Source organism: Vigna umbellata, chromosome 2 (genome assembly GCF_029865625.1).
Source record: "Vigna umbellata cultivar VRB3 chromosome 2, Vumbellata_1.0, whole genome shotgun sequence".
Lineage (NCBI taxonomy): Eukaryota > Viridiplantae > Streptophyta > Magnoliopsida > Fabales > Fabaceae > Vigna > Vigna umbellata.
Window position 1 is genome coordinate 1074957 of NC_142166.1, and position 72089 is coordinate 1147045.

Consider the following 72089-nt stretch of genomic DNA (forward strand, 5'->3'; position numbering starts at 1 on the left):
TATTGATCTTATAATTCTCGATAAGTATTCTCTCTCAAAAACATTTATATAGGAAAAGTTTTTCTAAAAATGGATCTTTCTCTTAATGACAAGGGATTCGATTACATGCCATCAAGAACGATCAAGACATCGCTAGAATTTTGTCGCTGTCGACAAATCCGAACTCAAAATTCCGATTGGAGAAAAAAATGAATGATATAAAACAAAAGAAAAACATGAAAAAAGAATCTACCATTTTTCTTTCTTGCACACACTAATATAAGGTTAATATTCCGAATAGTGAGATTTCTTGGGTTTTATTTAAAGCCATCATGTAAATTTGCCGATTTACTTCACAAAAGTTTTGGTTTTAAAAATAGTTTTTAACGTATTAATGTTATTTTAGTAATTCTCATTCAAAATTAATTAAGCTTTGAAACTTTTTTCTAAATAAGTGTTAAAATAAGAAATGATAATTTAGAAACAACTAGAATATAATTTCATATTCTTTTTTTTTAATAGTTGAAGAGTGTAAGTCATTTAGTGTAACCTTATACACAGTGAGACAGAAATAATATTTTTTAAAAATAGAAATATTCAAACACACCTTCATTAATTCTTCACTTTTGGAATTATCTAGTTATGTTTCTTTCTCCTTTTTACAGTTTTTCAAAGATAGATATGTAAGGAGTGAAGGATTCTTGAAGAAGGATGCTTACTAAAGTTCCATCTTCTTATCTTCTTTTCTTGAATTTTTATGTAATTTGCTGTTTTCTTCTTATTGCTATTAAGTTATCAATAAAATAATATTTTTAATATAAGTGGCAATTTATAAAAATAAATGTATCTCAAATTGTTTTCCAAATGAGGAACCTCTTCCATTGTATCCCATAGTTGTAATACATTTTTTCCTTTTTTCAATTAGGTTTATTCGATTTTGTTTGACTCTTAATTATTATTACTAGTTTTTTAGCACAAATTTGTGGTTAAATGTGGGAGCTTTTACGTATTGGCGTGTTTCATACATGTTGTACGTGCATCATACTTCTTCCTGGAAAAGTAGGCTAAAATCAAAGGAATAATCTTTATTCTTTTTCACTTTTAAAATCAAAGGAATAATCTTTCTTCTTTTTCACTTTTTTTAACATTGTAGTTGAAGAAATCAAAACAAATAAAAGAACATTCTAGATGAAGGAAAGAGTTTGTATGTGTTTACAGTACATTATATACATGCCCAGCACTGATATATTGGGAGAGTGACACAGACATGTGTGAGTTTTATTTTACCTATTTTCCTAAAGTAAAAATCGATACATCTTTTGGTTTCCAGATTTCACATTTTTATTCACTTTAAAATATCTTTATTTACATTTATATCCACCTAATGTTAACTAAATAATTTGTTTTAAAAAAGAAAAAAATCAAAATAAAAAAATTATTACATTATGCAAAATTGAATGTAAAAAATACACATTTTTAATGTTGACTATTAAAAATTAAATTCCATAAATATCGTAATAAAGTGTCAAATAATTGCACTTTTATGATAATTACAAATTTATTAAGGTTTGTATTTTTTTTATATGCAGTATTTTGTTTAAATACAACTCCTCGTATTGAATAAAGATGTGTAACATATATAATATCCGACGTGTTGATATATTAATTAAATAAGTTTAATAATATATGTTGGATAAATTTATTAATAAATTAATTAGATGAGTCTATCAATACATATTATACTAGTGTATTCATATATTCATTTATATTTTTAGTGATTCTAATACTTTTACCTATTATTTATATGTTTTAAATAATCTTTTCTACTTTTGTAATGCTTTATTCTTTTAATTTTTACAAAATCTAATATTTATATTTTTATAGATATATTGACTTTCTAAATTTATAAATCATTTTTCAAGTTGATTTTATTCAAAATTTAATTATAAACTTAAAAATATTTATTATTTTTTCCTCAATCTCTAAATATCTTTTTCATTATAGTTAGTATGTTGGGATATCAACTTTTCGTCATTGATGCCACTCCTTTCTTTCTTTGTCTCCCTTGCTTCTCTTTTCCTATCGTAGGTCATCATTACATTATACTTCCTGAAAAAATTGTTATATGTTGTCATTGGATATACGAGATTAAGTACAAATCTAATGGCTCAATTGATTGCTTCAAAGCCAGACTCGTTGTCAAAAGTTACACACAGTTGGAACCTTTTAGACATTTTTGTTCCAATTGCTAAAATCACAACTTTGCATCTCTTATTAGCTCTACCTTCGTGTAATAGTTGAATCATCAATCAATTAGATGTCAATAACGCCTTCCTCCACAACAAACTACACAAGGATGCTGCCACTTGGATTTTCTAGTCACAAATCCAATCAAGTTCTTAAACTCCAATGTTCTTTTTATAGCCTCAAACAAGTTGGTCAACAGTGATATGAAAAGTGAAAAGCTTTCCCAATTTTTAATTTCACATAACTATATTTGATCTTTTGTTGACCACTCACTTTTCTTGAAACATGACAATCAATTCACCATTGTCCTTATCATCTACATGGATGACATTTTCCTCATAGGAAATAATGTTAGAGAAATTAATCACATCACATACCTCGTCCATAATCACTTTTACATAAAAAATCTTGGTGATCTTACATACTTCCTTGGTTTTGAAGTCGCCCAAAATCCACAGTGGTATTCATATCAGCAAATGAAAGTACACTTTGTACATGCTTAGAGAGACACGAATGATGGGCAATCCTTCTACCCCCACTCTCATGGCTCACTCTTCTTGTCTCTAACATTCTTGAAAACCTCTTGATTGATGTTTCCTCGTACAGTAGACTCATTGGCTGCCTTATCTACCTTACCAACATATGCTTTGACATAATTTTTTATTGTCAACAATCTTAGTCAATTTTTTTCCTCTCCAACCACACCAACAAGTTGCCAATAGAATTCTTATATATCTCAAAGGAACACCAGACAGTGGGCTATTTTTCCCCATCAATTTCCTCCATTTAACTCAAAGCTTATAGTGATTGGAATTGAGCCACCTACCTTGACACAAGAAAATCTATAATCAATTTCACCATTTATCTCAATGACTATCTCATTTCATGAAAATCGAAAAAGTAACATCTCGCACAGCTTTTCAAAAGCAAAATGTCGTGTGCCTTCCTCTACTACATATGAAGTCCAATGACCCACATACCTTCTGGAAGATCTCAATGCTCATTTTACCACACCAGTCTTCCTATATTGTGACCGCCAATCAACAATCCAAATTGTGTAGTGTCAAATGAATATGAAAAATTTATACATCAAAGTATCATTTTTATAAAGCGTAAAGATAAAAGAAGAAAAAAGACCATACAGTAAAATGAAACATGTTCACATACCAAATAGAGCATCAACATTAAATAATTGAGAAAAGAAATCATGTAATGTGGCATAGTTCTTTGGATATTCCCCTTTATCAGACTTGGAATTCTCCCCTATCTTTCTCAGATTCGCCTTCATTTGTTTTTTAGGGTCTAGTGGTTCTACAAGTATACCTTTCACACGCAAACAAACATGCAGTAAATTTTAAAAAATCATGTAACAAATTTTTAGAAAATTTTTTACTTTATCATAAATAGGAGGTTTCCAGTAACTGTTGTAAACATATATTTGAACACGACATACACCATTTAAATATGAATAAACTTAATTTTTAGGGATTTATTAATAATTTAGGGGTTTATTAATAAACTTGACAACCTAGCCTTTTAACCTAGTTCGTGATGTTAATATTACTTACAGTGGTACATGTTTGAATAAACTTAATTTTTAGGGGTTTATTAATAATTTTGTTTAAATCTTATTTTATTAGTTTGAATTTAGTAATATTTAGTTTGATTTTGATAAAGATAAAATAAGGATAGATAATTTTGATTTTCCATTTATTTAAGAGTAGTATAATTTTATTTTATTGATATAAAATAGAGATAGATTAAGTAGATTTTATTTTAAGTTAGTTAATATTTTATTGTCAGTTTTTATTATTTGTACTTGGTCCAATGTTCTATTTGCACCTAGGTTGTCAAGGTTCAATGAAAAAACCACAGTGAATTAAGAGTTCAATTAGTTGTGTGGGGTCACATTTTTTTAACAGAGTAGTATTAGAGCTTTCTGCTATGAGTACTAAAAGAGAAAAGAGAGAGAGAGAAAGAGTAAAGGGAGTCAAACACCATGAGAGAAAAAATAAGTGCTTTATTTTTTGTGAGAAAGATGACAAAAGTAGTCAACAAAATGAGTGTGTCACAATTGTCAGAAAAGATCAATAACCACAATTGGTCCTTGCAGATGGAGGTTCTTCTTGGATCCCAAGATGTATGGGACATAGTGGAGATGGGTACAATGAGCCCGCAGATGATGAGCATCAGACAGTGAAACAGACTGCTACATTGAAAAAGGCACGGGTGAAAGACAGATCGACTTTGTACTAGTGGATGAATCGGGATTCAAGAAAATAGTTAATGCAAAGTCAGAAAAAGAAACATGAGAAATTTTGAAGGTGGCATGCAAAGGAGATATCTATGTGAGGCAAGTTTGAGTACAAACTCTAAGAAGAGAGTTTAAACATATGGAGATGGATGAAAAAGAGAGAGTTTCTGAATTTATAGCTCGAGTGTAGAAGATGGCCAACCAACTCAGGATGAACGGAGAAAAGGTGCCTCCTAACTGGGTTGCGGAAAAGATCTTGGAAAATCTGACGGATGATTTTGAAAGTATCGTGGTCACTATTGAAGAGACAAAGGATTTGTCAACTCTCACTATGGAGGAGTTAGCTGGATCATTAAAGGCCCATGAACATGAGGAAGAAGAAGAAAAAGAGGAAACCTGAAATCAAACACTACAAGCACCGTTTGACTCGAATAAAACTCAGATTACCCAAAGCCGAGGTCTTGAAGGCAAGGGACGAGGTGGCCGAGGACGAGGTGGAAGAGGACAATGTGGACGTGTCTGAGTTAATTTTAAGAATTATAGTGAAGAGCAAACCAGTCAGCAAAATTGGCGTGATCGAGGACAAGAGAAAGACCAAGGAGATTAGTCAGGAGTTAAGCATTTTAAGTGTGGCAGTACAACCACTATGCAAAAAAGTGCAGATCGAGGAAGTGCTACAACTATGGTAAACCTGATCACATTGCTAAATTTTGTCGAGCTGAGAAGAAAAGTGAGAGAAACCTTCTTACGAAAGAAGAAGATGAAGAAGAGTTGAAATCTTGTTTATGGCAAAGAGTTTGAATGCAGTGGACATGGAGAACTCAGTCCCAACAATGGATGAAGTTATTTTAGTAAATGATGCGACAAATGTGGAGAAGGCAAACTTGGAGAAAGAACTCAAACAAAAAAAATGAAGAGATTCAGTGAATAGATGAGCTTTTAGATGAAGCTAATGAGATTATGAATAAACATAGGGTTGAGCTTGAGGAGATGAAGAAGGAAACTGAAGACAAGGATGAGGAAGCATCTAGTGTTCTTGAACTAGATGAAAACGGGAAAAAGGAATATGAAGATGTTGAGAAGTACCAGGGTGTGAGAAGCTCAAATACTGAGATGGCAAATAATATGATAAGTAAGATTTTGGACCAGATGAAGAAGTCAGCCAATGTTGTTGAGAGGTTGGCTAAGAATGTTGAGAATAGCCTAAGGTCAGAAACGAGTTTGTTGAAGTTATTGCGAAGTTGGGCATAACAAAGTCGGTTAAAGCATTAGAAAGGTCAACCAAGATAAAAGACAAGAGGGTCATAAGGAAAAAGAAAAACTTGAATCTAATTGAAAGAAACAAGTCTGGTGTGGGATGATGCATATGAAAAATCGAATAAAGGATGAAAAAATTTAAGTTTATGAGAGAGTTTTGATGAAATAAACTTAAATTTTAAGAGTTTATAATTAATAATTTTATTTAAATCTTATTTTATTAGTTTGAGTCTAGTAATATTTAATTTGATAAAGATAAAGATAAAATAAGGATAGGTAATTTTGATTTTTCATTTATTTAGGAACAATATTATTTTATTTTATTGATATAAAATAGGGATAGATTAAGTATATTTTATTTTAAGTTAGTTAACATTTTATCGTGAGTTTTTATCATTTATATTTGCCTCAAGTTCTATACTTATTTAAAGATTATCAAAGTACAATTAAATAAACCACGTTGAATTGAAGAGTTTAATTAGTTGTGTGGGTCACGTTTTTTTTTTAGAGTACAAATTCGCTTCACCATAAGAGATTGGTAGCACTTCTGAAAACCAAGGGTCTGGATGCAAGGATTGAGAGGAGTGAAACCCTCTATATTCTTATGTGTGCTAAGGAAATCATAGTAATGCAATATTAGCACAGCCAAATCTGCACCATATCCATAAAAAAAAAAAAAAAAAATATATATATATATATATATATATATATATATATATATACTAATCATTATATGTAGAGTTTTGTTATGTCAAAATAAAAATACAAAATATTACATAAAGTTTCTTATCTAGTTATTAAGTAAACAAGTGAATCTAGTTGTTAATTTACATCGTTTTCATAACAGACATATATATTAATCAGTAGTCTACCAAAAATATATACAGTGATGAGAAGGAAGAGAAGATGAGATAGATACCGAAGTAGTCTCTCGTGATAGCACAATGAAGAATAGTGTCACCATAGTATTTCCTTTGCATACCTTCGTTGGCAAATAAAGATGCCTGCTTCATTTTGAATAACTTCTATTCCCGAAAAATATCGCATCCTTCCCAAATCTGTCATATCAAACTCCAACTTCATTGATCTTTTGAATTCTTCACAAATATCTTTGTTATTGCCAGTAAAGATTAGATCATCCACATACAAACTAACTATCAGGATACCACTTCTAACCTTTTTTGTGAATAGAGTGTGTTCACTGGCACAACGTTCAAATTGTTCTTTAATAAAATACGCTTCAATTTTACTGTACCAAGCTCGTGGTGCTTGTTTGAGCCCATATAAGGCTTTTCGAAGTTTGTAGACTTGGCTTTCTCTTCCTTTCTTAATAAAACCGGTAGGTTGTTGCACATAAATCTCTTCTGTAATTTCACCATGTAAAAATGCACTCTTTACATCAAGCTGAAAAACTTCCCATGCATTCTGAGCAGCTACACCTAGTAACACTCTCACAGTATCAAGTTTTGCAACAGGGGCGAAAACTTCTGTGTAGTTGACGCCGTAGGTTTGCGCATAGCCTTTGGCTACCAATCTAGCTTTGTACTTTTCTACATGTCCTCTTTCATTGAGCTTTGTTTTGAAGACCCACTTCACTCCTATCGGTATCACTCCATTAGGTGGATCAACTAGTTCCCACGTATCGTTCTTCTCAATAGCTTTCATCTCAGCATCCATTGCTTCCCTCCATTTCTGACTTGCATTTGCTTCTTCGAAAGTGTTAGGATCCTCAGTTGTCATCATTGCTAATAGATCATCTTTATCTTCTTCTACACACAGATTAGTTTCATAATCTGTTAACCATGCAGGTTGTCTCCGTGTTCTTGTAACCCTCCCTTCATCTGGATCAACAGTGTGTTCTGAATCCAGAGCAGGTCCAACTATTTCTGTTTCTGATTCTGGATTGTTTGTGTTTTCTGCAGCTGCTTCGGGTTGTAACCTCTCACCATCATCTTCGTCTTGGTCTTCCACATCAAGAGCAGTAGGCGTGCATTCTGTTTTGTTTTCATTCCAGTTCCAGTGCTTATCTTCTTCGAATATCACATCCCTGCTAACAATCACTTTTTTTGTAATGGGATCAAAAAGTTTGTAACCTTTTGTCTCATCACTCACGCCTAAGAGAACACATTGGTGACTCTTGTCATCTAATTTCCTTCGTCGTTGATCTGGAATATGAACATGTGCAATGCATCCAAATATACGAAAATAATTTACATCAGGTTTGATTCCACTCCATACCTCTTCAGGTGTCTTGTATTCAACTGTAGTTGTGGGACTCCTATTCTGGGTGTGAACGCACCATTTTACTGCCTCAGGCCAAAAGGTCTTGGGAACCTGTTTTTCATGAAGCACGGCTCTTACTGCATTCATAATTGTCCTGTTCTTGCGCTCTGCAACTCCATTTTGTTGAGGAGTGTAAGCAGCTGTGAGTTGTCTGGAAATGCCTTGATGGTCACAAAATTCTGAGAATGCTTTAGATGTGAACTCCCCTCCTCGATCAGTCCTTAGACAGACAATGCAAGCTCCAGCTTCTTTTTCGACACATGCTTTGAATTTTTTAAATGCATTGAACGTCTCAAATTTATCATGCAAAAAATAAATCCATGTTTTGCGTGAATAATCATCAACGAAACTCAGTATATACCTTTTGCCGTTGTTTGATATTGGTGAAATGGGACCACAGATATCCGCATGGACCAATTGAAGTCTATTTGATGCGCGCCAGGAGCTTTGTTTTGGTATTGTGGTTCGATGTTGTTTGCCCACGAGACATGTAGTGCATACATCTGTGGACATGTTTAGCGAGGGTAGCCCGATCACCATTTGTCTTTGAGCAAGTGTGTGGAGTCCTCTAAAATTAAGATGCCCATATCGTTTGTGCCATAGTTGGGTTTCTTCCTCGGAACGGTTTTCGACTTGTAAGCACTTGGACTGTTCAGGGTGCATCGAAGCTGATAAATGAAACATACGATTTCCTCTCATAATGGTTTGGATAATTAACCCTCTGTCAGGATGAAATATTTTGCATGATCCATGTTGAATCAAGATCGTAAGACCTTTTTCTTGTAGTTGTCCAAGACTCAAAAGATTAGTTTTAAGTTGTGGAACATAGTAGACGTCTGAAATGACATGAGTAATGTTCCCTAGTTGGATCCGAATGCTCCCTTTAGCAGTCACTTCCAATGTAGTATCATTACCAAGCTTCACACTTTTATGGAGTCCTTCCTCGTCTATTTCAGTAAACCAAAGTTTATTACCGGTCATATGATTGCTACAACCTGAGTCGAGAAACCAATCTTCCATTTGTACTGGATGTGTCACCTCTTCATATGCAACCAACAAAACTTCATCCTCAGTGGTTGTTGCTTCTTCAAATGTCGCGTAATGAGCTTGTTTTGCTATTCCAGGGCACTCATATTGGAAATGGCCCAGCTTGTGGCAATGAAAACACTCAATTAGTGCTTTATTGAAAGGTTGTCGTCCACGTCCTCTCCCTCTCCCTCGTCCTCGACCTCCTCTGCTACTGGCGTGACCACGACCACGACTTGCCCAATCATATTGCGTAACTTGCAGTACATGTTCTTCTGATGGTTGAGAATCTTGCATTCGTTGTTCATGCACAAGCAGGCTCCCATGGAGTTCATCAAGACTCAAGGTACTAAGGTCATTGGCTTCCTCGATGGAACATACCACATAGTTGAATTTTGAGGTTAAAGACCTGAGAATCTTGCTAACCACTGTACTAGAGTCCATTGATTCACCATTGGCTCTCATTTTATTTACAACACTTAGTGTGCGCCCAATGTAGCTGTCGACTTTCTCATCGTCCTTCATTGTTAGGAGTTCAAACTCACGACGAAGTGTTTGAAGCTGAGCACGTTTAACTCTTGTTGAACCTTGATACTTCTTTTGCATGGACTTCCAGATTGCCTGTGACGTACCTTTGTTAAGAATTGTTTCCAGAATTTCTCTGTCGATGGCCTGAAACAAAAAGTTTTTCACTTTTAGATCCTTAAGTTTTGCATCTTCTACAGCTTTTCTTTGAGCTTCGGTTGCTGTCAAAGTCAGCACTGGAATTCCGTCTTCAATAAGTTGCCATAGTTCTTTGCTACGTAAGAAAGTTTCCATAGCCATGGACCAGAAGTCATAGTGTCCATCGAAGCGTGGGATAGCTGGTTGAACGAATTTTTCTGAGATAGACATGACTCTTCACACTGTTTTCACACTCTGTATCACTCTGTATCAGGCCCCTTGATGGAGCTCTGATACCAACGGTTAAGACTCTGAGAATATACTGATGCAATTTAAGTTTCTGTGAAAAACTGCACATTTATTCAGATAATAAAGATGGCATTTATAAGCCTTTACAAAAGAAACCGAAAGAAAAGAAACTGACTAACAACCTACGTGAATAGTGGACGAAAGAATAGCTCCCCTATATTTATTCTTCCTAAAAATCAGGGTGCAGTTAATTAGCAAATACTTAAAACATAAAATAGTTAACACTCACAAATCTTGCAAAGGAGCGATGTGGTCAGAAATGGTCAGAAAGGTTAGAAAGATAAGCAAAGGCCTGTTTCTTCCAATTGATAGCACCTTCAAAGAGAGGTGTCTCATCTCCATGTTTCTTTCTTCGACTCACCAAGTAAATCCTCTCTTTGTTCGTTCCTATGATCCACTTACATATCTTTGCGAAACCCCTTGAAGCCGCAACATGCAGAGGGGTATCCCCATCGTTCTCCATTTCCATAGCCTTCACCCTCACTCCTTGGCTGTGTTTGATAACGGCATTCACAAGGTCGTGAACCACAACTTCTTCATCCAAATCCATGGCCAAGTGCAGTGCAGTGCCCACTGAATCCTTAATCATTGCCGTGTGACACGCTGGGAATCGGTTGTACATGTTCACAACCTTCTCCCCTTTCCCTTCCAACGTGTACTCCGCCAGATAGTCACTCACTTAATTTGATGAGTTGTACGATAACTCCTCCTCAAAATTTTCAGGATTCATGGCCGAACAGGAACTTCAAATAACGACAATGTATATGAAGCACTGAAATAACTCGTTACTATTTTTCTGCATGCGTCTTATATTCCTAATAGGGAATTCGATACTTCAACTCCTCATTTTATGTCATGTCACTTTTTCTAGGTGACAAGGGAAGAATAATGATCTTCGACATTGTTATGGATGGACCCATCGTTAATGTTGTGAACGAAAAAACAAAAGAAAATATTCTAACCAACACCCACTTCATCTTAAGCTTTATTTCTGTCTTTTTTTTCGCTCGCTGGGTCACAAACATTCACTTTACTTGCTACCCTGTCGGGTAAAGTACAAGTTCCATCAGCTTCTTCCTCTGTTTCGACCTGCTCATTCCTAACTGTCGGAATCTTTTTTTCTTTAGCCTCTTTTCACTGTTACTGAACAAAATTGGTGTTGAAGTCACTATTTTTCAATTGATAGTATTTGAAAAATGGTCTGACTAAGCACCTGAAATGGTGTTTTTGGTGCATTAATAATTTTAACCAGTGTAAAGTAAAATATTTTAAACAAAAATTAAAGAAAATATGTTAAAAGATTATTATAAACCTAAATTTAAATCTCCTCAATCGCAACTTTACAAGCAACCAACACAACATTGCTACAATTAAATGCTATTTTTCATAGCTAGAAAATTACATGATTATTCACACCAAGAATAGCTGCACGAATAATGAATCCAGTACAGCACAAGCAATTACATGTAGTAGCTTAGCTGCCATTGCTTGTCTCCTCTACCGGTTGCCCATGGCACCTTATAAAAAATGGCTTTTATAAGATCAAAGTATAGTGGAAACTGCTCCACCGCATACAGCAAGACTGGTAAAAAAGTGGCTGCATAAACGGCGAATAGAACCGTCTTGTATTTGTGACTAAGCAGAAAGTAATGACCGGAGCAGAAAGAGGCAAACACTGCAGCAAGATAGAAAAAGAGAACTGAGGGCAAGAAGAATTTTGAATGGCAAATTTCTGCGAAAATCTTTGGATTGCTTTCCAAAATTGAGGATGGTAAGAAACAGTATGAGCCCAGTGACAGAGGAACAAAGTCCAACAAGTCAAGCAACGGCAAATACATCGAAAGCAGGTTTGCCTTCTAAATGAGGCCTACCTTTTTCGTCGGTGCCACCCGGAATGGAGCTGACCGTAGCAAAGGAAACACCAGCAACAAAACCAGCCACAACAGATGAAGATTGAGATGTTTCCTTCAGCCAATAGCTACTTTTCTCTATCAGATTTTTATGTTTTTCCTCAAATATTTCCCCTGCAGTTTTGCCCTCTGTGTCGGTTCTTAAGTAAAAGTGTTGTGGCACAAGGCTTTCAATATACTGTTAGAAATGAAAAATAACAGGTGGTCATTTTATGAAATACCGTGGTAACATTTTTCAAGATAATTATAGCTTAATTTTTACTAATTAATGAAAAGCTCTCTACTAAGGTATTTGTTTGTGTATATATACCTGAAACCACTTTATATCCCACATCATTTGCAAGGCAGAACCAGCTATCTTTGGTGGCTTGTCGTCTCGTGGAGCATCTGCTGCCCAGTGCAATATGGTCCTCTCCTTTTTATCTATTGCCAGAGTTAAATTATTCCAAACTTCTCCTTTTACCTTCGTTTTCAAATTCTCAATAACAAAGGGTTGCCTGTTCTTCACTGCCATCAGCAGCACATTCTCTTTATTTGCATTCAAGTTATGGATCACACTTGGAATTCGCTCTAAAAGTTCATTCACCATTTCAATTATGCCATTTCTTGCCGCAACCAGGAATGCTGTCTCCGTTTTGTCAATACTGTCACTTGAAGATTTTTTCTGCTTATCCTCTTCTTCTTCTTCCTTTACTTCTTCTTCTTCACCTGTCATACCTGAAGTTTATATAGTTTTGTTTGATATTATATATATATATATATATATAGCTTTGATATATGATTTCTATGTGTACTATTTTCTACTATTCTTATTTATTATAGCATTCATTGTACGATTTGCTTGATTGTATACTAGTGTTATAGTAGCAGATAATACATGGTAGTGTAACAGTTTTTTTATTTTCTATTATACTTGAGGTTTATAGTTTTGTTCGATACTCTATATATGGTTTTAAAATATGATTTTTGTGCGTCCAATCTTCTACTATACAATAGTCATTTTTTTCTATCTTGCTTTTTTTTGTGTGTTTTCTGTTATGGCAAGCCCTATAATTGACATTGTATGTAAGAACAAGAAAAAATGTCAAAAATACATTGAGATTGCTTTTTAAATTTATTCATCATCTTCATTTCAACTTTGTCCATGAAAGAATTATTTGAGACCTTAGAACAGAAGGAAGGTGTGGTTCTCCATTGGAGCAATAATGCTTGTGGGGTGCAAGACATTGGAAAGTCCATCAAATTGAATATGTTTGACAATTGGGGAATGGTGTAGAATGAGAAGTATATTCCAAGCTAAAAATGAATCTATTGTCAACCAACAGGTTTGAATTTTTTAGGTATACAAACAAAACACATAATAAAGAATTTTAATAAATTATCTATAGTTCCAAAGGGGTTAAAAATAAATTCTTGAAAATGACTTAATTGTGATTGTGCATGTGTTTGTGACTAATTCATAATGCAAGAAAACATGAAGTCGTAACATCTAAGGTTGGGACACGTGAGTGAAAGAAGTTTGATGAGGATGGAAATAAAACTTGTTGGATAGTGATAAGTAAGAGAAGTTGGAGTTTTGTAATGCAAACTAGAAAAGTTTGAGACTATTAAAGTGTAATGTAAATCCTAAGACAGAAGTACTAAAATCTATTAAAAGTTCTAGAATAATCTATGGATTTATAAATATCCATGTACTCTCCCATTTGTGTAAGACAACATCTATCACAACTAAGACAACTACAATGCTTCTTCTCACTATAATTTCCATATTCCACTATCTCCACATTTTCTTTATATTCCACTATATTTACATTTTCTCTACCTGATTAACTATTCCTTTCACAACCTCAAAATATTAACAGTGGTACCAGAGCTACGTTTGGTCATCTACTAGGCGTAGATACAATTTTTCAACTACCTCAAACAACACTATAACTCGTTTTATACTACTTCCAAAATATTTTCTCAACCCATGGCTACTATCAATCAAACATCATCAATTCCAGTACCTATTTTTACAGGAGAAAACTACGATTTTTGGAGTGTCAAAAGGAATACATTTTTCCGCTCTCAAGATTTATGGGACAACATAGAAGAGGGATTCACTATTCTAGAAGACACCTCCACTCTTACTACAACTCATAAGAAGGAGTTGAAGGAAAACAAGCAGAAAGATTCAAGGGATTTATTTGCTCTTCAACAAGCATTTGATGACATACTTTTTCCAAGGATAATTGGTGCCACAAGTGCAAAGCAAGCTTATAACATAATACAATAGGAGTTTCAAGGAAGTAATGAGTTACACAATGTTAAATTTCACTCTTTAAGACGAGAGTTTGAATTAATAAGAATGAAAGAATCTGAGACCATTAAAAACTATTATTCTAGAATAAAAGAAATAATTAGTCAGATAAGGGCCTATGTGAAAAATATTATTGACAAAAAAATCGTTGAAAAAATTTTAATTTTTATTCCCCAAAAAAATGATGCAATAGCAACCGTAATTGAACAAACAAAATATTTGACTACACTGTTAGTAACACCGCTAATAGTCTCTCTTGAAGCTTATGAACAAAGATTAAAAAAACATAAAGAAGACTCGATCAAAAATGTCTTTCAATCAAAACTAAAATTACGGTCTCATAATAAAGAATATAAAGGAAATAAAAGTAGAGGACAAATTTCTAGAAATAAAGAAAATTCTAGAAGCTTCTCTATGACTCGTCAAGGACAATATCCTCCATGTGACATCTGTAAAAAGAGAAGTCACTTGGAAAAAGATTGTTGACATCATGGAAAACCTCAATGTCAGTATTGTTAGAAATTTGGTCACATAGAGAAGTATTGTCGTAATAAAAATAAGCATCAAACAAGCTTTGCGGAAGAACATAATTAGGAGAAACTCTTATTCTATGTCAATCAAGATCTCCTAGTGGATAAGGGAGTTGGTACTTGGATAGTGGATGTAGCAATTACATGGCGAAAGATCAAAGCATCTTCAAAGACATAGATAAATCTGTCAATGTGAAAGTTCGGCTAGAAAATGGCACCACAATGGAGTCTGGAGGCAAAGGAACTGTCATGGTGGAGACAAGGAAAGGTACAAAATTCATCAAGGACGTTTTACTAGTTCCAAATCTTAAAGAAAATCTTTTAAGTATTGGCCAAATGATGGAGATGCACTACAAGAAAAATGTCATTTACATACGGATTATTATATACGGATCTAATTCGTAGATAAAAATTTTATTATATACAGATATTATATACGGATTATAAAATAAATAATAATAAAAAATTAAAAAATTAATTAACCTAACACAAGAGGCAGCTACTTTCATTCGTGCATCTTCAACCATGCGTATTTTCACCTCTCTGTTCAACCACATTTCATTTTCATTCACTGCCTCGCGTCTTCTTTGTTTTCTCTCGAGAGCGCCTCTCAACCATCCACAGGTTTGTTCATCACAGAATCACTTCTTCCTCATAATCTTCATTTCTTCCTTTTACTTTCACTTTCATATGCATAACCACCTCTGAATCCTAGGGTTTTGTCCTCCTCTTTACTTTTCCTTCATTTTTAACCGATTAAAAGCACTTTTCTACTGATTAAAACCCTTTCTACTGTTTGCTCTTCGATTTCCATCGATTAAACCTGCATTTGCGCCGTTTAAACACTTTTGTACCGATCAATCTTGCGTTTGAACTGATTAATCGGTTCATATTGAGTTTCTCCCCATTTTTAGGGTTCTTTCGGTCTAGATTAGGGTTCGTTCTCCCTTTTAGAGTTTTTCCCCAATTGTTCCAGCTTCTATTCGTTTGTTTAGGGTTTTTTAATATTTTCTTCTGTTCATTCTCCGTTTCGCTCTCGATCTCGAGTTCGTCTCATTATTTTGCTGCGTTTGCTCAACAAGGAAGCTTCGAAGGAGTTCAAGTCGAGCCCGCGTCGCTCTTTTGGTCATCTCCTTGGAGGCTCTTCCATGAAGCACGATGGAGCATGCTACCAGAGATAAGTATTGCTTTCCTTGTTTCTATTTGTTTGTCTTCAATTGATTCAAGTTGATTGTTCTCTGTTTTGATTTTTGTGTATCTGCTTGTTGAGTTTCCTTCAATTTTTCTGCGTTGTTAATGTTACTTTTCCTTTTATGTTTTGATCTGTTGTAACCTGCATTTTGTTTTCGTTCATTACTGTCTTTAGTTCTATTTTGTGATTTTGTTCATAAACTGTTTGTTTAAATGTCTAAGAGAGCTAATATGAGATTGCTCATTCTTGAATCTCAAGTTCTGTGTTTAGGTTTCAAAGTTGAATGTTCCTCTTTTCCTTTTTCTTATTCTCTCTTCTCATTTCTTCTTCCTCGCCTAGAAGCCATCAAATCCTGGAATCCATTGTGCAATGGGACGTGAGAGGAAGCAATTATGTTCGAATGAAAACAGGGGAATAAGTTTGATGCAGTTGGAATTTGGGGTAGTAATGAATAATTGAGTTGGAAAGAGTAATATAGGGATAATATAGGTGTAGTGTAAATGGGTACTGTTTGAACTACGTGGAATCAAGACCTAAAAACAAAATTCAGAAAATGGGTTAAGGTAAAGAATTGTTGATATTTGAGTGGTGATGTGTGGTTTATTTTAATCTATTAAAATCATGAGAAAATAAAACAAGTAATATTGGGACGCGAATTTAAAAGTGGTGAATGAATTGTCTTTATTCCTTGAATTGAGTTTGTATAAGTTAGGGAATGGAGATGCTATGCTTTCACGTACTGTTCGGTTAAAATTACAAAAACTCAATATATGGGTTTTTAGAATGATTAGTGAAGAGCCAAGTATGACTTGATTATAAATTAGTTTTGGAAGAAAAGAACTTGGAATTGCTAGAATATTATATTAGTCAATGTATGCTTTGATTAAATGAGAACAGTGAAATGAACTCTTGATATGTTAGACAATTGATGAACCATAATTTTTTTAGTGATTAAATAATTGGATATAGTATGAACTGGTAGGGCAGGGGGTAAGATCATCACTAATGAGTAAAGACACTAATATGATATGTTGGGAAGCTTCTTTAGAAAGAAAATTCTGTATAAAAAAAAACCTTATTGTTTGCTGTCACGAAGACTTCCTCTTAGCTGCTATAAATTTTGTTTATATATTGTTGTCTTTGCTGTATAGACTACATAAATGCTACACTAAAAAAAAAATTGCTGTCTTTGCTGTAAAATCTGCATAAAACCTTTGTTGTCTTTGCTGTAAAATCTGCATAAAATCTTTACTGTCTTTGCTGTAAAATCTGCATAAAACCTTTGATGTCTTTGCTGTAAAATCTGCATAAAACCTTTGCTGTCTTTGCTGTAAAATCTGCATAAAACTTTTGCTGTCTTTGCTGTAAAATCTACATAAAACCTTTGCTGTTATTGCACCTAATACCTTGCTGTTTGGGCTGTTCTGGATGCTATTATTGCAATTAAAACTTTACTGTTTGCTGCCCAAAAAGTCTTGCTGTTTTGGTTAAAATGGTGCAGAATATCTTTGTTTTAAAGCTTTCTGTTTTTTACAGATGCAATGTGGTTATTGGCCAATAACCTTAAAGGGAAAATGCAATGTGGTGAAGTTGTTATCACGGTGATGGAGTGCAACGACAATATCAATCCAAGATGAACAAAATCCTTAGTGATTATTAGGAAATTATAGACTTGTCATTCTATGTTGTTTGACATGTTATTAATTGTAGAATTTATATTGTTTAACATCTTAGGAACAGTACAATCTATTTATGAATATTAGACATTTTGTAAACTTATTTGATAATGATTTTTAAGTAATATATATCTATTCTTAATGTGAAATGTTTGATATGGTGTTAAATAAAAGTTATTGTGATGGTTGGTTGTTATTAGAAGTTTAATTGTAATCAATGTATGTGCAGGTGTTGAATAAAATAATTTTTTCTATAAACAATGTTACATACGGATTTTTCCGTATATAATTATATACGGATTTTTCTGTATGTAATTATATACGGATTTTATATACGGATTTTTCCGTATATAATTACATATGGATTTTTTCGTATGTAATTATATACGGAAAAATCCGTATAATATTAGCTACGATCATTTTATATACGGATTTCTGTCCGTATATAATCCGTATGTAATACTATTTTATATACGGATTTTTGAAGTTTTATACGGATTTTGACGGTAGATAATAACGATTTTTCTTGTAGTGATGGATATTCTCTTCATTTTGAGAAACATACATGCAAAATTTATAACAGTAAAATGATAAAAATTGACCAAGTAAAAATAGAGAAGAGAAATAGAAGTTTTCCTATAAGCTTCAAACATGGAACTGATATTACCGTGAAGGTAGAAGTTGCTGGCTCATGGCTTTGGCATAGGAGATTTGGCCACTTCAACACACATGTCTTAAAGCTTTTATATCAACAAACATAATGAGAGACCTTTCATGCTTGAAGGAGAATAATGAATCATGTGAAGGATGTCTCCTCAGCAAACAACACCGACTACCATTCTCAACAATAAAACATGGAGAGCAAAAGAATTATTGGAGTTTATTCATATCGATATTTGCGGACCGATGAGAACGCCTTCACATCACAACAACATGTATTTCATCCTCTTCATTGATGACTTCTCTAGAATAACACGTGTCTATTTCTTAAAGGCAGAGTCAGAAGTCTTTAGAGTATTCAAGAAATTCAAGGCCCTTGTTGAGAAGCAAAGTGGAAGACAGATAAAAGTACTTATAAGTGATTGTGGCAAGGAGTACACATCTTGCGAGTTTGACAAATTCTACGAAGATGAAGGCATAGAGCAAAAACTTATAGTCGCATATACTCCACGACAAAATGGTGTTTCAGAGAGAAAGAATCGCACAGTTATAGAGATGGCAAGATCAATGCTAAAAGAGAAAAGTATGCTTAACACTTTTTGGGCTGCAGTAGTCTACACTGCAGTTTACATTCTAAACAAATGTCCAACTAAGGCAGTTAAAGACAAGACTCCTATTGAAGCTTGGAGTGGAAGAAAGCCATCAGTTAAACACTTACGAATATTTGGGTATATCTGCTACATACATGTTCTTGATCAAAGGATGCACAAGCTTAAAGATAAGAATATACGAGGAATACTCTTGGGATATAACACAGTCAAAACGATATCGAATCTACAACCTACAAACAGAAAAGTTCATCATTCGTTGAGATGTTGAAGTTGATGTAAATGCTTCTTGGAATTGGGAAGAAGAAATTGTTTTTAAAAGCAACATTTTACTTCTAGTGCAATAATCTTAAGAAACTCAAGAAGAGGCAAAAAAAATTAGGTACACTTTCTCCAGCTCCACAACAATAAGATTTTTCACCTGAATCCAGTCCAAGACGAGTAAGATCTTTGGTAGACATATATGAAACTTGCAATATAGTCATGATTGAGCTTAACTGTTATGAAGAAGGATCAAAACAAGAGGTATAGGTTAAGGCTACGGAAGAATATATTGATATGATTGAGAAGAATAACACTTGGGAACTCGTAAATTGTCCTCATGGAAAAGACATCAATGGAGTGAAATGGGTATATAAAACAAAGCTCAATCCTGATGAAACTATACAAAAGCACAAGGAAAGATTAGTTGTCAAAGGTTACTCATAACAACCAGGAATCGACTACAATAAGACATTTTGCCCCAGTTGCTCGCTTAGATACAATTAGAGTTTTAATAGCTCTTGCAGCACAAAAGAAATGGAACATTTATCAATTGGATGTCAAATCAGCCTTTCTAAATGTAATGATCGAAGAAGAGATTTATGTTGAACAACCATAGGGCTTCATCAACAAAGGCAACAAAGGCAAAGTACTAAGACTTAAAAAAGCATTATACGGCCTAAAGCAATCTCCTCGAGCATGGTATAGCAAGATTGATCAATACTTCATAAATCAAGGGTTCAAGAGGAGCAAAAGTGAGTCAACACTATATATTAAGACACAAGGTCAGTATCATCTCATTGTCTCCTTATATGTCGATGATATCTTATATATACAGGAAATAATATGGAGATGATGAAAGAATTTAAAGAAGACATTATGAAGACATTTGAAATGACAGACCTTGGCTTGATGAACTATTTCCTCGGTATAGAGGTGAAACAACAAAAAAAGGTATATTTATCTCTCAAAAGAAATATATTGAAGCTCTACTAAAGAAGTTCAAGATGAATGATTGTAAACTTATCGTTACTCCGTTAATGGTAAATGAAAAGCTACAAAAAGATGATGGAGTTCAAGAGGCAGATGCATCACACTACAAGAGTTTGATTGGAAGTCTCTTGTATCTCTCATTCATTATGTATGCTACAAGTCTTCTATCAAGATTAATGCAAAAACTAAGTCAGATTCATTATGAAGTAGGAAAAAGAATTTTAAGATATCTGCAAGGCACAAAGGAGTTTGGTATATGGTACAAAATCATGACTAACTCAAGGATTATTGGCTACACAGATAGTGATTGGGCAGGATTAATGGCTTTCTCACTAGGATCAGGTATTTTATCTTGGGCATCAAAGAAGCAAGCAACTGTAGCACAATCAACAACAAAAGCAGAGTATGTATTAGCTGCTGAAACCACGGCTCAAGCAATATGACTATGAAGAGTACTTGAAGAAATAGGTCAACCACAAGATGGATTGACTATTATCTATTGCGACAACAAATTGACAATTGCAATAGCCAAAAAATCCAATCCATCATCAAAGAACAAAACACATAGCCATTAAATATCACTTCATTCGAGATGAAAAGACAACTAAACAAATTCGACTCGAGTATTGTCCAACATAGAAGACTAAATTGTAGATATTTTTACGAAGGCATTACCAAGACCAAGATTTCAACTACTGTGCACAATGCTTGGAGTTACAGAATTTGCATCAAGGAGGAGTACTAAAGTGTAATGCAAATTCTAGAATAATATAGAAAATCCTAAGATAGAAGTACTAAAATATAATAAAGGTTCTAAAATATGGTAGAAAATCCTAAGATAGGAAAAACAAATCAAGAACATTCTACATAGATAAAAATCTAGAATATTCCACATAAAATATGATTAGCATGTTCTAGAATAATCTACGGGTCTATAAATACCCATGTACTTTACCATTTGTATAAGAAAACATCTACCACAACTAAGATGACTACAACACTTTTTCCAACTACTACTTTCATATTTCATTATCTCTACATTTTCTCTATATTTCATTATCTCTACATTTTTTCTACCCATCAACTATTCCTTTCATACTCTTAAAATACTGTCAAAAACTTATTAGAATGTATACAATACATTTGTATGTTCATAAAAATATTTGGTCAAATTAGACTCACGATGGAGGAGTGCTTCATTTTCAAAGCATCATAGACAATTTATGGAGGAGAGTGTGAATATAGCACTTGAAGTAAAACCAAAACTTTTAAAAGGTTCTAGAAATATTCAATACGAGATTGATAATGAAATTTTTTACCCAAAACATTAAAAAGAAATAAAACGAAGTTACATATAAAAATTCGTCAATATCAAAATTTATAAATAAATTAAAATTATTAATAAAAAATTATTGATAAAATAAAATTAGAATCTGTGAATAAATTTTGTGGATAAAATTTTTTAGCAGTGAAATTTCTTTCATCAATAATTTAACATTTTCTAGTAATAAGTAGATGAAATTAGTTATAATAACGTATTCTGGCATGTTTAAAACACTTTGCGATAAGAATTTTGATGTCAATTAGTAATTAGTATAATTTTGTTGGGAAACAGCGGTACTTGTTCCCTCCTCGATGAACCCCAAAAATGGACACTATGCGGAAGCGTAGAAATAGAAGTGTAAATGAAAGTGTAGGCGTAGGGAAAAATAACACCAGAAATTTTAACGTGGAAAATCCTCTCGGAAAAAACCACGGGACCTAGTCCAGAAAAATATCTCCACTATGAAAGTAGGATTACAGTGCGTCTTTCTCTCACTCTCTGAGGATCTCTCAATTAATCTCACCCTCTCGGATGGTATACAAAACTCTCTCTATGTCACACACTCACAAAATAGACTCTCTATTTTTCTCTTCCTCACCGTGGCTTCACTTCTCTCACGATGGTTTGTGTTTTTGCTTCTCTGAGTTGGTGTATCTTCACTTCTTTGCTTCTACCCTTTTATAGAAGGGCTTCACACAAAATACCAAAACAACAAAGCTGAAAAACATTGAGCAAAACATGAAGGAAAACATGGAAGAAAACATGGGAAAACATTGACCCTTAATTTAGGGTGTGGGACCCATTTATGTTTATCCAACAAATTTGAAGTTGAAATAATTCGGCGTCAAGGAAAATTTCTTGCATTAATACGTAGAGGATCATACTAGCAAGTAAAAAAAAGTAGATCTAACTCTCTGTTGATCTTAATAAAAAATTAAATAAATGGATCATAGATTAAAACTAACATAAATCAAAGAAGAGTGATAGAAAACACACAAATTTCACATAATATTATGAACAAAAGATACAGAGTTCGTGTTTGCATAGATAAATACCTGGTTTAGGTTGGTTAAACACATTATACATTTCTTCATCAGTAATATCTGGAACACCCCCATATCCTGTGAATGCTCCATAAGGACGTTTCAGCAGTGCCTTCAAGAGTTGACCACTCCATTCGTGTCTTCTTTTCATATTTCTTATTTCCTTTAATCCTTAAAAAAGCAAGTACTTAAAATCAAACCAGATAAATGGTATTAATTAAAAGCCATAGATCAAGAAATTAGCGCGACATACCTACTCCTGTGAAACCAAGAGTATGTACATATGCAGACCTCAGAAATTGTCGACTGGTTTCATAATTTGGTGGCCAAAATCCAACCCCAGCAGTTTCAGATACGATTTTACGCTCCTTAATTGGTGAGTTTTCTGAATCTTGCTGATTTCTTGGAGTAAAAAAGTTGCCTTGCCAAAGGAAAATGTGCAAGAAATAGATTGAGTATTAAGAAACTAGTCCCCAGAATTAAGAAAAAAACAAACTAGTTAGTATATAACCCGTTACCAGTTCGAGCACCAAGACTTTTGAATCCAGCAATGAATTCACATAATGTGGTATAGTTCTCTGGATAACTACATTTTGAGTCATTTGATTTCTTCTGCATCTTTTTCAAAATCTTCTTCATTTGTCTATCAGGGTTCACTGGTTCCACAATCATACCTTCGACAAAAGAAAAAAATATTTGCTAACTTGATGGAATTTTTACATACTATATAGGATTAGTAAATGTGCACATTTTATATAATGGATCAATTATACTCTCTTTTCTTAACAAAATAAAAAATACCCCACCTGTCACCTGATTTAAATCTGAAACTTGAAAGTTTTTAAATGCTTGAGTTTCTTATTTTACAATTGAAAAGTTATCAAAATCAATTTTATTAATTTATATGAACATGAGATGGAGAAAAAGATGGATATTCTGATTAAAACTGACAAAATGATATCTTTTTAAATTAAAATTATCTGAACATCACTTCATTTCATATGTAATGCAGTGTATAGATATATATAATAATACTTACAGTGGTACAGGATTTGCTTCCACCATGAAAGTCTGGTAGCACTTCTGAAAGCCGAGGGCCTGGTTGCAAGGACTTTAAGAGGTGTGAATCCCTCTTCATTCAAATGTGTGCTAAGAAAATCATAGTAATACACTATTATCACAGCCAAATCTGCATCATATCCATAAATATATGTAGTACTCAGTATATATAGCATTCTGTTACTTCAAAATAGAAATATAAAATATTAAATAAGGAATTATAAGGTTGATTTAATTGTAAAGATAAAAATAAGGATGAAAAAAAAGTAAGAAAATTAGAGGGAATTCGTCTCTTCATACTATTATAATATTAACAACTAACATTTATTTGATTTTGAACTTTAAACACAATAAATTCTTGCTGGTATAAATTTTGAATAATTTTGATATCATCTAAAATATGGCAGGAAAAGAAGATAGGTATGAGAAAGATACCGAAGTACTCTCTCCTGATAGCACAGTGAAGAATACTGTCACCGTTGTCTCGCACAAGATCTTTCATGGGAGCGCTGTGGCAGTAAAAGTCAGAAAGATAAGCAAAGGTCTGTTTCTTCCAGTTGAGAGCGGCTTGAAAGAGAGGAGTCTCTCCATCTTTGTTCTTGCGTTTCACTAAGTAAATCCTCTCCCGATTCTCTCCTACGATGATCTGACATATATTTGTGAAACCCCTGGAAGCAGCAACATGCAGAGCGGTATCCCCTCGATCATTCTTCATTTCCAGTGCCTCCCTCGGCTGGTGTCTCATAATGGCATTCACAAGCTTCTCAACCACAACTTCTTCGTCCAAATCCACGGTGCAGTGCCGACGTAATCGTCAATAGTTGCCGTGTGTACATCTCCTCAATCTCTTTCCATTTCCCTTTCAATGTGAACTCCGTCAGACGGTTCACTTTATTCGACAACACCTCATCAATATTTACATAATTGATCGTTCTCATCCTGCTTCAACTTCAGATTATCAGAATCGTGTATACTGTTTAACATGGCAGGAGACATTGTATTATTGATATGCATCTTATATACTGAGAATGTATATGTGATACCTAAGGAACTTGATGCTTCAACTTCACATCATTTCCCACTTTTTTAGTTCACACGGGAAGTATAATTTCATATAGTAATCAATAAGTATCTTTGATCATCGATGGACACCACTCTCAATCATCAAACTCTACCAAACACGAAACAAAAGAAAAATAACATACTTCTTTACTATATATGGTCATTAATCTACACATAATTAATGCCGATAGAAGTAACACTTTTTTAGAGTAAATTTATTAAGAACTGTTATATATTGAGATGTCCAAGGTTATCTATTAACCAATGATGTTTTTGGAATTTTGTAAGGAATTTCCTGAGAACTTAAAATTTGAGTGTAGTTAAAGAAAGAAAAAGTAATGGTAAAATTTTACATTAGTTAGAGCTTAACAGTAGTTAATAATTGTTATGTAATGATAGGTAGGATCTCGACTTACTCCATAAATCTGATTTTTAAAATTATATAGTAATTGATGAAAATCTAATACATTCAAAATAATAATCATCATAAAATTAATTAAAAATATACTCATACGAATATTAACAAATAAGTGAGAATATATTAATTCTTTATAAAAACAATTGTTTTATAATAATAAAAAAATAATCATCTTTCTTTAATTAATGTCATCTTAAATAATTTAAATTTAAAAATAAATCCTCTAAATATTTTTTAAAATTTGTCAATACACCTAGAAAGTTTCTAAATATATTATTATTACTCAATCTAATATATATATATATATATATATATATATATATATATATATATATATATATATATATGGTCCAATAAGACCTTTTAAGTTTCTTTCTCATGAAATAATCCAAACATTCATATATTTGGACTATATCCAAATATTATAATTAAATTTTGTCAATTTAACCTGTTGTTATTATATATTATATTGCTATTAACTATAGTATTGTTCAAGTAAGTATTATTTTCATAAAGTTTAATGTTCATGTTGATCTTATAATTCTCTAGAAGTATTCACTCTTTTAAAAACACTTATAAGAAAAGTTATTTTAAGTGCATCCTCTTTTAACAACAAGAGATTTGGTTACATATCATCAAGAAGAACCATCGTACCACTATTAGAATCTCGCCACCATTTACATGTTTGAACTCATTCCAGTTTAAAAAATAATGATATAACACAAAAAGAAAAACATGAAAAAAAATCTAACATTTTTTCTTGGACACACTAATATAAGGTTAATATTAATTTATAAAAAAAAACTATGTGGTTTTTTCTGAAAGTGTTTATGAAAATTTTTATCCTTATCTCAAATTTTATGTCAATTGTGTTATTTTTTTTTCATAAACGAATTCACTTGAGTGGAATTTTCTCTTCGATATCTTAACTCTTAAAATTTATCAATAAAATAATATTTTTAATATAAGTGGCATTTATAAAAATAAATGTATTTAAATTGTTTCCCAAACGAGGAACCTCTTCCATTGTATCCCATAGTTGTAATATACTTTTTCTTTTTTCTTCAATTAGGTTTATTCGATTGTTTGACTCTTTCTTAATTATGTTTACTAGTTTTAGCACAAATTTGAGGTTAAATGTGCAAGGTTTTACGTATTAGCGTGTTTCATGCATATTGTACATCCATCATACTTTTTCCTGAAAAAGTACTAAAATCAAACGAATAATCTTTCTTCTTTTTCACTTTTTTTAAGCATTGTAGTTGAAGAAAACAAAACAAATGATAGAACATTCTAGATAAGTGAAAGAATTGGTATGCCTTTACAGTACATTATACATGCCCAACACTGATATATTAGGGAGAGTGACACAGACATATGTGAATTTTATTAGTCGATATATATATATATATATTTGTCTTCATATTTCACATTTTTGTTCACTTATCCTTATTTACACTTATATCCACATAATGTTAACTAAAAAATAAATTTCACAAATCTCACGCATAATATAGTGTCAAGTAATTGAATTTTAATGATAATTACAAATTTATTAAGGTTTTTATTTTTTTTAATATGCAATACATTATTTAAATATAACTCCACGTGAATAAGAATTTGTAACAATATATATTGAATGAATGTGTTCATATATTAATTAGATAAGTCTAATCATACATATTAAACGAATTTATTAATATACTTACTAGACGGGTATTGTAAGACCCATGAAAAATATTTAGATTTAATAAATAGTAGTAATTTTAATTTTTACGGATAAAAATAAAATTAATAAAATTATGGCAAGAAAAGTTAAAATTTATGATATATAATTATAATAATTTCAGAGGAAGGAGTTTAAAATTTTGAGAATTTATTTTAGAAGATTTTAAAAAAAAAGTGAATAGTAAATAGTGAATAGTAAAAAGTGAATAGTAAAAAAAATATAATAATAAAAAAATGAATAGTGTTCAGTAGATAAGGCTTCCTACGGTGCATTGATGAAGCAGATAAGAAGATTTGGTGGTGGAAGATTAAAATATTAATTTTTTAATACTTAAAAAAAAAAACTTAAATAGTGTCAAAATTTTGGCCTATAAATAGCAAGCTTGGGAAATGAAATTTTTGCACCAAGAAGTGGAGAGATTTAGTAGAAAAGAAGAAATTAGGAAGTTTTGGAGTAGGAAGAAATTTTAAAGTGGAAATTCTGGAAGTTTTCTGGGAACAACCTCTGGTCAAGAGAATGATCCCGTAAAAGAGGTAGGGGAGCTAACCTTTCTAAGCTTTTATATTCTGATTTAGTATTGTTTTATTACTATTCATGTCTTGAAATTCTGTGTGAATACTGTTAATGTTTACTGTGCATCTATCTATATTGAATTTATGTGTTAATATTATATGTTGTTATTTTGAATCTGTAAATAAGAAATTTGTTAAAACTAGTTGAGGAACACTTTGGCTAAGGAAAGACTTGGTACTTAAGTTGTCCATTGTGACGCACCTCTCTTTCCTGGAAGTCTACTCGACAAGCTTTTAACTTAAATCTTATTGAACAGGTTATGTACTGTTAAACTATTGTGTAATATATCTCGTTGGAATGAATTCATGTTATTGTGGTAGATACGAAATTATGAATTTTAATTGTGATGATTGTAATTTATTATAATTGAATTTATGCGTCTGAACATGGTATGAGAATTATGGGGAGATTTCGTAATGGTATAGTATGAGTTGAGGAATGTGAGCATGGTATGAGTCTCGTGGAGAGATTCTGTAATGATGTGGTAATTGTGTATATGTTGATGTTGAGGGTCATGAAGTTGGAGGTTATCCTGATACTCTAATAATCATCCAGTCTCAAGTAGAGAAGGATGAATTATGTGGTGAGAGGAGCAGGAGGTCCTGGTCTATGTGCCGGTTTTGGACATAGTGAGGGGACTAACCTTGTGAATGGTATGGAGGGCAGGATGTCCTGGTCTATGTGCCGGTTTTGGACATAGTGAGGGGACTAAGAATGACAACATAAGTGCGGAACCTCCCGTTCATCGCTCATCAACATATCGTCGGGAAGTGCTTATTGGGTATTGTGGTGTTTATTGGGTATTGTGGGACGAGTGTCTAATAGTAATTGTGGTATGATGGTATGAGGGTGTATGACATAATTATTATATGATGTTAGTATCAAAGCAACTATGCATGTTTTATAAATGATTTGTTGCATGTTAGCTCACCCTACTTGTTTGTGTTTAGGTATGTACGATGATCGTATAATTCGTTATACGGGAGTAGATGAAGGAATGTCGTCTGATCCAGTACCAATGAAGAAAGAGATCGAAGAATAAGTTAGAAGAATTCGAGTTATATTTAGGAGTTTATAGTTGAAATCTGAGTTTAAAATATGTATAGAAATATATCAACTATGAATTTTTAAGTGTGAAATTACGGGATGTTACCGTAAATCTAATGTTACAATATATAAATTATGAATTATCCAGTGTGAGATATTGGGATGTTACATTAATGGTATCAGAGCAGTTCGTCCTTAGGATGACCTGCGGGTTGTACGTTTGACCTGCCTTTCAGTGAAGAGGGCTAAGTGACACGATTTGTCATGTGTATTTAAGTTTAAATCGTAGAGTGAGTGCAACCCACTTAAGGTTTTAAGAATAGAAAAACGTCTTGATAAGAGTAATGAGGGTGCACACTCATGACTTTATCAGAGACGAATTTCCTTTCTTAATTCTTAAGGTTTCAGGAGGGAAGAGTTATGGTCTGAGTTTTTTTGTGTGGTGTGCTCTATAGTGGTAGTGAGATACAGATTCAAGGATAACTTGACCTGTATACCTTTATTAGATTTAAGCAAAACCTTCTAAGACAAGTTTTTTCTTTTTCTCGAAGATGGGTAGATGCGGTATGCTAGAGCTTAGAAGTCAAAACATCAGAGTTTTGGTCTTGAAGTATAGAACCGTCGTTTTTACTTGGAAGTGTTTCAAGAACCGAGCAAGAGGATTAGATATCAATGGTTGTACAATAAGAGTTGAGTTCAAAGGTTTAAATGAGAGGAGTTTTGGGTAAACATTAGTGTGGCAAGGTTTGAGAAATCAACTTAATTCTTCATATAAGTGATGCTTGAAGATTGGAAGAAAGAAAATGGTGGAAGATTTGAAGGGATAGGAATACTGAAGTAGATTAAGGATAAATCAAATATTAGACGAAGAAGAGTAGAGGAGAAGTTGTATAAGGCATAAAGCTGATTGAGAGAAAGTTTAATAGGAGGAGAAAGTTATAAGTTAAGAGAACACGATGTCTTTAGAGAAGAATGGAGTATTGAAAGGATTCTAAGCTAAATGGATGATTAAAAGGAGATGGTTAGATTTTTTTTCAGTAAATGTATTGGAGATAAGATTTGAGAGTATGTGATTTTGGTATGATGAGCAGTGGAGAAAATCCAGGTACGAAAATTTTGGCTTTCGGCCTATGCAAATTTTTGGTATTTTATGAGAGGATTAAAGGGTCATGATTTATGGTTTAATGGTTGTAAATCTTATTGATTTTGGAATATTAAAGTTAGTAGAGGTAGTGTAGGTTGAATTAATATTATTATGAACATGGCAAGATAAGGAAGAAGAAGAGTTTGGAAATAGATAAAAAGAAGGGTTACAAAACTGATGTGATTAGGGAATTTGGAATAATTAAGAAGTTGTAGGTTGTGTTAGAGTAGTTTTCATCAGGTATAGTTATATGGTAATATTCAAACCTTAATGGTGATGTAAAGGATGGGTAAAGATTTATATATCTCACCTTGATCTCTGGCCAGTGATGCGTGTGTGAGTAAACTTGTTTATACTTACTTTTAGTTCGCATAAGATAAAAATTTGAGATTTGGTTAACACTAAATATCCTTGGGATATGGTTTTGATCTCAGGAAGCACGTTATAATTGAGGTTGCGTTGTGGTTAATGGCCCTGATAAACTCACTAGATGAGAGGTGGGAGTTGCCCTGATAAGCTTTTGAGTGGTGGGAATTACCCTAATAATCTCTCTAGTTTAGTGGTGGGAAGTAACATGCTTAAATGATTCGGAAGTGTACTTTCATGGAGAAGCTCTTGAATAGAGTGATGGGAAGGGACACGATTTAATACTTGTCAATGAAACTATTGAATAAAGTGGTGGGAAGGGATACTTGGCACCATGGTTTTGTGCTATGACATGTTTTGATGACCCATAAATTCTTTATATCTATGGGAGTTATTGCAAGTATTAGACGATTAATTAGTATAACCATTAAACTATACTTTAATGTCATAAGATGGATTTAACTTATGTGGCATAAGTGGTTTATTTAAATGAGTAGGTGTAGTACTGATAAGGTATGATAGTTGGAAGTTAGTTAGTTTTAAATTCGGCCTTATTGAGATAAAAATAAGTGGTTTCAGACTTTATAATATTGTTGATTGAGTGATCTGCTGAGTCTTATCAGATATACACAATTGTTAGGTACTGGGTTACAGACAACATTAAGTTTGTGGATTCATATTAGGATAGGATGTGGGAAGGTATTTTGAGGACAAGGTTTATATTCCTAAGGTTTAGAGTTTATAAGTTAATTCTTAAAGAATGATTTAAGTTAGGCTAGTAATGTTTGCTAGGAAAATAATTAGATGAAGATTGAAGTAATTTGGAGTATAATCTTGAAAAAAGCTTGATTATTCTAGTTTTGTTAAGTATTTTAGAAGTGTTTATCAGGGAAAGAAAATAGTGGTTCAACATTTAGTGTGGGTTAAATAAAGGATCAGGATAAGTATTTTAGGGATATCTGACCAATGCAAGTGAAGGATAGACATTGTAGTCTAGGGTATGATCGAAAGGATGGTTTGGTCATGTTTCAATATGTTTTTTTAAAAAGTTTATCGTCTTCAAGAATTGTTAGTTTATTGTTGAACATTAAGTGTAGTTAAGGGTGAAGGTAATATTACCGAGAATCAAATAAGTTCATCAAGGACAAATGAAGGAAATGATGCATGATCTTAAGTATGGAAGGGTTTCTACGGATATTATAAAACATACTCAATATAGGTATTATTTTTGGACAAGTTCTTGTTAAGTGGGTATAGAAAAGAAAACATAAGGATGAATTGTTTAGTAATAGTGTTTTGGACTTCGTGTAATCATTAGAGTAATTATAAATTTTACGGAGAATAGAAGTAGAGGGTAAGGTGGAGCAATCTAGTATAATTTTTGGTAGACATAGTGGCTTTTGGAGGTGTACGATTTCTATAAGTAGAAACTGTGTTGAGAAAATAGAATGGAAAGTTGTTACGGAAAAAGAATGATTCTTAAAGTTTTGCAGGGTCATGAAAGTCTTAAATAAGGATCTATAAGGGGAATCACTTTCTGGTTATAGTGGGTATGAAAAGTTTTCTGGAATCTTGTGATTAATAGTTTATGAGTAATGAGTTCTTTTAAAACATTAATGGATTATTTTGAGACTAGTAAGGTATGTTTAATGGTGGTTTTGATGGGGCTAAAAGTGACAAGTAAGAGTGTTCTAAAGGTTTATGATTTTAATTTTTTCGTGAGTAGATTTCAATTTGAGATGCTAGAAATTTTATGCATAAAATAAGTAGAAAAATGATTTAGGTTATGAGTGTGAGACTTTTCTAGTGGAATGCGTGCAAATGAGTATTAAAATAAAATTTTTGTTGTCGAAAATTTTTTATATACTATTGGTTTTGTTTTAGACAATGTTTTTATAAAATGTGCATTTTCTTAAGGCTGTGTACATTTAGTATGTTCATACATAGTTATATGTTGCAATTATAAATGTGAAAAAAAAAAAGAAAAAAGAAAAGAAAATTTTCAAACATTCATTCTGTTTAGAGGATGATTTTGAATATTGGATCCTCAATACTGTGGGATTATGAAACGGATGTTGTGATGGTTGATAGTATATGATATTTGATAAGTAAAATTGGATGTTATCTTTAAGAGGTATAAATAGTCTAAGACATGCGTGTTGTGGTTGAAAATAGAGATTTCAAGGGACAAATATGTGAGATTGAGGTTATTTAAGTAATCTAGTTTCCTAAATTTGTTTTGGTTTCGAAGTTTAAAAAAAAAAATTGATCTAGAACCAAGGGTAGTTCATTAGAGATTAGAGTACAAAGTTGGAAGTTTGTAAATTGAAGGTTTTGAGTGATAAGTGATTATTTGTCATAAGTTATTACTATGACTTGTTAGGTTGCAGAAATCAGGTGTGGAAGCTAATGGTTGATTATTTTGGTGTTGTTTTTAGGTGATGAGATTTTGAATTAGAAAAATTTTGCAAAAGGAGGAGATTTGGAGTCTATTGTTAAGTTAGTTATGACTTAGGAATCTTAGTAGGTAGAAGTCGTGTGTTGATCTTGGGAAAAGACCGTTAGAGTTTGTAGTTGGATAATGTTTTCTTGTGGGTGAGTTCAACCACGGATTGGGGGGACCTATTCACTTGAGGAAATTTTCTCTTAAGTACATTAGTCAACCTTCATTTAGTTTTTAAAGTTACTTAACTAAGAAAGTATGTGTTGGATCTTTCTCACATTTTAGAAGTAGATGCGACTACAAACAGAGAAGATATCTCATTAGAAGGGCAACCCATAAGTATAGAAAACTATCAAACAAAACGACTTAGATGAAAGATCATCAACTTAGTTTAGGAAATTAGAATGAGTGAATTTACAAGGAAACTAGAAGATAAGGTGAAATAATTTATGTTGAATTTTCGAGGTCGAAAATTTTTGTTGTAGGGGAGAATGTAAGACCCATGAAAAATATTTAGATTTAATAAATAGTAGTAATTTTAATTTTTACGGATAAAAATAAAATTAATAAAATTATGGCAAGAAAAGTTAAAATTTATGATATATAATTATAATAATTTCAGAGGAAGGAGTTTAAAATTTTGAGAATTTATTTTAGAAGATTTTGAAAAAAAGTGAATAGTAAATAGTGAATAGTAAAAAGTGAATAGTAAAAAAAATATAATAATAAAAAAAATGAATAGTGTTCAGTAGATAAGGCTTCCTACGGTGCATTGATGAAGCAGATAAGAAGATTTGGTGGTGGAAGATTAAAATATTAATTTTTGAATAGTTAAAAAACAAAAAAAAAAACAAAAAAAAACTTAAATAGTGTCAAAATTTTGGCCTATAAATAGCAAGCTTGGGAAATGAAATTTTTGCACCAAGAAGTGGAGAGATTTAGTAGAAAAGAATAAATTAGGAAGTTTTGGAGTAGGAAGAAATTTTAGAGTGGAAATTCTGGAAGTTTTCTAGGAACAACCTCTTTGGTCAAGAGAATGATCCCATAAAAGAGGTAGGGGAGCTAACCTTTCTAAGCTTTTATATTCTGATTTAGTATTGTTTTATTACTATTCATGTCTTGAAATTCTGTGTGAATACTGTTAATGTTTACTGTGCATCTATCTATATTGAATTTATGTGTTAATATTATATGCTGTTATTTTGAATTTGTAAATAAGAAATTTGTTAAAACTAGTTGAGGAACACTTTGGCTAAGGAAAGACTTGGTACTTAAGTTGTCCATTGTGACGCACCTCTCTTTCCTGGAAGTCTACTCGACAAGCTTTTAACTTAAATCTTATTGAACAGGTTATGTACTGTTAAACTATTGTGTAATATATCTCGTTGGAATGAATTCATGTTATTGTGATAGATACGAAATTATGAATTTTAATTGTGATGATTGTAATTTATTATAATTGAATTTATGCGTCTGAACATGGTATGAGAATTATGGGGAGATTTCGTAATGGTATAGTATGAGTTGAGGAATGTGAGCATGGTATGAGTCTCGTGGAGAGATTCTGTAATGATGTGGTAATTGTGTATATGTTGATGTTGAGGGTCATGAAGTTGGAGGTTATCCTGATAGTCTAATAATCATCCAGTCTCAAGTAGAGAAGGATGAATTATGTGGTGAGAGGAGCAGGAGGTCCTGGTCTATGTGCCGGTTTTGGACATAGTGAGGGGACTAACCTTGTGAATGGTATGGAGGGCAGGATGTCCTGGTCTATGTGCCGGTTTTGGACATAGTGAGGGGACTAAGAATGACAACATAAGTGTGGAACCTCCCGTTGATCGCTCATCAACATATCGTCGGGATAAGTGCTTATTGGGTATTGTGGTGTTTATTGGGTATTGTGGGACGAGTGTCTAATAGTAATTGTGGTATGATGGTATGAGGGTGTATGACATAATTATTATATGATGTTAGTATCAAAGCAACTATGCATGTTTTATAAATGATTTGTTGTATGTTAGCTCACCCTATTTGTTTGTGTTTGGGTATGTACGATGATCATATAATTCGTTATACGGGAGTAGATGAAGGAATGTCGTCTGATCCAGTACCAATGAAGAAAGAGATCGAAGAATAAGTTAGAAGAATTCGAGTTATATTTAGGAGTTTATAGTTAAAATCTGAGTTTAAAATATGTATAGACATATATCAACTATGAATTTTTAAGTGTGAGATTACGGGATGTTACCGTAAATCTAATGTTACAATATATAAATTATGAATTATCCAGTGTGAGATATTGGGATGTTACAGGTCTAACAATATAAACTCATTTTTATTTTAAGAGAATATACTCTACATACTTCTATATATCTTTTATATTTTTATCAAGCCTACTCTATTTTTGCACATATTTTATCTTTTGAATTTTTACAAAATCTATTATTTATATTTTTACAGATATATTAATTTTATAAACTTATAAATAATTTTTAGATTATTTTTATTCAAAGCTTAATTATAAATTTAAAAGTGTTTATTATTTTGTCATCAATTTTTAAATCTCTTTTAATAAATACATAGACAAACATCAAGTGTGTATCTGCACATTTAAAACAAGCTCTGATAAAAAGAAAAGTGTTGAAAGTCCAACAAAGTAAGGCTAATTTAGAGTACATGACTGCAAATTTCACCTTGTTAATTGATTTTGAGGGTTGAGTTAGACTTAAGTCTACTTCTTAAAAAAAATATTTTAAATTTTAAAGAAAAATATATATGTATGAGAAAATAAAATATTGTATAACAAAATAATAATTCTCAAATAAAATAAAGAAATAAAAATTGATAACTTTCTTATGTCTTGATTTTGGCTCAAATATTTATTCAAGTTTTTTACTTTATCTCAACTTAAAGACTCTCATCAAGTATTTAGAATATCTTGAGTCAAAGTGAAAAACTTGAACGGAAAGTTAAGATAAAAGTAAGAGATCATAAGATTATTAATTCTTATTTCTCTATTATATATATATATATATATATATATATATATATATATATATATATATATAATTTAAAAAGAAATAGATATTCTCTGCCAAAATGAAAAGTTACACTTATAGTTGTTATAGGTTTATTTTGACTTTAACTTAAAACTAAGTCCACTAGGTAAAAGATTTAGTAATATTTACAGAAGGTTATAACATTTTAATATTATTTCATAACAGGAACATTTTAATTTCTTATAAATACAACAGTTAAATAAATCATGTGAATAGTTGATTTGGTCTTATTTTTTTTATTTTAAATTTTTGTATTACTATTTTATTTTCAAATGTAGGTCAGCATAAAAATAACAATTAGGAGTTTTCTTTTGCTATATTTGTTTTATATCGAATTTCAAAATATTAAATTCTGCATTTAAATAATAAATAAATTTAAAACACTTATATTTTATTGTGTGTTATCTTCTCTCTTATTCTTTCTCCGGCTTCGTTTTTTAACTAGTAAAATTGTAAAATAAATGTTCATTTTATATAACTAAAATTTATAATAAATAAATATTTTAATATATATGTACAAATTATATTATAATTAAAATTTATACTAATATTTATTTTTACATATGAACTATATTTTATATTTATGATAAATAATTTATATTGTGATTTGAGTGTAGTTTAAGTATTGATAATTTAAAAAAATAACTAATGAAATTCAATTTAAAATAAAAGTAAATTATACGGAAAGAGATAGAAGATATTAAAATACTAAAAAATACTTTTGTTAAAATATTCTTGTTAAAATATTTTATTTTAATTTATATGGACAACAGACAAATTGTGTAAATTAATTCTCATGAGTGTGTCAAGGCTTGGGCCTCTGTTCATTTTCCAAGGCCCGGATCTGGGCTCGTCCTTGTTACTAAAAATTAATTATAGGCTACCATGCTTTCTCCTTCAACCCCATAGTTCAAAGTAAATGACCTAAATAACCTAGCTGTCGCACCTCCATGACTTAGCAATCGCACCTCCATATATAGCTTGTGTATATCCATTGTCGAAAGCGACACTTCCAATGGTGGAATCCATAATATATTCTGGGATTTTTAACATATGAAAAGAGAGAAAGATGACTATCATATTTACATTTTTAATTTTTGATAATTTTTAAATTGAAAGTATTTAGGTCATTTACTTGAACTATCAGGTATAAGAAGAAAATATAAAGGTAGAAGAATAAATAACCTTAATTATAACATCTTCTCCTTATTCTTAAGGCTCTTTCTTTGTACAGACATTTTCTTCCTCACTTCGTAAATTTCCTCCTACACTTCTGTATAAGAAATTGCCCTCTTTAAATTGTATAACCTGGAATTTATTTTCTATTATGTAATTTGGAACAACTTTTGAATTTTACAATTCAAAAATTAAAATAACTTTTATATAATTTAGAAGTAATTTCTTTTTTGAAAAAAAAAACTTTTGATTTATACTATTTATCAAGAATAACTTTTACATCATAAAATCTGAAAGTAAAAAAAAACATTGGTCTATGTTATATATTTTTTAATTATCTTCATGTTCTAAATTTTATTTTTTACTTTTAAACTATATATTATTAAATACAAACTTAGTTTTATAAGCCAAATTTATAGCCTTAAGTTAAATTTAAAATTCATTTACATATAAAATAGAATTGAGTTTAAAATTCATTTCTTATCAAATTAAATAATTAAAAAAAATCTCTCAATTTATACAGTTTAAAAAGTAAAATTTAGAAAAATTAATTTCAAATTACGTAATCTAGATCTGACAAAAACATTTTTTTTTATGTGTAGATAAGGTGGAAAATTTATGGAGATGCAGAAAAATGTTACTTCATACATCTTCATGATTTTCACATACACCCATAAAATATAAAGAAGATATTAAAATAATTTTAAGTAAAATTTAAAAACCAAACTGTGCTCATTCAGTATTCCTACAATTGAGTATCACACTTTGCCAAAATAAATTATGTCCATATTTTTCAAAAATAATTACTGATAATTACTAATGCTAATTGAATTATTTTTCTTGTATACTCATTTTTCATTTCTTTGTTAAATATTTGAATAATTAATAAAAAAAAGTACAACTGTTTAACTTTATAAGATAATGATGCTTGAAATTATTCTATCTTAAACTAAAAGGGTTTAATTTTAGAACATGAAGCTATACTAATCCATATAGTTGGGTGTGACAACTCAATTATTAATAAATTAAATTAAGCAATAATGTATAACGTTGGTGATTGGTGTATACAGTCTTCACGTGTTATAAAAACTATAAATTGAATTCCTTTCACTATAAAAATAATATATTTTAGGGAGGGTTCTTTTCCGGCGGTTTTGTAAACCCCAAATAATTTTTGGCGGTTATTACATAAACCGCCGTAACATTTTTTTTTTTTTAAATTTTCTTCTGCCTTCATTTTTGTCCCCAAACCCTAAATCGCTCTCTCCTCTCCCTGCTGCCTTCGTTTTTCCCAAGCCTCTCCCCGCACCATCTTATTGACTTCATTTTAATAACATTTCTTTTCCTCTGCTCTCTCGAACCTTCTTGATGGAAGACGTGGAGAAGCCCGAGTGGATCGAATCAAACACAGTTTGGAAAAGGAAGATTCAACTGTTGAATCGGTGAAACAGTGCCAAAATGAGGATGTAATCGGTGGATTCAGTGGAGAAGATTGTAGCGAGCATGAATCAAGTCGCAAAATGTGATTTGGTGATGTGAATCACGACGATGAGGGCTCTGTGAGAGTGATGAGGTGAGGAGATTCGTGAGCTCGAGAAGAAGCTAGGGTTAGGTTGTTGGACCCGTGAAAAATCAAATCGTTGCCGCTGCGTGGCCGAGCCATCGTTCCATAACCATCATTACGTCTTCTCACCTCCTACAAACTTTTAGGTTTGTGCTAATGTTTGCAATTCATTGTTTTGGGTACTGTTTGAGGTTTAAGCAGTTTGAAAGTTTTGATCTTTAAGCTACTTGTTTTGATATGTTTCCTCTAGAGTGAACACACAACAAATCATGAAACTAAAGTTTTGATATGAAAATTTCAGAAGATCCTGCTTTCATGTGTTTTCAGATGAATCTTTCATTTGATGGAGATTAATTGAAATACCATTAATGAACCCCAAAGATTAAGTTTGAAATATTCGTATTTCATGCTTGCATACCATCTTTGCGTCGAAATGCATATGATCTCATTTAATGTAATTTGATCACTATACTTCAAACTCACTTTCAGCTTATCCTGCGGACTTCGTAAGTCATTCTTGTGAAAATATAGATGATAACTAATGTTACAGAGTATGAAGCAATTGCAAAGGAAAAACTGACAAAGATGGTTTATGACTACTATGCATCAGGGGCAGAGGATCAGTGGACTTTGGAAGAGAATCAAAATGCATTCGCAAGGATTCTGTAATCTTCTTATCTCTGGAACCATGAACTCTATGTATCTGTTTTGTCCTTTAGAAACTTGCTTTTCATCAAAATCTAAGTTGAACTTTCTTTTGATTACTGAAGATGCTCATCAAGATTCCCGTGTTATGAGATTGCAACTTTGCTTCCTTCAATTATTTTTCACCTTTTTCTCATTCTGAAGCTCTGTTCTTATTATCTATTTGGTTCACATCAAGCAGATTCCGGCCACGTATTCTTGTTGATGTAAGCAGGATAGACGTTTCATGACCAATTCTTTATTTTATATATATATATATATATATATATATATATATATATTCAATGTTTTAATTGAGAAAAAGGTTTTTACAGGGACTTACATCTTATCTTTTTTTTGGACTCTTTGCAGCTATTGAATGGGTGAAGGGAAAATAAATGGGGAAAGCAAATGGAGGAAGGAGAAAGTTTTGTCAATAAAAACACCTGACTTGTAGCTTTCAAAAAGTGAAAAAGTCTTGATGTCTAAAAGTTCCACGTTAGTATCATTAATTAAGTTCCACGTTATTTCTAAAAGTTTTATCAATAATATATATTTTAACAATATATATATTAATTAAGTTCCACGTTAGTATCATTAACTAAACTTTAATTTTTATTTATTTAGAGGCTAACATGATGCTTCACTTAATAATATAATACTAAAAGTAATGTTTGAATATTTATGTGTACTCTGTATACTGCTATACTTATGCCTGGTATAATATGCATTATTTTTTTTATAGATATTACTACACGAAAAGGACTCGAGTGCCAAAGAAGTAGATGGGAATGTTATGCCCCTATTGTTATATTTGGCTCATGAGAAGAGACCTCAAGTTGCACATAACTTCAAAGCTGGAGCCATGAATTCATTGGTATTGTATATACCTTTCATGCGTTAACATTTATGGTAAGGTTTGTGCATGATGCTGTGAAATTAATCATTGGTTGTATTATGTGTTCTTGGTCCTAAATGCATATAAGAGTGTCATCAATGATTAGCAACGGGGAAATTATCCTTAATGTAGATTGTGACATGTGCATGCCTTTGTTGGATGGCTTTGTCTTCTGCTGATGGTTCAAAAGAGTGCTTCCTATGATTTTGTAGTTGGTGGCCAAAAGGGTTGGAGTGTTCCCAATGATCCCAGTTTCAATCCTTTCAATCAATGGGCAGAAAAGAGCCGTTTTCAAGTTGGAGACTCCCTTGGTGAGCTTTCTTCATTCAATCTATGCTTCCTATTTACACAGTTTAACCAGTTTAACGTTTCACTTTAGATCATCTAATTGATATACTTCTACTTTGACTTGGTTAACGATTCTTATATTCTTTTGTCTCAAATCAACCTTTTCAATATATATATAACTTTCATAATCTGATATACATTGCCAAAATCAGTTTACAAAACCAGTATTGCTTTTCACACATTCACACAAGTATTGTTCTCACAACTTGAAAGATTTAAAGCCCTGAGTATAATTATATATTTCTATCTTTCTCAGCAAAATCTCACCATCAACACTAGTTATTAAACTTTTAAATATATGGCTATTGTAGTGTTCAACTACCAATCTGGCCAAGACTCAGTGTTGTATGCAAGAGTGAAGACTATGTGAGCTGCAACACCGATTCACCTTAGGCAAAATTCTCTTATGGCTACACAGTCTTTAAGCTAGACAAATCAGGGCCTCACTTTTTCATAAGTGGAAGCAAAGACAACTGCCTGAAAAATGAGAAGTTAACAGTGATTGTGCTTGCTGAAAGGAACAAAAACAACAACCAAAGCACCGTAAAATGAAAAATAAACCTCTACTAAATAACAGTTTTTTTTTAGTGATAGCTTTACTCTTTTTTGTCATTGTCATTAATTTTCTACATTTTTGTGATTGTGTTTGTTAGTAATAAAACACCCCTCAAGTTAGGATTTTAGCGATTAAAGGAAGATAGTTGATAATCGTATTGCTCTAATATTATTAAAAACCTTGATGACTTCAATATATAATTCCAGGCTGTTAATATGGCTGCAAGGAAGCTTACTATCAACCAACAATGTGTAAGAAAACTTGAACCCTCACCAGTACCGGCGGTTTTTACAAAACCCCTGCTAGTACCGGCGGTTTTTACAAAACCCCCGCTAGTACCGGCGGTTTTGACAAAACCCCCGCTAGTACCGGCGGTTTTCGCAAAACCCCCGCTAGTACCGGCGGTTTTCGCAAAACCCCCGCTACTACCGGCGGTTTTCGCAAAACCCCCGCTACTACCGGCGGTTTTCACAAAACCCCCGCTAGTACCGGCGGTTTTCTCAAAACCGCCGGTAATTACTTAGCGACGCAGCTTTTTCCAGCACTTTTCCTAACCGCGGGTAACCTATTTTTCGGGGGTTAAAACCGCCGAAAATGGAAAAAATAACCCCCGGTAAAAATGTAGATTTTTGTAGTGTTTTGAGATCTTTAATATTTGATATGTAATTTATCTACGCCTACAAAGTGAAACTAAGTCGACCAAAGATTTTAATAGGTTTAGACTTAACATTTATTAAAAAAAAGTGGAAATCTAATCTATTTATTGTGAATTAAAATATAAAAAATTTAATATATTCAAAACTAAAAGTGATAATCAACCAGAAACAAGAAAATCACAATAATATTAATAAAACTGTAAGAGTGTAGTAGCGGAAAAAAGTATTCAAGTTTAAAATTCAAAATAAGAATATATTCATTACATTTTTTTTTAGATTTTCATTCTATTAAAATGTTTTACCAACTATATAAAAAGCTTATTTTAACAACAACTTTTTTATCATTATTATTAAAAGGGTTAAATATGTTTTTTGTTCCTAAACTATTGGTCGTTTCTGGTTTTCGTTCCTCTTTCAAAGTAAGGTACAATTTGATCCTCATTCTTTTCGAAACGTTCGTTTTAGTCCTCAGAATTTTGGTTTTAGTCCTCATTTGTTGCTAAATGAGGACCAAATTTTTAAACAGTGTTTAGTTTTCGAGGACTAAAACGAACGTTTCGAAAAGAATGAGGACCAAATTGTACCTTACTTTGAAAGAGGGACGAAAACCAGAAACGGCCAGAAACAGCCAATAGTTTAGGGACTAAAAACATATTTAACCTTTATTAAAATCATTATATAATCGTTATTATATAATGAAGTAGGAATTCTTAAATGATCATCTTTAAAAGGTGTTCCTAATTTTATATTTTTGTAAGAATAATATTTTTAAGGTTATTATTATTCCTTACTTTATATTAATTCAAACTTTATTTTACTTGGAGAGATTATTTTGTTGTGGATGTGAATTAAATTTTTTTTGTTTGTCATGATTTTTTTTTATTGATTTTCTTATATTATTTGTAAATACCTAGAAATTAACAATTTAGAAATTAGAAATTGATATTCTAAAAGTAATAATGGTTTAAAATTAATGAGATTTAATTATTTTAATATTAAAAGGTTTTAATATAAATAGTTTTGTTATGAATTTTGTTATTTTAAAACACATCATCTCTAGAGTTCTTTAACTTCTTTCTAAGAGTTATTCATGCTCGTCTGATTGAATAACAAAGAACATAAGATTGATTCTTGCGACGAGCTCTTCAATTTGGACCAATCAGTTTCTTTGCTCGTGTAAGTTGAGTTCCAGTCATTTTTCTTGGTCTTTTTCTATTATTTATTGTATGTGATCCTTCTTTCACTTACATACGTCTTTTTAGGCATTTATATGAGTCTATGTTGATCAATGGTTGATCAGTGATCATAATTATATGTCTTGATTGTTCTTGTGATGTTCTTGTGTGTAGATGAAACATCCTATAAGTTGGAAGGAGTTCCACTAGTTAGAGTCTTGTGAGCGATTGGTCAGGTAAGGGAAGCTAATTGCATTGTTTTTAAGTTATAAATACTGATGAGTGCATATTTATGTCCACATTTATGCTTTAAAATTCAAATTTGTAATGAGATAATATTGCTTAAATGATTGATTTAAAGTGAATTTGTGATGATTGAAATTGTTGGGTTTGGGAATTAAAGAGACGTAAAAAGTGAGTTTTAGTGCATAAATTATCCTTGGATGTTCTAATGTTTATTTTTGCAGATGGAATTAAAGCTTTATTGGTCCAAATTGCAAATTAAGGCCCAAAATCATATTTTAGTTGATAAATAATGTACAGATGGGCCAAACATGTAGTTTTTACCCTTGCACCTCCTAAAATCCCTACATACACTCCTATTTCTGAAACAGGTCAACAACCAAGCCCAAACACTAAGTCTTTTCTCCTGTAACCCCTAAATTTTCGCATTCCTACCACTAACTAGTCAGACTTCACCAGATCATGCCACGTGACAGTCCACCACTAACAGACTGAACTACCACCCAGATGATGCCACATCACTGATCCTTGCACCCACTAGTGAACTAATCAGAACACGCCACCTCAGCCCTAACACATTAGCATAATCTTCTCCACAGATAACCTAGTCTCCGCTTTGCCGTCTCCACCTAGCCGCAACCATCTCATCGCTAGTGCCGTCACGCACAGCCCACCGAACAACAACCACGCCGCCGGCCACCACGCGCATGTCTCCGCAAGGCTACGCCACTACCAAAAGCGTCCTTTCCCTCCTTCCTCGTCGATCCACCGCCGTAATCCAACACAAAAGTGCGACCTCCATGGCTGCCGCGACACCACCATCAACACGCCGTTGCAGAGCCACCCAGAATCGCATCAGCCATCATCGCGAGTTCATCATCATCACCGGCCACCATCGCGCAACCACCTTCATCGCCAGCACCATCACGCAAGGTCGCCGCCATCACACCATCTCTAATTTCCATCAACGCGAGCGCGCCGCGACAACGCCATCACGTCTTCATCTTCTCCACTATCGCGCAACCAGTAGCGTGTTCCTCTCCCGCCAGATCGCAAGATTCAACCTCCTCGCATGACCGTCATCTCCTTCACCAACGCTATGCCTTCAATTTCAAAATCTACAGATACCTAATTTTTAGGGAGAAAGAGGGTTGTCACGCGACAGTCCCTCATTGAGCGCAACCTCTCTGATCAAAGCTGGTCAACATGGGCTTCTGGTGCAATTTTGGAGAATTCTGAAGGGGCTAAAGTGCAGATAGAGGAAATTTTAGGGAATTTGTGCAATTTTGGAAAGTCAGAAAAGCTAAAAGATAAAATTCAGTTGTTGAATCAATTTAATTTGGGAATATCAACAGAAAATATCTTCCAAATAATGTTATAATTATCTAAATCTTTTAGTTATTTGGAAGATATAAAATAAAAGATTCTGTCAATTGAATATTCAAAGTCCAAGTCCAATCAAGCCCTATATAAAGAAAATCAGGGGAGGCATAAAAAGGGAATTCATTCATTCACGGAGAGCTAAGCATCTAGGGCTATTCTGCTGTAATTTCATTATGGATTCTGAGGTTAGGTTGAGTTACTGCAATTATTTATTTTGATTATTGATTTGAGTTGTTCTCTCTCTATGTCTTTCATCTCTCTATCAGATACCTTGATATTTCTAATTTTATGATTGTATGGTGAATTGACTGAATGATTGATTTATCTGATGAGTGTGATCTGTTGAGTTGTGGTTAGGTTCTTAAATTGCATGATGAAATTTGGGAATGTTGTCTTATTGTATTACATATGAGATTATTTGAGTTAGTGAAGGTTGTGTAATTCGAATTTGCATGCTTTGGCATGTGTGTTGGTTGTTAAACTGAACCTGTAGGGTTGAAATGACATAAATATGTAAAATTATCTAGATTCATTAGGTGAGAATATACTAATGAAGCCAAAGTCAAAGAGATACTGACTGGTGGTCGTTGGATAAGAATATACTCGTTGGGTGAAGTAAAAGTCAAAGAACTACTAATTTTAGTGTGTGCATTGAGGTAGGATTGTTCCATCATGTGAAATTTTTCTTAACTTTACTAACCCTTCATGCTCATGTAGAAGAGAATGGTTACTTGGTGATAGTGGTAGCAAGTCCTATCATAAGTACAACTCTAGGGTTCTTATGGTGACAGGGTCTAACCTTGTGTATGATGGCTCAGTAGAACCACTCAGTAGAAAAGTATATTACCATCACAAGTGCATTGCTTCTTCACAAGTCTAACTCATGTATTCGGATAATTTGAGTTTGTTTTCATGTATGAACGTGTGAAAGTTGTGTGATAAAATTTAACATGTTATTAGGTGTTTTGTAGTATTTATGTTTCTTTTAGTGTTTTTTTGTTTCTTTTGTGATGGTCACCTTATTAGTGTGAACAGATGAGGGGTTAGGTGTTGAAACATCTATGGTAAAAAATAGTGATACTACATAGTATTCTTCTTTATCATCTAATAGTTTTTCTTAGTTATTTTATATATATTTTATTGTTACAAATATTTATTTTAGATAATTGTATGAATATATATATATATATATATATATATATATATATATATATATATATATATATATATATATATATTTTGTGAAACGTTATGTTTTGTTTTATTAATTTTATAATATCTTATTTTATCTTGTAAATAGCTGAAAATGAAATGTTACGTGATTTTTTTTCAATAATTTGCAATTTTTTTAATTTAAATAAGAAAACTTTTATTAAATATTAATTAGTATTTTCTTTCACAAATGTCAACGAAGAAAACTTTCCCATCAAAATTGATAAAGAAAAATAATAGTGGTTAAATCAATAAAAAAAGGTTAATATTAGTTAGTGGAAAATTGTTAAACAACTTTAATCGAAAAATAATATCAATCAATTAAAAATATAATCAATTTTGATATTTTTGAATTTTTAATAATTATTTGGTATTTAAATAGTTTCTTATATTTGATGATAATTGAAATACTTTATTAAAAAAATTAAAATTAATTAAATTTGAATTTTCTAATTCAAACAAAAACATTTAACATGAAACAACTTAATACGATAGTAATTCAAAATTCAATATATATTTTAGATATGAAAGTTTCCATCCAAACAAATTATTAAATTTCCTATTCAAATATAAAGTAAGATATTAATTCTTCTTATGTGAGATCTATAGTACAAATTCATATATTGATTAGTAAACAACTTGAATATATTAAATATGTAATAATTATATACGCGAGTAATACAATATATCCCAATAACTCTCAATATTATAAGTTTGGATAAAATCATACTCAAGTATATATCATAAGTAGATTTTTATGTTTAATTAAGTTCAGACTTTTATCGTATTTTGTTTATATATTGAGTGCAAACGTATACATATATGTTTCAACTTTCGTATAGTTTGGCAGACCTCCACTTCCTTCCTGTAAATGATAATTCAAGAATCAAGTGTTGTTAAAATTGACTTATAGGCTTAGCATAACTTTCACTATGACAATAATTAACCTTTCACTGATATGTAATTATGGTGAATTAGATTAAACATTGTTAAGATTCATTCTCTCTGTTAAACTTTGACCTAATTTTCACAAGATCCAAAATTCAGCATTGTTAAGATTATTAAAAAAATTGCCTAGATAATTTGGTAAATGGCATTAATAATATGAACGTAATTATTATACCTAAACACGCTTACATGTAGACTTCATATATAATCAAAAAGTAAAATATAGAAATTTATATTTTTCTCTCTTTCATAAATGCAAAAAAAAAAAAAAGATTTAGGCTGATTATCAATATTTTATTGGATTACATCAAATATTTGGCTTTTGTAATGTGGACGTAGAATTTTTTATTAATTTTTCGAAAGCAAAAAATGTGAGCCTTACGAAAATATTACACGAGACGAGACAAAAGCAAAAGTCATGGACTTAATGAAGAAGATAATGGATGCACTTGGCTTTTTCTTATATTAGCTAAAAATGTAGTAACCATTCATGCACCTGGCTTTTTCTTCTGGACCCAAAGAAATAAAAGCATATTTAATTTTATTCATGTGTTTCACAACCCACACACTAACCTGTTTTTTGGTGCATGTACAATTAGATACTACAACTGACTTAAAAAAAATTAAGTTAATTAGTATCATTTAATTGCACCAGTTTCATTAAAATAAATAAATGTTTTCATTAAATTATCCTTTCTTTAAATTTGATAATAAAAATTTTTAAAAAGTCATTAAATGAAAGAAAGTTTAGAAATAGTCTCATTTAAATAAAGTAAAATTAGTTGAGATTTATTGATAGTCATAGAGGTTGAATACTTAACATAAAAATTAGGGTTAATTATTTTCAAGGTCCCTAATTTTGCTGAGAAGTCTTAATTAGGTTCAGTTATTATTTTTTTTCTCAATTAGGTCTATATTTTCAAAAAATTAAAGTCATTAAGTCTTTATTTTCGAAAAATTAAAGTCATTAGGTTCTTGCCTTTAGTTTCGTACCGACACCGTTAAAGGAGGTGTCACATGTCAGTTCCTGATTTTTTTGAATTTTTGAATTATTTTTTAATTTTTTATTATATTTTTATTTTTTATTTATTTTTAATTTTTTTAAAAAAATAGTATTAAAAATGTCACGTGTCAAATTAATATTGTGCCACGTGGCAATAACAGTGTGACATGACACTGACAGTGCCACGTATCACTCTTAGTGCCACCTATCACTATCAGTCCACATCTTAGTTTGGTTCTTATATTTTTATTTTTTCTCAATTTGGTCCTCTATTTTTATTTTGTCTCAATTTAGTCTAATTTTAAAAGTTAAGCAATTTTGTCCCTCTCCAAATTCAAATAAAATTTAATTTGTATGTAAATCTTAATAAAAAAATTTATTAAAATTGATATTTTTATTAAATATTTTTAACTAGATTAAGTTTGTTTATATTTTTATTTAATTAATTATATAAATGTTAATTATGTTCTTTAAATATACCTATAAGAGTTAAAAGAAAACATTGACATAACATGGTGGTGTGAATTTTTGAAATGATTTAGCTCATTGTAAAATTATTGATTGAAATTTCACTTTTTTTTAAATAAAAAATTAGAGAAAGTTTTCGTGAAAATGATAATTAAAGGTAGTTTCTTCTTTCATGATCTTCTATAAAAATTTTCTCCACGAAAATTCACACAAACATGTTATGTCACTCTTTTTTAAATCCTTATAGGTATATTTAAATAACATAATTAACATTTATTTATATAATTAAATAAATATAAATATAATTAAACTTAATATTATTAAAAGTATTTAATAAAAATATCAATTTTAATAAAAATATTTGTTAAGATTTATATACAATTTAAATTTTGTTTGAATTTGAGGAGGGATAAAATTGTTCAATTTTTTAAAATTAAGACTAAATTGAGACAAAATAAAAATAAAAGGTTCATTGAGACACAAGAAAAATAATTGAGACTAATGCAATGACACGTGCCCTGACAATGACACGTGGCACTGTCAATGCCATGTCACACTACCATTACCATGTGGCACTGTATTAGTTTGACATGTGGCTTTTTTAAATTTTATTTTAAAAAAATTAAAAATAAATAAAAATAATAAAAAATAATTTAAAAAATAAAAAAAAAAACCACAAACTGACACATGACATCTCATTTAACAGTGTCAACACGAAACTAAGGACCTAATAATTTTAATTTTTGGAAAATAGGGACCCAATTAAGAAAAAAATAACTGAGAACCTAATTGAGACTTCTTTACAAAATTAGGAACCTCGAAAATAATTAAACCTAAAAATTAAGATAACTCACACATCTTTCTGAATTAAAATAAATAAAAAACAAATATTTTTTTAATTATAGAGTTATATATATATATATATATATATATATATATATATATATATATATATATATATATATATATATATATATATATATATATATATGAAGAAAAATATATGAAGAATATAAAAAAAATAGATGAACAAAAGTATGTTAATAGATTATATTTAATCATCATTGATTTTATAGTTAGTAACCATAACACTATTTTAAAAAGAAGAATGAATGCATATCAAATTTTCAATAAAGAGAATCTTGTTATTTTCTTGTAAAACATATTTTTAGAATATCATATTTATTAACAGAAAATGATCATGCTGTTAGATTTTCTTTGTATAATCATGACATATTAGGTCATTTATTTCTTTACTTTTCTTATAATTTGATTTTATATCTTCGCATTGTTACAGGTAATGGAGTGTTTTCATTATTTTGGTAAATCTTCTGGAATGGTATTGTATATATAATATATGTTATTCTAGTTCCATATAATTATATATTTCAAGATTTTTATTGAAAAATTCATCCTTAATTACTTGGATTAATTGAATATAAATTTAGAAAAAATCAAATACCATAAAAGTTTCTGTTTTCATTTTTTTTTTCTTATTATCTTCGATTTTTTGTTATTATTGGTGTTCATGAATCATTGCACTAAAATTCTCTTATCATAAAAAATAAGTTTTCTTTAAAACACTTTTTAACGAATTTAGTCCCTCTTAATTGTTTTTAAATATTTTTATCTGATATGAATTGAACTTCCTATATAAAATAAGATGGGAGAGCGTTAGATTTGAGATTTGAAAGAGTAGTAATGAAATTTTAAATCCTACATAGAAATGGTGATTTCTAATTATATGAATTAAGGTAATAATATTAATTATTTTTCATATTTTTCTTGAGTTTAACGTCAATGCTTAATTAGTGTAAAAAATGTTATCAAAAAATTAGAATTTAGGTAAGATATAACTTATAAGTATTTCACATACATATCAATAAATTTATTGTCATATATAATTTAAAATTAACTTAAAATATGAAGAAGAAAAAAATATTACATCAGCACATTTTAATTAAGTTTTTTTCTTCTTCATAGCATGATTCCTTAAATAAAACATGCACTAGTGAAAAAATGACAATTTTATGACATAAAAATGATATATTATAACGTCTGCGTATTTTATAACATAGCAGAAATTTACGTCATAATATGTTTAACATGTTATAACGTAGTTTCTGAACTCCGTCATAATATGTGTAATTTATTATGATAAATTTTCATTTGTTAGTTATAATAGGGCGAAAGGTATTATGACGTAAAAGTTTTTGTATGTTATAATATGTGATCAACGTATGATGATGTACATTGTTTAGTACGTCATAATATATATTTTTTTAAAAAAAATTGATTATTACGTTTGACATCCAATGAAATTATTATCATCTCATCCAATCAATTTATAATCAATATAGCTTCAAATGAACAAATTCAATGCAAGTAACAAAATAAAATTCATTTCAAAAATTAAATTGTCTAATAATATTTAATACATCATTTATACATGAAACTATATATTAAATCCAAATATTACATTAATGTCCATATACTATTGAAAGTTGAGTAATTTCCTTGTCATACCAGATGTAAAGGAGATTGTGATAGCATCTATTACGTGTAGTTATTTAGAAGTCGAAGCTTGTTATAAAACTCAATAAAAGCCCATCTTAATGCTTCTTTTACTTTGCTCAAATTCCTTGGTGAAGTTTAACTCTGCTTGAAAAGGGTATTTGATGATGCCTCTTATAGTTGAACGAAGAGTCTCATATGTGTTATTTAGCTGCACTCGATTAAGTATTTCCACAGAAGCAGGTTTGATGGGTTTGATATTCTTCTTATTATTTTGTACATTCAACCAAACAGAATCAAAACATCATTACCCTATTTTCATTTCCCCCAAACATACGATTAGACCCGAATGAAGGAAAAACATAGCATACTACATACAAGCAATCAATCACACTCAAATATCTCCCCACACCTGACAATGAATTCTTCCTCACCCGAACTTCTCCTATGAAGAATCGCGCCTTACCTCTTCTTTTCACACCTATGCTTCTCGAATTCTAAGCTTGGTTGTCTCTATCCCTCACATTCTCGACCTTGCTCTCATAATTTTGTTCTTGTCTATTTTTCTCCAGGATGCTCTCCCTCACGCCGTTCACTCTCACACCAATGTTTCCTCTAACACTAGGGTTTGCAATTTCGAACAAGAAAAAGAGAATGAAAGGAACAATAGAAAAAAAAAGGAAAAAGAGAATCTTAATTCATTCAAATGAATTCACTCTGATCTAACCCTGTCACTGTTCCTTTTTTTTTGGAGGAGTGTGCGGTTTATAGAGAAGACAGGAAGAGATGAAGAGAGGAACGAGAGTGAGAGGGAACGTGAAATTAGAAATAGACAAAGGAGAGGGAAATGTAAAAATTTACATATTATGACGGATTTTTAAAACTCAGACATAATACATAAAAAAAAATTATTACGACAGGTGTCTATATGTACTTAATAATAGGTTTTAAACTTATTTACAAGTTTGACACCGCGTTTTATATTACGACTGATGTACAAACTACGTTATAATATGTCTTACTTTTATTACGATTCTGTCACCGGTCAACCTATTATGATGGATAATTTTTATCTGTCATAATAGATCGTCATAAAATATTATTTTTCCACTAGTGATGGAAAGCAATGAACATTTCTTATGCCAAACGCGACGTTAACAAGTTTTTTCGAGTGCGATAGTTTTGTTTTTGTTACGATTTTAAAAAATATAGCTATATGAAGCAAGTTATACGGTGAAGTATAACAAAGTCTCTATTAAAAATATCCTTTAGTTTAATTTCTTTGATATTTAACTATATTCTTTTTTAGATTTGTAACTTTTTTTAGTGTGTTGGAAAAATGACATGTTAAAAATTTATCGGTATTTTTTTAATATTTTTAATTTGAGATGTATGAAACTTTAATATTTATCCTTTTTGTAAGAAATGGTTGTATACAAACGAAGGATTTTGGTCTATTTTGTAATAAATTCTTACATAAAATTGAGGCCTTATCTCTCCATAAGTGGTGGTGAGAGAGAAAGAGTTGGTAGTTAAAGATTTTTCATCAACAACAATAAAAGTACAAACATAAATCCAAAAAATTCAAAAGCATAGCCTAACATTCAAATTCAATACAAACTTGTGTGTGAACAATGAATAAAAAAATTTCAATAATAAAATGTGTTTTTTAATAAGAAAAACATATTTTATAATAAAATGTTTCTTTAATAAAAGTAATTACGTTCTAAAAATTATTCATCTCGCACTCTTAAATAAAGCAACACGATTCATGAAAACATAATCGTTTAAGCGAATTCTAGATTGAATTATAATGAGAGTGGAACAAACTCGTGAGAAAGATGTGTACGTTTCCGAATAAATTAACGTAGAGCCTCACTAAAAGCAACTTCAACTATTCAATCAAACAAGTTAGAGTGTAGATTTATCGTTCAAACCCGTGTATTAATTTAGACTTATAGAATTATATATTAATAAGAAGAAAAAACCCACAACTTCTACGCAAATTTCAAGTAACATTTGTTCTAAACCTCACCCATGTCAGAAGGAGAAGCAAACTGCAACTTTACATTTAAAGATGTTCAATAATTTTAAAATTTTGATAATTTCTTTTTCATTCATTTGATGGCTTAATGTTATTATTATTATGATGTAAACTTTGATCATTCAAAATAGAGAAAAAGCTATAAGAATGGAATGAACATGACTCAATAAACAAAGTTAAGGGAGTTTCGTTGAGGTGATTCAGGATTTTTTTAGGGTTGTTTTGGTGTGATAATTATTTGGTATTGATCTTCAATTTTAATGAATGAAAAAAATCTAAAGTTTCAAATTGACAAGAAAACTACTTTCTTTTTCTTAAATTCATGGCCGCAAAATGATTTTTCAAGTTGTCATTGATAGCGTCGCGCATGATCTAGCTATGTTAGAGTTTTCTTATGCACAAAAGTTATATATTAGTTTTAAACTGAATGCTATCTCTTTTTCATATTTTAAGATATTTAAGGTTAAGAACATAAATTGATAAATGCTTAAATGGAAATTAAATATTATTAGAATATTTAGATTAAGTTAAAAAGACTCAATTGTCTTCCTTTATCTTGATATTCATGCATGTATGGTGAGATAAATGAAGAGTTTGTTAAACCTAGCTTCACCTTGTTGGGATAAATTTAAATTTTAAGAGTTTATTAATAATTTTTTTAATTTTATTTTATTGTTTTGGGTATAGTAATATTTAGTTTGATTTTGATAGAGATAAAATAAAAATAGATAGTTTTGATTTTTCATTTTTAGGTGCAAGATTACTTCACTTTGTTGATATAAGATAGTGATAGATTAAGTATATTTTATTTTGAGTTCGTTGATATTTTACTTTTAGTTTTTATTATTTGTACTTGTCCCAATGTTGTACTTATTTAGAAGTTGTCAAGGTTCGATGAAAATGAACACAGTGAATTAAAGAGTCAAATTATTTATGTGTGTCACATTTAGTTTTTTACACAATAATATCAGAGTCGATGGTTGGTGATACGAAGTGGTACTTGTGATTGAGAATGCTTCCGCTGGAGGGAAGTGTACCAATGTGAAAGAAACTCACTCTCGAGGGAACGATTGTTGATAATTCAAGTGTAAGTCCAAGTCCTGATTGGATAAAAATGAGAAAGTAAAGCACTATATAAAGGTGAAAGACCCATTAACCCATTTTCTTAAGATTTTGTATAGAGAATGGTATTAATCTCTTATGTGGTTGGGCCTAGATCTCATTGGTATTTGTATCTCTCTACTCGATCTCCTCCTCCACATACTTAACTCATCTACCATGAGATTAATTAAAAACTTGGTTTATATATAATTATATATTCCGATGCCAAAGTAACTCATCTACCACGAGATTATTTAAAAACTTGGTTTAAATATATTTATATATTTCGATGCTAAAGTCATATCACAACTTGGACAAATAACAATAAATGTTTTTAGTTAATCGTCTGAGTTGTAATTAATCACGTTATCATACATTACACTTAATAACATTTTTAATATTCTAATTTTTGTACATACTATCTTAAATAGGGTTTTAGAGATGCTTTACATCACTCTTCAAGATTTTTTATTACTTTTTAGGAAATAAAATCTTAAATAGCTTTTTAAGACGTTAGTTTCTCATTAATTATATATATTTTTAATTCTAGTATTGTGTTTCAAAATATTGAATGTTGAATATTATGGTAATGCAAATATTAGTTGTATTTAAAATACTTAATATAAGTATGATGGTATGTTATTTTTATTTTAAACCTATTTTAAATATTATTATACACAAATAAGATTAAATGAATAATATTATATAAACCTATTCATGGGATTGTGGGCAACTGTCCACAAATTTTAAAATTGTCTTTTTTTTAATAAATCCATTCTTAAATTTTGTTTTGACGAAAAAGGGACGACGGAAATAGAATACAAGATATATAATATTTGGAGTGATAGAAGTAAAAAGAATAAAAATATATTTCTAATTATTTCAATGAAAGGAAAAGAGATAATTAAGAAATAAATAAATTATATGAATATATATATATATATATATATATATATATATATATATATATATATATATATATATATATATATATATATATATATATATAATAAAGATGACTTTAAATAGTAGTTTCTTTAACATAATTTCATTAGTTATATTCTTTGAAAACTAAATAAAAAATAGGAGATAACTTCCTCTTATTCCACTCCAATTAACAAAAAAAATCACACAAATTACTTGTTTCTTCTTAATTTACTTCCAAAACAAACCATATAAATATAATAACTATATTTTTTATTTCTTTTCATCTTTTTTTACCAAAACAGAATAGTTTTATAAAATCTGTTTCTTTAGCAAAAGCATAGTGTCTCTTTTTAAATCTTGATCATTTCAAACATATTATTTGTTTGCCTCAACTTCTTAATCATATCTCTCTTTTAATTTATCATCTTCTATATTTTGCTTCTAGAATCAATTTTAATAACTTTTAATTATCGATAGATAAACATAATATTATTAAAGTAGTAAAATGACATATATTAATGAAAATGTTTGTTTCTATGCAACATTTAGTGTTAGAAGATCAAGTAATATATATATATATATATATATATATATATATATATATATATATATATATATATATATATATATATATATATATAAACGAATTAGACAGTTAAAAATAGTAAGGGGAAGGGGAGTTAAAATCAAAATTTAATGACTAGGGGATCAAGAATATTATTAAGTCCTATATATTATTTAATTTACTGAAATAGTTTATTTTTTAGGTTTATTAAAAATCAATATGCTTTTAAGCCTTTAATTTAGATATATTATTTCTTTTAATCCAACCATTAATTTTTTTTTATTTAATTTTCGTAGTGCTACTTTTAGTCAATAAAGTCGGATGATATTAACAATGCTATTTTTATGTGGTCATTATTTGAATAAAAAAAATTTAAGAAAAAAACAATAAATTATTATAATGATTAATTTAAATACTAATATTAAAAATTATTAGTATATAAAATAGTTTCTATTATAAATAAAAAAATATAATTAATTTATAAATTTTATCTCTAATATATGTTTACAATCAAATGAATTAGTGTCTAAATTAATTAAATGTTAATAAACAAGTTTCCACATAATCAAATTATCAACCAACAACACTCTGCATGCATTACAAGTTTGAATTAACTTAACAAAAATCATATCTAAATAATTCTCAATTCACGACCGATCACTAAAATGCTAGTAGTCACGGTTGGGTTCGTATAAGAATGAAAGTAAAACAGAAGAATCTTGTTCTACTTCAATCTCCTTATCACCTCGTCAACTTTTACTTCTTTATGAAGCTATAGGAGGAAATAAATAAAGCTGCTTTAATATTCTTGTACAAAATGAAACAAGATTTTAAACAAATTGCTAATTAATAAACTGGATAGGAATGACACGGCACTCTCAGGACCACACAACCTTTTTTTACACATGCACTATGGATAATGAATTTGCTTGATTGAGTAAAATGGACGCAATAAAAACATTTCATTTTTGTGAGCTTCCTTTAATTTAGAAATTTCTAATCTAGATTAAATATTAATCGAATTCACATCTTACTAACTTTTTTGGCTCAAGAAACTCCTTCCATGAGGCTAATAATTAAGTGGAGAATACAAATTCTTCTTCCAAACTTATTTCAAAACGTGGACGCCATTATTTTGGAACTCCTATACTCCTTCCAAGAAAGCACCTTCATATGACTCAGAAATAAAGGTCAAGTAAAACTTCAGAATTGATTGGAGGGTGTTGTAGTCTCTCTTGTTCTGGTCAAATTGTCAAGAGAACAAATCAGCCACCAAGTGGGTCCAAACTACACCTAAGTGGCAAGACAATTCAACAACGGAACCAAAAGAAACGTTTGCTATGTGATCTGCACTGTGCTAAAGGCTAAAGCGTACATAAGAAAGCAAATTCCAACATAATTTTTATATTATTTAGCGACATTCTTTTTTCTTTTTTCTTTTTTGTGGTCGGCCTTATATCTTAAAGGTCTATAAATACCACCCTCGCAAACTCATATTTGCATAGACTAATAGAGAAGAGGCAGATAGAAAGAGAGAAAGAGAGAAAGAGAACGAGTTTTGAGTTTAAAAAATGACTAACTTCCCCGTGATCAACTTTGAGAAGCTCAATGGTGAGGAGAGAAAAGACACCATGGAGAAAATAAAAGATGCTTGTGAAAACTGGGGATTCTTTGAGGTACCTCAAAACCCATGCTTCTCTCACCTAATTCATTTCTACATTGCCCTCCTAATATATGTCCTGGCTAGTTAGTTCTTGCGGTTTTCTTGGTAGTTAATGTCCTTTCTAACTATTTGCTTGCAAAATTATGTAGTTGGTGAACCATGGCATACCCGATGACATATTGGACACTGTGGAGAGGTTGACTAAAGAGCACTACAGGAAATGTATGGAAGAAAGGTTCAAGGAGTCAATGGCAAGCAAAGGTCTAGAGGCTGTCCAAACTGAGGTCAAGGATATGGACTGGGAGAGCACCTTCCACTTGCGTCACCTCCCTGAATCAAACATCTCGGAGGTCCCTGATCTCATTGATGAATACAGGTCACACTGCAACAAACATATATAACATTACACATTGCATGCTGAGAATGCAGAATTTCAGGATTGAAACTGCTGTTGTATATACATATCTCTTTCACAATATGAATCTAACATAAAGTGATGGTGCAGGACGGTGATGAAGGATTTTGCTTTGAGGTTAGAAAAGCTAGCAGAGCAGCTGCTGGACTTGTTGTGTGAGAATCTTGGTCTAGAGAAAGGGTACCTCAAAAAGGCCTTCTATGGATCAAGAGGACCAACTTTTGGCACCAAGGTTGCCAACTACCCTCCATGCCCCAAGCCAGAGCTGGTGAAGGGTCTTCGTCCCCACACCGATGCCGGTGGGATTGTCCTTCTCTTTCAAGATGACAAGGTCAGTGGTTTACAGCTGCTCAAAGATGACCAGTGGGTTGACGTGCCCCCTATGCGCCACTCCATCGTTGTTAACATCGGTGATCAGCTGGAGGTAACTGTCAACTTAATTTGAATACAATGATAATGTAAATGCTTTTTGCACTTTCATCTTATCATAGATTACCATGTAGTTGAGAACATCATTGATTTCTGTAATAACTACTTTAAAAAGTTTTAATTGGTAACTTTAATATATATACATATACACACATACATATATATATATATACTAAGTAGACATTTCTACAAACAAGTTAGATGCAACGATATTACTAATCCTTGGTTAAAAAACAGGTGATCACTAATGGTAAGTACAAGAGTGTGGAGCACCGTGTGATAGCACAAACTGATGGGACCAGAATGTCCATAGCCTCATTCTACAACCCTGGCAGTGATGCTGTCATCTACCCTGCACCAGAATTGTTGGAGAAAGAGACAGCGGATAAAGTCCAGCTCTACCCAAAATTTGTGTTTGAGGATTACATGAAGCTCTATGCTAAGCTCAAGTTCCAGGCCAAGGAGCCAAGATTTGAAGCCTTTAAAACATCAAATTTTGGTCCAATTGCAACTGCATAAATATATATTTTTACTCTTTGGGAGAACCGATGAAAGTAGCTTATGCACTTGTTTACCAGAAGAATATTACGATAGCCATAATAAAATGTCATCATAGTGCATGTGTGGATTTGAGTTAGAACAACGTTAAAAAACTAATGTAATACAGTGTTCCTTTATTATTGTGTACTGTAATTGGTATTTGTGTGATGGAATTCCTAATAGAATTTTCTCAATTTTACTTCAAACATAAGTTATGTTACTATGGTTGAAGTGATTGTGACACGAAAAATTGGTCAACAAAAATATCAAACTTCATAATAAAAACATAACTACTTGGTTAGCAAAAATATTTATTGGCTATTGGCTCTACTATGCATTATTTTCTTGCCTTTTTTGGCTTCATGTGCCTCCAATATGCTAGTTGGGTTTTGGACCACAGTGACAGTGTCCTAGTGATGTTGAATGCACAAGAATGTTAATGGCACCATGATGCTGAAGGAAGACTATGTAGGTCAAACACACTTATTTGAAACAACGTGTAGGCCAAAGGATGTGGATGCAACCAAACGAAGATATTCAATATAACTAGTAGATTTAAAAAATGATAAAACATAATAAAAAAAATTTAAAAAAAAAACACTTAGGTGGTTGTCATGTTACTTTCTAATTAAAACCTTTTGTTTTGTTTACAATAAATATGGTAATGACTCCATAAAAGACATGCATCAAGTTCCCAGTGTTCAATGTTTGTCCAAATGATTATAATTATTTTAGTTTTAAGAAGTTATTTTTTATCAAAAACTGTTTAAATCATCCATAATTCTAAAGTTTATTGAAAATTAATTTTAAATGGTGAAAACACCCACCAACTTATATGTGTTAAGGGGTGAAAATTAATTCATGCATTTATCCAACACATAAAGTAAATTTCCCAAATTCATCCATTAAACGAAAAATAGATTGAATTGAATCCAATATTGTTTTCAAAATGTAGTATGTACTCTTATCAGTATTTAATTTATCAAAATTAATTTAGCCTATTTTTATATTTAGAACTTTCTTAATTTTTTTAAATGTTCAAAAACATATTCTAATATTGTTTAATATTTTTACTGTTTAGTAATTCAAATACGATCCTTCTTGATCTTTATAAAGCTTTCACATTTTTCTCTCTTTTGCTGAGGCAGAAGAGAAAAATTGAGAAAAAAATTTCATTTTTTCCATATAGTATTCAACTATATTTCTTACATTGTATTTTTTATTTATGTATTTACTCCCATAAACTTTTCCTTAATTAGTTTCGTGTATCAACAATTTCCATCTCTTTTTTTTCTTTTTTTTTTTCATTTTCCCAATCGTCCCAATTTTTTGTTTTGAACAAATTTTCCATTTGTGAGCAAACTTTTAACACGTTCAATACTGATAATTAAAATTAGAGTGACAATAAATTTTTAATGCATCAAAGTAAATTAATAAATTATTCTTTGTATAATTTATTATAATCCAAATTAAAATTTATTCAATCTACTTATTTTAACATTTGCACACATGTATTCTTTTATCCATTATCTATAATTTTCTTCTTCTCATCATTATCATTATCAACTTCTTTCTCTTCTCTCATCATTTTGTCTCGACAACCCTTAAATTGTATTTTATTTATACACAATTCAAAAAAACATCATAATCATGTTATTTAATAATTAAGCTGTTATTTTTATTTATACAAATTAAACATATTAAAAAAATTCATAATATTTCACCCTGAGATTGACTACCTTATTATATCATTTGTTCTCATCACGATGAAATTTACATGGAAAATAAAAATAGGATTGAATTAATATCTTAATGAATTTTCATGACAAGCAATTGAGAATTTTCTATTTATAAAAATAATAATAAACTCGAGAAAATAATGACAATGAAAATGTTAAAAAGAGAGTAGAAGTAGAACATAAGACTGAATATATTGATGAATACAGACGTAACACAACATCACATCAACAAAAAAAAATCATTACAAAACTAAGGATGAATGAGTCCCAATAATTGACTCAACACAATTTGTTTTAACGCACAAAAGAAGCTTGAAATCCACGTAAGTATTCAACTTGGGACAGTGGAGAACCACCTTTTATAGTATACACTCGAAAAGCAGAAACCAAGTGAAACCTCTTATTTGCACAAATCAAAAGTTACCAAAAATATGTCTCAGCCAAAACAGACATAGATACTCAAACACGTAACAATAGCATGCATACATTTTTATACTTCTAAGATCTAACTATGTGAATATTTAAGTTCTTCTTTGAATAGATTTGGGGAAAATAATTGAGAAAATTTGAGTAGATTTGAAAATAAATTTTTTTGTTATTTATTTGAGTGAATTTGAAGGTAACTGAGAATGAATTTGAAAGTATAGTTTGTGAGAATTAGTGTAGGATTTGATTGACGTGAGAATGAATTTGAAAGTATAGTTTGTGAGAATTAGTGTAGGATTTGATTGACGTGATAGATTAAAAAATTTACTTCCAAATTCACTTTCATTTACCTTCAAATTCACTCAAATAAACAACAAAAATATTTATCTTCAAATTTTATCAAATCTTCTCAATTACTCTCCCAAATCCATTCAAGTCAACAAGGTGAAGGAAGTATTTTCATGGTTTCTAAGTTTTGCTTCATTGCTTTGTGCTGAGTATCTTTCTGTAGTGTGAAACCACTCTTTCCGCCATTTAAAAGACACAACCCAACAAAAATTAAAATAACTTTTGATAATGATGCATGTAAGGACAAACTCCTTAACATCTTTTCATATATTTTATTATTTTTTCTTCAAAAGGTTGATAGAATTTTTCCATAAATACATTACTTCTACAAATAACCTTATACTTTTTTTAAATCTTTTTAGTAATAGTGTATTTTATTATTTTGTCGGTCTTCCTTTTATCAATTATCTTTATATTGCATTATTCACTTTGTCTTTTATTTTTTAGTTTAACGCATATGCTCACATTGTAAAAAAGTTACAATCAACCCATGAAATCCATCTTTTACATAACCTTTTAAATAATTATTTCAAGACGAATAGTTCAGTATATAATTTGAACTCAGACACATATTATCTATCATTCTTTGACTTATAAACATATCACAATTTTTACTAACCATGATATATTTACTAGTATTGGATATACTGAAACAAATTCCTTAATATAAATAATGCTAATGTTCTGAGTTTAAAGTTGTGGTATTATTTACTTTGATGTTCGGATTGTTATAATTTTATTTTTAAAAAAACAATTCAAATAATTAAGAAAATGAAGTGTACATAAATTATTCTTAACTTCAACTCTTAAATAATGTAAGATTGTTAATCCAAAAAATTATGTAAAAAAGTTAAGAAATATATAATTTCTTATTTTATTTTTATTGAAAATGTATACTCTATGCATAGAATTATTCACAAATTGAATTAAACCAACTTTGAAGGAAAAATTAATTCCTTGGTCAATTCATTCGGCTTGTTGGTTAATCTTATCACCCGGCAGGTTTGATGATCTTGTGATCAAATCCAACCCTATCCATTTATTTTTATTTTTTTTAGGTTGGATTTGATTGGATTTAAGTTGTTGAAAAAGAATTTTCAAATATTAAAATACATGATGAAATAAACAAACTAACGCAACATCAAATATCACATCTCATATAAAACTCATACTAGTTCAAAGTGTATATATATTCAAATTACAATTTAAAAAATATCTATACAATTTTTCAAAAAGCAAACACATATCATATAATGATACAAACTTTAATCCATGGCCATGAAACTATTTTTTCTAATTTGTTAAAGTGACTTCTATTTTGATTCTTAGTTCATACGATTTGATTTTGGTTGAACCTCACAAACTTGATCATGTTATCCTTATCTCTATGGTTAGAGATAATTATTCATCACTCATACAAAGCAACCTTTGTAAAAGGTTTAGTATTCATAAACCTTAACACACTTTGACCTGTCCACAGTTGAATGGGTTTGGGCCCACCCACAATTATCTGTTCTTTTTTTGGGCCATAGAGTCTACCTCGCATTTGCTCAAATACAGTCTGTTAGATACAAAAGTGGTCCATTTTGCATCTAATTTCTTATTTTGTCCTCACAATTTGGGTGTTGATTTGGACCACTTCCACTATTCTATATAATATGCATGAATCACTTCTTTGGTACAGTTATAATCAAGGATGTAAATTATTATTGGGGACCATATTCTCTTTAATGAATAACTTTTTTTTTTATTTCTTAGATCAATTTGAATATAAAGATGTTATCCACTTCGAGTGTCATGGACAAATGACACCTTTGATAACATTATGATAAAATATATTAAATTTGTAAAAGTTGTCACTTAATGATTAATGATACTTCGTCATTATAATATAATGTAATTTAATTATTAGACTGATTAAATTCAACGTTTGTAAAGAAGTTGATAATTGCTCTATTTTTAGAAATAAAAAAAAAACTTGATTATAGAGTCTCTATTCTAAACCAAACATGTTTTTGGATCTCATGTAATCTTGTATGTTAGTTCCATTTGTTTGAGCAATGTTATGAACATCGTAAAGTTCATATATGCATAAAAAAAATACATTTGTCAACTATAATTAAATATTGTTGAGTTGCAATGGTATGGTAGATAAAATAAATTATTTGAATGTAAAATTATTGACATAATCAAACAACAAATATATCAATCTGTTTACTATCAAGTATTAGGTGAAGCTCTCATTTACAACTTATAAAAAATATTCAACCATTTGCTTAAGTTAAAAATTTCTTTAAACAAAGCATTCCTTATTAAGAAGCTAATAAACTTAAAATACAAAATAAAAGAAGAAATTAAATTAATCTATTCCAAGAAAAAATGATTAATTGTAAAATTGAAACAATATTAAAATGAACTTAAAAGGAATGGATCTAAATAAACACTACATCAATGATTCATCTAGTACAAACTATGACTACTATACCCATCAAAGATGTTCTAAGGTCATGTCCAAACATAACAATAAAAGCTTTGCCGACCATACATAGCTACTTAAATCTTGGATCACAAGATTATATATATATATATATATATATATATATATATATATATATATATATATATATATATAAGATATTATTTGCTAAATAATTTATAAACATAATATAACACTGTTTGTAATTTATTGTTGCAACTATTTTTCTTTTCTTTTAAAACTTAACTAATGATAACCATCAATGACAAATGCACCAACCATATCAATCAATGATAAATACATCAATCATGTCAATTAAAGCAGAGAAATATAGAATACCAGTTTGGAGAATTGATGATTAAGACTATTATCTCACAAATTTATTGATATTTGAGGTCAACATTGAAATGAGAATTTTGAACACCACTGTAAAACTTAACTGTTACTCCCTAACTAAGCAACTGGAGAGCTAAATACATTGCTTGACAATTTAAATCCCTGTGGCTGGCTAATCATAAAATAGGTCCTTGATTAGATATTCATTAACCTTGATTTATCAAAAAGCTTGAAGTTCTTTCATTAATCTAGGTAAAATAAGCTAAAAATGACATGGTTTAGGAGGGTGAAAGTGTACTTTATTGATGTTCCTGAATATAGAAAGAAAGTTGCAAATTGTACCCTACCACCCAAGGTGTTAGAGGGCCTAAAGAAAAAGGAATATATATATATAAAAAAAAAAAACTGAGGTCCATATTTTGTGTGTGCAGCCCAATAGAAAAACTATCCTTCACAGTGGTAGCTTGAGTTCAGCCATAGATATGTGACAGTGTGAGCTCAAGATGGCCATAAAGAAACATTCACATTGCAGCTATCCTTCCTTCACTCCAAACTATAAACATATTACATACCAACAAACAAAATAAGTTCATTGGCCATAAAGAAATTGTACATATATATGTAGAGAATTCACACACATGGACTTAAAACATATGATAAACAGTTTTATTTTATCTTTAGAATTTAATGTTGATAAGAGTCCAGGCAAAGCCTTTTTAATATTTTTATTGACATTACATTTAACACATTGGATTGTGTTAATAATTTACGTGAATATAGTAATATCTTAACTTTGTTAAATGGTAATAATAATATTATAATCAATATATTGTATCATGTAGGTGTAAATTTATTTTAAGACTAAATTGCATTAGAACGAAACTATTTTGTTTTTCAGGAGAGAGACCGACGAATATAACAAGAATAATATTTAAAATTTCATTTATTAAAATAACTCATCCTTCTAATAATAGCATGCACATGTCCAACTTATCATTCAAGTTTATTAATAGATTTTCGTGTGTGTATACATACATACATATATATATATATATATATATATATATATATATAACTATTGATGAAAAATAATAATACTTACAACGTCAGGGAAATAGCTAAAAATACATTTAAATGGTAGAAGGGAAAAAAATGTAATTCAAACAAAGGAAAAAATTGGGTTGAAGATATTAACTGTTGGTGATTATTTTGTCTTTGCACAAAACTCTCTTATTAGAGCTGGTAAAAATTGGAGGCTCACTTTTACGATGTTAATATAACGCACAAATATATTTAGAAATCAAAAACATTATAATAACATGTGGGAAGAAAACATTTGTAAAGATTAAGGTAATATAACATGTCGAATCGATCCAAATTACGTGTTACAATATCACTTGAAACATTATTATTCATCATTTTCTTCTTAAACTTCTATTTCAAAAGAAGCATGTTCCACTATAAAAAAAATTAAGAAAAATATTTAGTTCCCTTCTTTTATTGCTATTTTGACACCTCCCATTAGCATACATTCGTTAAAAAGTTTATCATCTAACGTTTCATAATATTCTCGTGCAGAAAATGTTCATCTTTCTATCACTATAGTAGACATTAAATGAATAAGACCCGATCAAAATCTAAAAATTATGTATATTTAGAAGAAAAAAAAATTGTATGATAGAATTAAAAACAGTTTCTCAGCAGCAGCATGCAACTAGTGCAAGAATAACCACCACACACAGAACTGAACTATCTCAACTCAATAAGGAAAGCAAGATTACAATAATTTCTCTGCTTTTACTATCCATCAAGATTCTAGGCAGACAAACAAGGCATTGTTGTGGCCTTCTTGAATTTCTCCGAGTCTCAAGAAAAAATCAAGACATATATCTACACTCATTGTTGATGAATAGTAGAGCAGCAAAAAGGAACATAAAGCAAAGAGAAAGAAAATAATAAAAGGTAGTGAGTGACTGGTGAGGTACACGAAGGGCCAAGTATGGAAGAAGGATATATAATAACACATACATATATGGGTAGGTAATGATCTAGTATGCCTACGATTTTCTTATCTTATTTTAAGAATGGAAGAAGAAGAATTATCCTTTGCCGCTGCAATGCATTGAAGGAGTTCATCACCTTTTCCTATTTATTTAATGGAAGAACATGGAGTTCACTTTCACCAACAAAAGAAAGTAAACCCAACTCAGCATACATAACTCGGTCTGTTACCTCTTCAGACATGAAAAGGTTATAGGCAAATGTTTCATGCTGGAAATATCAAACAACTCTACAAACCTCTGATCTGAAACTCTTGCTTTCGCAGCTGCAAAGCGCTGATACTCATCAAACACAGATGACAAGCACCACTTCTGCAATTTTCTATAGCATCCTACCAAACAACCCGTTCGGTGCTGCACACAGAAAAAAGGAACAGTTTGAATACTTTTTAAAAACTCTTATGTGTAGATATTACAAAAGTGGGGAAAAAAATCCAGAAAAGATCTCACCTTTCCCCGCTTACAGTGAATTATAACTGGGTGATTCCTGACATCTGCATTATTGACCACCAAAAGTTATTGCTGCTAAAATGAATTGCTGAAACTATACAGAAGAATTATGATTAATAACATTAAATAGCTATATATCATACCAAGGACAACTTTCAGCGCTTCACGGATTGTGTCCTCTGGGATGTTCACAAAAGGTTCCTGGATGCACATGTTTCATAATATCATAATTATCAGAAACTTGCTACGCCAACATAAAACCAAAGTTCCATTATCATCTTCTATCAACTAAACTTGATGGTAAAGAAAAGGAAGAGATGAGAGGGCGTGGCTAATACTATTTGAAGATAATATTACACAATTTATGAAGAATAAATAGCTTATGCAACTTTAGTTATAAACTGTTACAGAAGGTAGCTTTGAGAATTACCTTAAAATTTGTACCAACAACTATTTCTTATTAGTTGATAGTGTAATATTGTTTACAGTGCTGGTGTACAAAAACTGATCCCTTCTGAGTTCATTAACTACCAATATTGATTGACCTAACTATTATTTATGGGATCCAAGATAAGCTTTTATTCTATTACTAACCTATTTATACAGACCTAACTCCCACACAATAAACACAATAGAATAAACCATCACTCCATTCCCATTCATCTAACAATCATCTATTCCTCTGATTGTCACATGAATAACCATGAAAATTAGCAGACGTCAGAACATTCTCCAAGTCATAGAAGTTACACAAAAATGAAAAAAAGATAGGAAAAGCGCATGAAGCAACTCCAAAACTAAGGAACACAAGTCAGATATCATTATAAAAAATGGGCTTTAATAAAATAATTGCTTCCCCCTTGTTTTCCTGGACATGTAGATTGGTCAAAAAGTTAGTATTCAAACAAAATTCATGAAATTGAGAGTTGAGAATTCAACAATAAGGGTAAAACATATCTATGTTAATTCAACGGATCTGATTCTTCTAGAGTGACAAAATACACTTCAGATAATAACGTGTACTATTTAGACACTGTTAAAATTTTTGACAAAATCAAATAAGTATATAACAAACCTTAAAATTAATTAGAATCATCAAGCTTATTTTTGGATCAAGAATTGTGTCACTTGGCAAATCCAAATGCAACATACAAAAAAGCCCTAATCTTCCAGTAACATAAATTCCACATCCAAATGCACTGATGTAATATTCTCTATACTCTTAAGATTTTCCTTTCCATGATATTACCTTCTTATCTTTCCTAGGTGATCATGACTTTGGTGATACTTTTTTCTACAGTTATTACTTTCTTTCCCCCTTCTTTACCTTGTACTTGCAGTATAATCAAATAGCAAATCTGTGCTCTTTTTTAGCAGATTTGGTTTTCAAATGGTCCCATTATATAGACAGCAAGTATAATACATGATCTCCAACTGTTGATTATTCTCGAAAAACCAATGATTGTGATAATCTTAGATAACCAGGGAATAAGACTTGACATGCCAGCTTGGATTCCATCAACTGTGATTTACATTTTCTAAAGTTGGTAATAAATACTTCCACTGTCCACATACAGGTGAGGATTGAAGAGGTCTCTCTCGCATAGAAATATGCTCAAGAAATAAAACAACGGATCTAATCCAGAACAATAACGAGACTAAAACTGACATGACAATATAATAATAGTACCTAAAAAGCTGGGATAGTAAAATTTAGCAAGCACAAGTTTCCAAATAAACATTTTCCTAAAGCACTTTATAAAGTTAGGGACATTTCAAAAAGTTACCCCAGAAGACTCAAGCAAGAGGAGAGGAAGAGGAAGAGAGGAAGAGGAGGAATAGCAAGAAAACGAGTTGAAGAAGTAATAATGCCAAAAACCAGCTTTACGTCCCCTCTTTTTCTTCCAAGCTTGTCAAAAACTCATCTGGTTAAACTGTACTTGAAACCAAAGCATCCACACAACGGTAACAGTTCATCAGGTCACTAATTATATCCACAGCCACTCCTCGAGAGATGAAAGTATATTAAGCATATAAAAGAGAATGAGAATGACAGGTCAACTGGATTAGATATGTGTCCATTGATCTCAGTGCAAGCTATTAATTTTTCTTATTGCAGTAAACTTTGTGCAAATTGCCAAGACACAACAATCAAAGCCAGATTCAGAACTTAGATAAATTTCTCGTTAAAATCAATTCATGCACCTCTGCTTTTTCAGAGAAGTTAAAACTTAAACTCGATTCACAGAAAAATTAAGGAGAGCAAGTGAATTTTATCTTCCAAGAAAAACTTGATTGATTTTATGTCTGTTAGTTATAATTCTCTGATAAGAATATTATTTAAAGAGTTACTGAATCATAAAACAATCAAACCCAAATCAAGTCACAAATCACAAGAGCACAAAAAGAGGTTGAAGCCAAGGAAAGAGACCTTATGACCCTCGATTCCAAAATGATAAAGCTTGATCCCATTTGACTTGAGGAACTCCATGTTGGCCTCCGGATACGGTTCGGGACACAAATATCTAACAAACACCCAATCAAACAAGCAAACAATTAGCAACAGCATGCAAGGAAGAGACTTTACTCCCAATTCCTCAATTGGGTACTCAAAAACAATCCCAAAAGGATCATCAAACTCAAAAACAGACACAGACACACACGGTAACAGCAACACGAGAGAAACAAAACAATAAAAAAATATAAGAGAGAGTGATTGGGATGAGTAGACAGACATGATGGAGCGGAGGCCAAGGGTTTGGAGGAAGGAGAAGTTGGCAGGTTCTGGGAAGCCAGAGCGGAAAATGCCATTATCAACCATGGCGAAGTTGAGAGGCGGAATGAAGAGATCCTCCCCGTCAAGCTTGTCGGAGACGCCATCCCCAGCGACAGCAGTAGTGTGCGAGAGGGTGTGATCGGATATGGTGAGCTGGATTTGGCGGCACATCGGAGTGTCTTGGCGGTGATGGGTGTGTTGAAGTTCTGCCGCCACTTGCATATCAAAGTCTGTTTGAAGTAGTATATGTCTGTTTTAGGACAATACAGAGAGAGAGAAGGGTGTAAGGAGAAGTATAATTATTATTAGTATTGAAAGTATGTGAAGGAGAGAGATTTATATATTAGAATAATGGTAGTAGTAACAGAGAAAAGGATCAAATGGGATATTCCTTAAGGTGGTGGTGATGTATTATGGCCTTTGGTGGTGCCCCTTCAAGCTCAAAGGCCTTTCTTTTCACTCAAGAGAGAAACAAAAGTGCTGAAAGAGGTGAAAGAGGTGAAAGAGGTGAAAGGGATGAGGAGGCAGAACACATATATATACACATTGCACACCCTTCACATTTTCTTTCCTTCTAAATAAACAATTCAACAGCACCTTAGGACTAGGATGTTTTTTTCCTATGCTTTTTAACCTATCATCTGACAAAACATGATTCCAGATAACATCATCTTTGCAGTTTCTTAGTTTCATCGATATTTAACATAGTTTTTTTAACTTTATTTACATTTGGATATGTTTCAACTCAGTTTTTCTTTTTGTCATATTAAGAACCTTAAATTAGATAAAACGTAAGCATTTAGTTTTTCCTTTTTTAATAAAAAATTGAAATTTTACTTCAATTTATTGAGTTTTTATGTAATATGTGGAAATTTTGAAGGCAAATTTTCTATCTAATTAGAAGTGATTTTTAATGTAGTTATTATAAAATTCAGTAAATTTAATATGTAATGTATAATCAATAATACCACTCTTTATCTAAAAGTATTCATTGAAATACATTGATTTCCTTTAAAGACATTTATTCAGAATATGCAAACAACCCCCGTTAAAAAAAAAGGATGAAACTGAAATCAATTATGTCTTAATTATCCTTAAAGAAAATTATATTACCCTTAATTTTCCTTATGAAATTAATTTATAAAAAAATAAAAAATATGATAAATTTTATTAATTATAATAAAATAGTTGTGTAAGAATAATCAATGTCATCTTCACTTTAAAATAAATAATATTAAAACTTCTCCAAAGAAAACCAACACTTAAAAAGGAAACAATATTGAATTAACCAGGTGTCCCATGTACTCTCGAAGTTATTTTAAGATTTTTTTATAATTAAATATATATTTTTATCTTAAAATTATTATAAAAATTATATTTCATCTTTAAATTAAATTATAAAATATTTTGTTTGAGTATTTCATAAAAGTCAGTAATACATTTTTTTTGTGAACGTTATACTTTAATTGATTATAGAATTTTATTTTCTATATGGAAAATACCTCACATGTCATTTATTTATTAATTAAAAACTATATTTTTATAATTTTTATAAAATATAAAGACTAAATATTTTTATAATTTAATTTAGAAATAAAATTCAATCTTTTATAATAATTTGAAGAAGAAAAAGTATATTTCACAATTTTTTAAAAATTTAATATTCCATCATCAACCTATTAAAAAATAAACTTAAAAATTCATATATTTAAAAATAAACTTTGGTATCAAATATTTACTCCAATTTATCTATATTATAACTATCTTTTTTACCCATTTTCTTGCTATTTTACTTTTTGTTTTAAACTTTTATTATAATAATTGATTTCTATAATTATAAAAAAATATATGGAGACAACTGACTTATCAATACCTGTATTATCACTAGTTTGTAGAATAGAAATCACTATATTTTTTTTTGTCAATTTGGTTAAGATTCTTACTGGTTTTATAGTTGACTATTTTAATTATAAATACATATGAGTATGTTTACTATTAAGTTTTATTTTTATTTTTATATATAAATGTGATCCTTACAAGTTATTGACTATTTTGTTTTGATAATATAAAATTAAAACTACAAATAAACTAAAACAAATCGATATGAGAAAAATTACAAATCTCCTAATTATAAATTAAGATAAAATTAAATCAACAACTTTGTTACCTATATATAAATGTAATTTTTATATTCATCTTTATTTTTTTCATTATAAACTCAAATAACTTCAGTTTTTTTTTATAATAAAAAGGAACAAACAATATCTCTAAGGCTCATTTGAAAAGTTAGCCAAATATTTAAGAGAATAATAGTTACGTCTAGAATGAAGTATCTTGCATTATCACTCATATTTATTCTTCTATTGATTTTATCTGTCTCTCCATTTTTTCTATTTTGTTGAATGTGTTAAGTTGAATTTTGTGCACAGAGTTAGATAAACAACACCAGAAACTAGAATTTCCAGATATTTATTTGGTCTATGAAAACGACATATTACCAATTTAAGTTTTCACAGTGCTTTCCAAAATTATTCCGTTGGTAACTTATTTTTATTTAGCTATTTTATGCTCCTATACTCGTAAACTTCTGTTGGATAAAAATTAAATAAATAAAAAATAGAAGATTTAAAAATAAAGACATGTTCATTTTTATTTTATAAAAATTTATCTTTTTTATATTTAAGTTTATTTGAACTCTCTAAAATTATAGGATAATCAAATTATTGTTATGTTGAAGCAGTGCACTGAACATTGAGGGTAAGTAGTTTATTTTCTGGTAAGGACTACTTATTTTTGTTTTGTTAAGATGAAACCAATATGTGATAGGTGGATGACCAGAAAATCTTGTATTTTAGAAAGGATTAAGAAAGTTTTGTTTTATAACAAGAGTTAACTTTAATATATACTTAAATTAAAAATTGAACTAGACGTGATATATGATTGTATTTATTGGATATTTGAAGATGGATATAATTACATTAAGTATATATTAATTTGATAATAATTGGTAAATTAAAGGTAAAAGGTAAAAGGGAGCTTTTGTATTGATTTTAAGAATAAGATATGTTTTTTTATCCAAAGTTTGTTTTCTAAACAAATATAAGTTATGTAGTGGATTGTTGCTTAAGTGATTGTTTAAATAATATCATGATTATATGAATTATTTAATACACTCAAATGAGATGTTCAAACTATTAAACATATTTAAGATTTAATATTTAAGATTTGTTATAGACACTAGTGCAAAATTGATTTTTAACGTCACTCCATAGACGTCTGTCCACCAAAACCCCAACGTAAATAATTGACCGGTGGCATAAATGTAAATAATTGAGTGTGGAGACGTCCGTCCTAGAAGGGGCCGGACGTCTATAATATAGTAGACGTCCGACCCCTCTAACGGATGTTCAAAAGCCTGGCGGGAGAGTTGAAGATTCAGCCTTTTGAACGTTCGTCCTGGAGGGGGCCGGACGTCCATATATAGTAAACGTCCTGCCCCCTCAAGGACGGACGTTCAAAAGACTGACGAGTTAAACTACCCTGTCAGCA

At 30.6% G+C, this 72089-nt stretch overlaps 4 protein-coding genes, 1 long non-coding RNA gene and 2 pseudogenes across 9 annotated transcripts; 4 read left to right on the forward strand and 3 right to left on the reverse strand.

Annotated features, from left to right (window-relative positions):
• Window positions 1–11836: 11836 nt before the first annotated feature.
• Window positions 11837–12643, reverse strand: LOC148203121 (uncharacterized). Its single transcript, XM_088106830.1, has 2 exons — window positions 12239–12643; window positions 11837–12106 (listed from the first exon to the last, which is right to left on the reverse strand). The coding sequence occupies exons 1-2, from the start codon at window positions 12641–12643 to the stop codon at window positions 11837–11839; spliced, it is 675 nt and encodes a 224-aa protein (XP_087962956.1).
• Window positions 12644–15240: 2597 nt separating this feature from the next.
• LOC148203122 (uncharacterized) lies at window positions 15241–17777 on the forward strand. The gene is made up of 3 exons (XR_015784016.1): window positions 15241–15384; window positions 15843–15941; window positions 17489–17777. It is a non-coding gene; the product is annotated as an uncharacterized LOC148203122 (long non-coding RNA).
• Window positions 17778–20197: 2420 nt separating this feature from the next.
• Window positions 20198–20593, forward strand: LOC148203123 (secreted RxLR effector protein 161 pseudogene; annotated as a pseudogene).
• Window positions 20594–21614: 1021 nt separating this feature from the next.
• Window positions 21615–24540, reverse strand: LOC148203124 (uncharacterized). Its single transcript, XM_088105672.1, has 5 exons — window positions 24012–24540; window positions 23557–23706; window positions 23036–23191; window positions 22771–22938; window positions 21615–22688 (listed from the first exon to the last, which is right to left on the reverse strand). Exons 1-5 carry the CDS (start codon window positions 24319–24321, stop codon window positions 22486–22488), a joined length of 987 nt encoding a protein of 328 aa, XP_087961798.1. The 5' UTR covers window positions 24322–24540; the 3' UTR covers window positions 21615–22485.
• Window positions 24541–39879: 15339 nt separating this feature from the next.
• Window positions 39880–40640, forward strand: LOC148203125 (early nodulin-like protein 9; annotated as a pseudogene). The gene is made up of 2 exons (XR_015784506.1): window positions 39880–40050; window positions 40399–40640. The product of XR_015784506.1 is annotated as an early nodulin-like protein 9 (transcript).
• A 15733-nt stretch (window positions 40641–56373) lies between these two features.
• LOC148203126 (1-aminocyclopropane-1-carboxylate oxidase-like) lies at window positions 56374–58066 on the forward strand. Its single transcript, XM_088105673.1, has 4 exons — window positions 56374–56558; window positions 56695–56921; window positions 57051–57384; window positions 57627–58066. The coding sequence occupies exons 1-4, from the start codon at window positions 56454–56456 to the stop codon at window positions 57906–57908; spliced, it is 948 nt and encodes a 315-aa protein (XP_087961799.1). The 5' UTR covers window positions 56374–56453; the 3' UTR covers window positions 57909–58066.
• Window positions 58067–63586: 5520 nt separating this feature from the next.
• On the reverse strand, window positions 63587–69061 carry LOC148203127 (inositol diphosphatase DSP4-like). 4 transcript variants are annotated; one of them, XM_088105677.1, is made up of 6 exons: window positions 68500–69061; window positions 68196–68289; window positions 65908–65965; window positions 65765–65808; window positions 65553–65668; window positions 63587–63807 (listed from the first exon to the last, which is right to left on the reverse strand). In XM_088105677.1, exons 1-6 carry the CDS (start codon window positions 68760–68762, stop codon window positions 63798–63800), a joined length of 585 nt encoding a protein of 194 aa, XP_087961803.1. In that variant the 5' UTR covers window positions 68763–69061; the 3' UTR covers window positions 63587–63797. The 4 variants fall into 4 exon arrangements, with proteins under 4 accessions (XP_087961803.1, XP_087961802.1, XP_087961801.1 ...); XM_088105676.1 differs by lacking the exon at window positions 63587–63807 and adding an exon at window positions 64887–65430; XM_088105675.1 differs by lacking the exon at window positions 63587–63807 and having other exon boundaries at window positions 64887–65668; window positions 68500–68790; window positions 68932–69047.
• Window positions 69062–72089: the final 3028 nt, after the last annotated feature.

Coding starts and splice junctions, on each gene's coding strand:
- LOC148203127 (XM_088105674.1), bottom strand. CDS start 68,762: ATGCAAGTGGCGGCAGAACTTCAACACACCCATCACCGCCAAGACACT. Junction 68,290..68,499: donor CTTGGCCTCCGCTCCATCAT/GTCTGTCTACTC, acceptor GGTGTTTGTTAG/ATATTTGTGTCCCGAACCGT. Junction 65,966..68,195: donor TTGGAATCGAGGGTCATAAG/GTCTCTTTCCTT, acceptor ATGTGCATCCAG/GAACCTTTTGTGAACATCCC.
- LOC148203121 (XM_088106830.1), bottom strand. CDS start 12,643: ATGACAGGTGAAGAAGAAGAAGTAAAGGAAGAAGAAGAAGAGGATAAG. Junction 12,107..12,238: donor GGGATATAAAGTGGTTTCAG/GTATATATACAC, acceptor CATTTCTAACAG/TATATTGAAAGCCTTGTGCC.
- LOC148203126 (XM_088105673.1), top strand. CDS start 56,454: ATGACTAACTTCCCCGTGATCAACTTTGAGAAGCTCAATGGTGAGGAG. Junction 56,559..56,694: donor AAAACTGGGGATTCTTTGAG/GTACCTCAAAAC, acceptor AAAATTATGTAG/TTGGTGAACCATGGCATACC. Junction 56,922..57,050: donor GATCTCATTGATGAATACAG/GTCACACTGCAA, acceptor GTGATGGTGCAG/GACGGTGATGAAGGATTTTG.
- LOC148203124 (XM_088105672.1), bottom strand. CDS start 24,321: ATGAGACACCAGCCGAGGGAGGCACTGGAAATGAAGAATGATCGAGGG. Junction 23,192..23,556: donor GAAGCAAATCCTGTACCACT/GTAAGTATTATT, acceptor CTTTTGTCGAAG/GTATGATTGTGGAACCAGTG. Junction 22,939..23,035: donor AAGTCTTGGTGCTCGAACTG/GTAACGGGTTAT, acceptor TCCTTTGGCAAG/GCAACTTTTTTACTCCAAGA.